Genomic DNA, 62814 nt, shown 5'->3' with positions numbered 1-62814 from the left:
AGCGGCAACTGGTAGATGGCACAGCCATCGCGATTGCGCGAGCCCCTACCAGAAATTCGTTGCGCCGCCCTTGGGGGCAAAAAACGGTGAAAGCTAACGTACGAAATCAGAGGGCAGCACACGATGCAATCGCACGACCCTGCCCGTGAGCAATCTCCCAACTCATCTCTGTCAGAAATTCGTTGCGCCGCCCTTAGGGGCAAAAAATGGTGAAAGCTAACGTACGAATCCAGAGGGCAGCACAGGATGCGATAGCGCGACCCTGCCCGTGAGCAATCTCCCAATTCATCTCTCCTTGGCACCGTCTAACCGGATCCTTCCCGACAATTTTACTTTTCGAATAAAAAGAATCTAGTCCCTTAAACTACACCATCAGGAATGAAACACCACGAGCGTTCTATTACGATCAGTTTTCATTTTTATTATCACTTGATGACTAGATAATAATATAAAGATTCGTAATAACTGATTTCCGCTAAACATACGAGACGCGCGTCTTTCACGCCGTAGAAATCCGCGTGGGCGGAGTTCGCGGGTTTCCGCTTTATTTATTTATTTATTTTTTTTTACAACTTTTAGCAATATGCACCGGACTTATGCGTTTGTTGATTTCCCAGTGCATACAATTGTATGGAGCCACAGGGCTTTGTGTTGCGCTTCGAGAACAACATTCTCGTTCGTGTTTTCGCCGGTCTGGTGAATGATACATTAAAAATTAAACATTCCATCGAAATAGTTACATCCAACGAGTAATGATACTTAACATTGTTTACAGTAAGAGCCTCGACATTCGAAGCATTTGATTTTTCGCGCGTGAAATTCGCGCATACTTCATCCCGAAGACACTAAGTTATTCAAATGGGTAAATGATTTCTCATTACGTATAACGTTTTATAATTGACATTCATTTGTTCAATTCTTACTTTTAAAAAGATACGAAATAACAAATTAGATAAAGCAAGTCTCGTTAATGAAAAGTCTCATTACACGTTGGATATTTCGCAATCCCACTTTGGCTGCGTATTTGTTCCGCCATTACTCGAGTCGTAATCAATTTTGCCATCCTACACGACAAACTTCGAACTTAAAGACATAAACTCCAGAATTGATCACGCAAACGTTCGTCCAAGGGAGAACGACATTAACATTTTACAAACGGCCCTTATCGAAAGCCCTTCGATTAAGAGCGCGTTATGCTACTTCCTCGAAGATCCTGACAAATTGGACTAAAAAATCATTGCAGTCGAGACTGCCCAAATAAATAATACAAAGAAGCTGTGAACACGCGGCCATCTTGACGTTCGACGGTCATTTAACTTTCTGCAGAAAGATGCTTTTCCTGATTCACGAGGGGGCGAAAAAAAAAAATAAAATAAATGGACGAAACTTTCGCAACGAAGATTAATAACGCGAGACGTCAATCATCCGTACGCATTTTGAGGATAAACAATGAATTGCACAGATCTCGCACGGCCCACAGTTTAGAGACCCTGTAGAGGTGCGCGCTTTTGACAAGTTGTGTTTCGACGAGAAGAGTAAAATCTAAGCGAGACTCGACCGAGTCCCTTGATCTGAACTATTTACAGTACACCCTCCGACCCATAACGTTGTACGAGACGTTGTACGAGAGACTTAAGACTAATTTCGCTACCGAGTCGAATTCGGAGATCCTCCGTGTGCCCCTCGAGATTTCTCTCGAGTTGATATTTATAAATTACATACGATTTATAAATTACTTCTTCTTTTTTTTTTTTCATTCCACGTGCAAGTTGTCACAACGCTATGGCGAATTACTCTTATACTCCTCCCACCCCTCGTTCGCGAGGAAACACGACGAAGACTACCCTCTACGAGTGAAACGTTATAATCTATCGTAACGTGAAACAAGGAACTTGTACATAAATATATCTATATTAGCCGTAATATTAATATGCGTATAGTACGTGTGGTGTAAATGTAATGTATCGTAAGTAATAGAGCCGTTCGATGAGGAAGTCCCTGTCCTGGGGGATCGCTCGGGGCGATCCAGGCCCTTTCGAGGCCTCTTCAGGGGGTCAAGGACGAGCAGACCCGAGGACCCACTTCGAGCCATCTTTGCACGGGTCGTCTCGAAAAAGCCCGTTCGCAATTTATTTCCAATCAATCGTCAATAAGTACTTCAAGAATTACCACGCGTTACCCTTACTAGATTTAAGAACCCTCATCGAGTGTCGCCTTATCCTCGAGTATACTCAGTGAATTGAAATTCGCATCTTCAACGATTGAAATAAATGTTAGGAAATAAATTGCATACATAGGTTTCGTTTAATATCTCGTGCAAAGTTAATTCGAATGGCTCCCAGGTCCGGGGACGAGTATCGAATACAGTGTAGAACGATCCTAGGTCCTGACACTGTACAGATTCCGAGGTAGCACGTGGACGTGCCCCCCTCTCCGTCTTTTCGATTTTCGATTTTCGACTTTCGACTTTGCGCGACCCCAGGGTGGGGCCCTTCCCCTCGAAAGGGGAGGCTCACGCTCCGGCTTCGGGGCAGCGAGGGTTCCCTTGGGAGCGGGCGTCCCGACGCCGCCCGGGGGATGCGGAAGAGTCGCGGCGGCCGCTCTTCTTCAGGTACTGGCTAGTCAATTATTCCACACGGTACTCGGAGGGCCTTGACTTTGGAGGGTTATGTGGCGTAGTGCGTGTGGTGGTGAGGGTGCGACGGAGGCTCCCCTAGCCAGGAATCCGGCGACGGAGGGAAATCGGGATATCCACCGCCCCCGCCACCTCCGCCGCCCCCGCCGCCTCCGCCGCTCGACTCGTTGCTCAGGTCCGACGCTGGTCCCGGGACCATCCCTCCTGGTCCCCCTGTGGAACATTTATTTACATCGTTAAATAACGTTAAATATAAATATATATCCCATCGCTTGCACCGATTGAACGAATTTTTCTTTAGTTTTTAAGCCCCGCTATTATGACTACAGAGTTAAGAGGATATGAAAGAGTCAGCCTATATGTATATATATGCAAGGTCAGGCTATATATATATAATATATAATATAGGCAGAATAGATAGGCTAACTGTGAGAAGTCAAATCGTTGGGGAAAGTATTCTCCGAATTGGCCGTACGGATTCGTTTCATATTTTACCACGTGAGTATGGAGGCCCTAAAGTAGGTCCTGAAACTCCTGAAATTTCATTTTTTCATCCAAAATTTATTTACTTATCATGGACTAGAACCAACATGGCATGGTCCGTGTTCGCTTTCGATGTCTTACGCTTCTTGGAGGGTTAGAATCGATAATGAAGAGTTTCAGGACCTAGCTCGAACAATTTAGAATACCGTAGAAATTGGATTATTACAGAGTCAGATGGGAAAATGTGGATAATACTTTCACAATATTAGCCCAGGATATCGATGCGAAAAGGGGGGCGATATCTTGAGAAGTTGGCGCGTTTCGAAGAATTCTATCGGCGGAACACATGGAGACTAGAGACCAGGAGGACGAGCACAATGTTGCAGAGGTTTCCTCAAAATCGGATACAGATCTTTCTTTGTTCGGCGGCGCCACATTCGCTTAGGGACCACTACTTGAATAAAGCGCGGGCATGGATTTAAAGACATACAATTGCAATACGGTTACATTGTCCAAATGAACTAAGGTAAAATATTCAGTGAATATTTTATCTATAAAATACTTTTATGGACATTTATTTGTGACATGTGTAAGTACTGCAAATAAAAAAGAAGCAGTTTTGGCTCGGTAGAACGTGAAGTTTCCCCGAGTTTTCAATTTAACAGGTCTCTTGTGTTGTCCGAGATTCTCGAGATTGGGTACTCTATGTTGGTCCCTTAGCGATAGCGTTGTCACCTATTAAATAACTAAATTAAATTTTAAACAATGTTCCGTATCCTTTTTCGCGGACACGAGTTCCTATAAGGGATCCTATGCAGGTTGTTCTCCTGGTCTCTGATTTCCATGGCGGAACAGGTGGAGACGCTATTTAGAGAGTTCCGCTCACCGAGGGTCGTGTAGACGGATAGCCCAGCATCCGGAGGATAGGGGAATTGCGGTGGCAAGGACGGCGATCTGGACGTAGACAGATAGGGGGGTGTAGCTGCACCCAAGTAACCACGTGGTGGACCACCGCCACCGCCGCTCCCTCCGCCTCCGGGACTCGCGCCCTCGCCGTCCATCCCCATGTTCACCACGGTCCCGTAACTGTCGTTGCTCAAATCTGGAATAAAAATATCAAAAATATTTTAGTCAATTGCACAAAACTAATTGCAAGTCGGTTAACCTCGGAACGTTCATACAATGGGGTAAAGAATGGGCACCGTTCAATGAAAAGAATTCCCGCAAATTCAAAATGGCGATCGACCTTCGCGCAATCTTCACGGTTGTAGAATAACATTGGTCATATCTAGACATACAGGTTTCATAAATGTAGGAAAAAAAAATCGATCGTTACGTGCGTTGAATGTGAATTATCTACACTAAAGAGAAGTATTAATTATTCTGAAATATTCTTTCGTGAAATGCTGTTACGAGTTTGGTACTGGATTGTCTTGGGCATAATTACTCTTACTTTTTACTTTCATTGCGTGATTTACATTCATTATGTGATTTCGAAGTTACATACCGATATTGATTAGATCTTATTTGATTATTTCAGCAAAATCCCTTATCAGTGTATCATTCCTTGGCAATCAAGGAACTTATTTAAAAATTGTGGATTTAAAATCATACATAAAAGCAACACCAATTGTAAATTTACAAAGAAATGGTTAATATTTGCGAATCTCAGGTTGTATCAGTTTCTTATTAGCTTGGAAAAGAAAAAAAAATCGGGTTGCAGGGGGTTAACAAAATTTGGACTATATACACATTTCTTAAGCAATTCGGAGTCAAGGGGAAGTCTATTTAAAAGCAATCACTTATCACGGGTTATTGCGTGCCCGTGACGACGTCGACGTTGGCGTCGAAGTGGATCATCTGCTTCCGATTGTCCGACGAGATATGCCGATGTGTGTCCCCTCGAAACCAACACCGACATCCGAATTTACGTGTGTGCGCGCGTGAGGAAAAAAGATCCGAGGGAAGATAACGCGTGGCATCAAGTAATATCGATAGTTATCGCAAGGGCCGCGTGACTGGTTCAATTGTCGAGTCATGCGATCGCGTTTTGTGAAATTAGGGGATGCCCGGGTGTGCGCATCCTTAAACACCCCTCCGGGGGGCCAAAACGCGTCGTGATTGGCAATTGATAAAAATTGCCAATGAGCGCCGCATTTACTTGGACAATTTGTTCGATGTGGAGTGCGTTAAGCTCCTTGGACAATTTCTTCGATATGGAGTGCGATAAGCTCTTCGGACAAGTATTATCCCTCTCGGTCACATATTTGAGCAGCCCAGGCTCCTCATCAGTGATTTAGGATTATCACAGTCAAATGTTCATACAACTGATTCACACAACTGAATCACACAAATGATTCATTCGTATCTCTGAATATCGCTACTAATATTTTAGACACTTGCAATTCGGTGCACAACAGGGTGTGCGATGAATTAATTTCCTGCATATTAAGCGTAGAATCGAAGCGGAAAGTGTCGAAAAATAATAGAGAGGAGTTTCATGAATTCCTTTTAATTTTTTTTAAGGGGCTATAACCACTGTGAACGTCGAAAAAATTACACATTTTTGAGGCAAAAGTATGAGTTAAAAACAAAATTTAACCGTGATCGAGGTACGGGCGACAGCCATGTGTTTGCTGAATATAGTGCTAAAATTTCAATCCCATCGGTTCACAGCCGTTTTTGAGAAATCATCTGTGCCATTTTTGCAATGGTGCAAACCATTTGTTTCTTTTGACTACTCTACGTTTGTAAAAATAAATAAATAAATATGTATCTTTTACTAAGAAGAAAAATTGTCCTGTATTCTCCTACCTTAGACCTTTCATGTGGAAAGAAAGTCTGTACCATTATATGCAGTACTTTTTGAGACAAAAAATGGTGAAAAATGTGTAATATTTTCGACGTTCACGTAGTCCCTTAAGGACTCGCAGCCCAGCCGGAGAATAAAGATTTTTTTTTTCTTTTTTCCGGGGGAGTTCTTCAAAGTCGAACGGGAATTTTCCAGGGCATCTCCGGGCTCCGCAATCTCCCCGAAATCACGGATGCCCGGGTTGGCAGTTAGCCCAACGATCTCCTGAATATTTGAAGAGATCAACTTCCCCTCGAGCAAGAGAATGCCTTCGCCATTGCGAGTGGCCGGGATCTCCCTGCGGCCTTCCGGCTTCGCGAAAAACCGAGAACGGCTATAAATATGGCGTCGAATTTCAAGGGGGGGAAATTGCCTCCTGCTTCTTATTCCCAATGGATAGGGCCTCACCGTGATGCCCGAAGGAGGAATCCAGGTCGACTTTGAGCTCGTCTTTGTCCAAAAGTTTGTCGTGTCTGGGCGAATGTCCTCCAGCTCCGTTGCCCTTCATGCTTCGGAAATACTGGGACCATCTCGTCCTGCCCGCGTCCTTCTTCAGCCTCTTTTCTTTCGCCCTCCTGTAAATTAAGAAAGGAAATTAATCACCGATTAGTGTGCCGATAACTCTTATAGAGGTATATTTTACTCGAGCACTCTTATAAGCATTTGATAAAACTTCTGACAGGAGTACGGATCGATTATTCTATGAATACTGATATGTCGTCTATCGGACGATTATTGTTGGACGATTATTTGTGTAAGTGCTGATCTTCCCGTGATATGGGGATACTTGATAAGTTATCATAAAGATCTGGGCTCGTTCAATGTCGGGGGAGGTAGAAAATGCCGCTTCTGGATATGTACCCGTACGCTGGCGAAAATCATAAAATACGCGTACTCTGGATTTATGTACCACTTGCGAATGATTACCGTGTAAACAGTCTGAAATTACAGGCTGTGAAAAAGGTTGGCAGTTGGCTCTAGGCGCAGGTGAAAATATTTTTAAAGGTCTACGTCGTGAGTGTTTTATCGCGCACTCGCGAGAGCTCGAAACGAGTCCTAGGGCAATTAGCTGCTTGTATTTCTTCGATTTTTTTGACGTCGGGTTCTTCATTGGTTATTCTAAAATGTTAATGTTACTTGTTCATCGCCTGGATACTGAGTACAAAGCGTGGGCCAAAATTGGAGATAAATAACCTGCATTGGGGTAATTAAATTTGGACGATTTCGATAATACATTGATTTATGGAATATGTAGATTAAAGAAAAAAATGCTTAGCTTTTTTGGTATTTTGTTTGCATCAAGTCAGATGTCTCAGAGATGTACATTAATTTAAGGAAAATATGAGTGAGACAGTGTTTGTCAATTATTTTTTAAACGTTGCCTGTCAATTCTGTAGATGCAATCTATTGTTTAGTATTTTGCGGAACGCTTCTAGTGAGAGAGGGTTTCTATTTGTCTAACAAGAGTTCGCTCCTTAGACAGTAAACGCAGGTCTGTACAATATTGATTCATCCCCTAGTGATAACTCTTGGATACCTCGCCGCCATCTTGCGTGCAGAGAACCCACGCCACCCTTAGCCAGAGGCATTTTCTCAAAATACATTGAAATGTTGAATTAACATTCGATCCTACTCAACGTGTAATTTTTAAAAAGACATTGTCATTCGTTAATTTTCCAAGAAGAACAAAATCTTCGCTAGTTGCTCCAATAAGGAAAGTATTTCCTAAAGCAATTCTAAAAAGGGCCCGAAGCCATTTTCGCGAGAGTAATGAATTTCAAAACAATTGTTTTCTACTTTCGCAGGCGAGCGTTTAATGGCTTCCGAAACCGGCGCTACCGGGAATCCTTACGGGATAAAGGCAATTTCTCGTCCTCGTATCCTAAATCTCTATTGCGATTTCCTCCTGTTCTCGAATATACTTCAAGTTGTTTCCTAAGCCGATTGCCTCGTTTCGTTAACCACTCATCATGTTCGTGTAAGAACTATTAAAGTGCCCAGCCTAACCGAATTGAATCGAATTAAATTAAAATTTGAAGGAACAAGATGTTCACTTTCACTTTCTTGTTATTAATCATTATTACGTTACAACATTACGCGTTTTGCTAACCACCCATCACGTTCGTGTAATAAGTATTAAAGTGCCCAGCCTAACCGAATTAAATCGAAGTAAATGAATAGCTAAAGGAACAAAATGTTCACTTTCAATTTCTTATTATGAATCATGATTTCATATCGGTAGCTCGAGGAATCAGTTTTGAATGAATCCTCACCTATTTTGGAACCACACTTGAACAACGCGCATGTCGAGGCCGGTGTCCTGCGAGAGTTGTTCGCGAACATGCCTCGCTGGTTTTGGACTATTGTTGTATGCCAACTTCAGGGTTTCCAGTTGCTTTGCCGTGATGGTTGTTCGCGGTCTCTTGTTCGGCTGATCGCCGTCTATACTTCCACCGTCCGCTAGTTCTGCAATCACGAAACATTTAATTACACGTAATACTACAAGCTATACAAATTAACCTTCAATATCTTTCATTACAAATCTTGGGCACGTCATTTCCAACAATATTAAAACAATTCGACTCATATTATTGAGACGAAATCTAGAAAAAGTTAACCCTTCTACGTTTTTAAGTGCCATTGCTGAACTCGGCGCATGATTAAATTTCTTTTCAAGGTAATTGAGATATATATCACGGGCAATGTGATAAATCGGGCATTGTTCAGAATACCCGCGCAACGTGATACATTTTTTACACATTACCCGGGCATTTAATAAAACTCCCGATTTATAACGTTGCCCGTAAAGTACATAATAAATTTCTCTCGTATAATTCTTCGAAATACACGAAAGAAAAGATATTTCAATCGCTAGTATAACCGATAGCATTATCGATAAAGTTTTCTTCTTATCGGAGAGACAATTATCCTAACAGCAAAAATGTTTGCAACTGTATCAAACGCAGATGTAACCGTAGAACTTCCTTCTGAATAAATTCTTGCTAAATTAGCAAATAAGCGTGCAGCGACAATAACAAAAAAAAAACATGTCGTTACTCCTTGATCAAATGAGCGATATATAGTTCGTTGACGCTGGTAAAAAATATTGCAACCGTGAATATAATTTGTGTTGCTCCAGTCATTTTTTTTTCTTCTGTTCATGCAGCAAATCAATTTCTGCAATAAGATTTTACTGGCCCACGTTTAAGTGTATACATTTACTGAAGCGGTTCAACATTTTGTACCACGACTGAATTATTTTTCCGTTCGTAGATTAATAGAGGGAAGTCTTACCCTTAGCTTTAGCTTGCTCGTAATCGGGCTTGCAGATGAGCTTCCGGTCCTCCATGAGGTAGAATTCGTCGCCGGTGTCGAGCTGTCGCGAGCAGAGCGCGCAGGAGAAGCAAGTCAGGTGGTAGACCAGCTCCTGGGCTCTTCGAACGACCTGCGAAGGTGCCAGGCCTTGCCCGCATCCCGCACACTTCGTCCCGAAGCGCCTGCCAACACCAACAACAATATTTTGACATTACATTCACACATTTAGATCAAATCGTTGGGCGCTATCGAAACCTCGCGGCGTTCTTCTTGCGAGCCGTTCTCGAGCGATAAAGATAACTCGTTGCAATTTTCCTTTGCCAAATAAAAAAAAAAAAACACGATGTAAATATTTATGCCGTATAGTTCTTTAGTGTAATGTTATAAATGTAAGGACTGTTCAGTGGTACTAATTGCAGGAGCTTTTCGATAATTTACGCGCGTTATCAGCGCCGCTCGATGCGAACTACCAGGTTGCACGCCTCTCCGCCGCCAGGGAGGATGTAGAGGATTCACCCAGAGGGAGGTACCTTGGTCCAGTCAATGCGTTACGTAATTTGATGGTGAATCGTAAAGTCGATCCTTGTTAAACCTAATTACGTAACACCGCTGCCGAGGTGCGGCCTTCCGACGTAAATCGCGACCGAGAACCGCTCTAAATGCGGCCGAAATGTTTCCTTCGGTTTAACGGTTTCAAGTAAAGCAATCATGTTAACAATTATTCGCTACCACCGATGATAAGTTAACCAATATAAGATTATAAAAAAAGATCAATTACGTGGCTTATCAATTTCATCCTGACACGACGTATTTATCCTGCATTTGTGGTGGACTTTAAAACGGACCACGTGGTCGATCTGTCAAACTTTTGCGAGGCGTCAAGTTCTTTTTTTAATCTTTTATTCAAAGCCACTGCCTAAGGTGAATCTCTCCATTCAGGGGAAAACGGCATCGGTCGTCGACGTCGACAATATCATTTGATGCTTACTTGAAGAAGTCGTCCTTGCAAAACACGTGACCGTTCCTTGCGAAGCACGTCTCGGACAATCTCGCCCCGCAGTCGCGGCACGTCAGGCATCTCGCGTGCCAACACCTTTCCAAAACTCTCAGGACGTACCGGTCCAGGATCACCTCCTGGCATCCCGCGCACTTCGGAATCGAGGCTGCAAGAAAAGTACGGAATCGCGTTGAAAAATAAATAATAGTCATTGCGATCAATTAGACCAATCAATTAAACCAATTTTTTTGTTTTCCTTAGCGTACTCTGTATCTTAAAAACCAATTCAACTTTTAGTTTCATATTTTTAATACGGTCCCAACACCCTGTTTCATTATAATATAACCGTTACATCTTCGCAACATGTGTTGTAACATACATGTTACATGTACGAACAATTTATATTACTATTGCCTGCGTATTAATACTGTTATAAAATGCATAATATAGCATACAGCTAACATATCGGTGCCACATTACGTTATACGTTAATAATATATCATTGAAACGTCGACGGATTTGTAACGATGTCACGGAATGATAATAATTCGATATTATGTGATACCAGGGTATTTTTTGAATAACTTTTGTTATATAGTATGTTGTGCAACTGTAACATATTGTGCTCGATGGGGTGATTAGTCTTGATACACTACGTGTTTTTCATAGGTAAATATCGTACATAGACATTATCACGGGTGTTTAGGGTGCAATAACTGCAGACTCGGCTTTCATTCTGGCGTACACTATGTATGGGAATTTAGGAAGATTTTTCAAATAGGTGTGCACAAAGTGTGCGTCGCAAACAGTAGGCAAACGCGTACCTCGTATTATGCCCGCAGGGGCGGTTACTTTTTATTTTTCAAACATCGCGCAATTTTTCGGTTGTTAAAAACGGGTCGATACTTACATAGCAAGACCTCGGGAATATTGGCAGGCAATCCGAGCCGCGCTGCTGCTCGTTCTATAGAGTGCATGCCGAGATGAGCATTATTCAGCCCGTTATTAATGTGAGACTCTGGACTGCTTTGCGGGGGTGTCAGAACCTCCCCTCTGCCGCCATACATCCCCTCCAGCGACAAAACTTCGCAATCCAACATTGTTGCGTATATATGTACATATGGTATAATCTTTAATTATGGTTTTAATTTGTTACTCGCAGTTTAATCCCCTCGGCATCCCTCGGTCAGTAACAGGGGTTGAAAATAAATGATAATTCCTCAATAATTATTTTTTATCAATATGAGGATCACAGTTCAAGTTTGACGTTTGTCCAGTAGCTACTGAGCCAACGATATTAAAGCTTCCTTTCTTCGAGTTTGAGGATGTAGAATTAGAATGGATTCTTCCGATTTTCCGGGGGTACTTAAAATCGATTTGCGTCTCGCTCCACGTGTCTTTCGTTTTGTACATCAAGGAACAGACTTCTTTAAATCAATGTATTTCTCCTAAGTTCAATGCGAGTCTTTCATAGCACCCCGCTCACTCATATCATTCACTATAACGTGACGAAATAAGACTACTGGCCCCGAGATACATAAAAATGAAGATGCCCACATTTGATTTAACGTCCACTTGTAAGTGCCGATCACTATCCGATAACATCGATCACAATCTTACAGCCTCACAAAGGCATACCGAACAGCTGCCATTGACCATAGCGGGTTAATTCGATAATTGGTCAGTCCTTAATTGACCGCGTTCACAGGTTCACTACTATTGTTTTCAGTTCCAACAATATATTTATTATATATGTCGCTTGCATCTTTGTTTGTTAGGCCGATAATATGTTAAATTTTAATAATCGAGCCTCCAGTTTACCGAATTCAATCGGAAGATCGACGGCGATGATCATTAGACATTTACGCCGCGAGAGCACGCGCACGACTGAGCGCCGCCGCTGTGGCGAGGGCGCACGTGACTTCCATGGGAGTGTCATCGAGTGCGCGGGAGTGGGGTGGGGTGAGGACGGGAGGGACGGGCGGCAGGGGTGATCGGGTGTGGCCGCCACCCCCGCAGGGGATTGGCGGAGCCATTGGCTGCCCCCAGTATGGCGCGCGGCGCCTCCACGCTCAAAGGGGCTGATAACGCGGCGGATGGTGGGGGAGGGCATCGGGGGCGGGAGGCCGAGAAGCGGATAATCAAAGGCATCCGAAATACAGGAGGCTCTGCATAAGTTGAATTTGGGTGATGAGGTTAGGAAAGGAGTCGCGAGGGGAAGGTTCCGGGGTGGACGCGCCTTTGAGGAGGACTAAATCGGGAAGGATTTCGACTTCCTTTAATGTAGCGATTTTTGGACGTCGTGCATGTACTGTTTTGTTAAAAATAATCTATTACCTGTTTACTAGCAACCACGTTCTGCTATCAAAAGGTTTCTTCTACGGAGTACTAAATATATATGAAATTCACTTTCTTAATCCGTTCACTTATTAATTCTTCACACGGCTCTCGACCAAGTCTAATGTACCTAGAAACGGTTTTTCGTCGTTTAATCGAAAGGACAGATCACGTGTCCTGGAATATTCACAAGGATTCACGTGTACACTAAATATGATCGTCGTATTTAAAAAAATTCGAGGGTTTCATCTTTTGGACGGAATCGCAATGTTGACGTTGCACGTAGAATTACGCGGTGTGAAAAGTCGCAGGTTGAAACAATCAATTGTCAGTATTTATTTGTGTAGGGTCATCGTTAACATGAGATGAATTATCTTATAAAGCGCTAATTCATTTTGATGTGACGTTCACTTTCGTTGTTTGATAAATGCTTCACTTTTCGCTATTCATTTATGTAGCACTGTTCTTTCCCTTTAAAACAATACATTGTTTAACGTCGTGGCACGTTTGAGCCGTGAACAGTTCGAACGTACGCGGATAATGGATTTTTCGTGACGTTTTCATGTTGAGTCGTTACTCCATGTACAACGAGAACAAATACATAATTCTACGTTAAAATCGCCTTGCCACGCATCTTGTATTTACTATTCATCATTGAGGTAGAGTTTCATTAATCATCCGATAGCCGATGCCGCAAAATAATTTAATCATCCACGATCCTATGCCAATTGTGCATGAAATTAAACACCGCAACACATATCATTGAATTTACAGTATATCTAAATTGTTATAGTTTGTTACAATTAAATAACAGCAGGCTGAATTAATTACCGTACACCGTTTCGATCGAAGGGATTAATTACCGCACTGATTGTTTGTGTTAAATCACGTGGGTGAAGTCTGTAAATGCATTTTAGCACAGGAACTCCATCGCTTCAGTTAATTGAGGATTCTCGAGTCGACGTATCGTCCCTACAATCACGGCGCCGAGCAAATCGTGATCTACGGCGGCACAACGGGGAAGTTTCTTACGGCAGTTAGGAAGGAACCCGACGTCCCTTTTTCCACGACTCGATAAATTTGCGAAAACGTCCGGAGAACGGAGAACTTGCTATCCCCGCTGGGAGAAAAACACGACTTTGTTAAAAGCCGCGTCGAAGAAACGACGACGAACGGAACGGACGGGGAAGTTTGAAAAGCTTTCAGCCGATGAGAATTCTTAAATGACGTTTTCCAGAGATCGCTCGCGGTATTTGCAGATATGTAGTATGACAATTGCGTCGTTTTCACAAAAAGCATGGTTACCATCAGTTGGAGCTAAGTAAATTGATTGATAAATGTGTAGCATGATTAATGACGTTCGGTGTAACGAAAATTAGTCTGTACATTGAATAGAACATTCAGCCTTTCAGATACTTTTACGAAATGAATAAATATTAATATGCATTTAAATGCGTTTATTCTTTAGCCTGAAGCGGCAAATCGATGCCGATTTCGTGAATTCATTCGCCATTCGCTTTGATATTTAATTTTTCATGCCGTTTATGTCAAATTGCTCTTCGAAATCTTGAATGCGTCGTTTCGCCTTGCCTCCGAGGAATAGGGGGAAATGCAAATCCTGGAAAGACATCCGAGAGGAAAGCGTCGCGCAAAAAATGGCTTTTAGAAGCTCGACTTCCCCAAAGCAGGGGATAAGGTTATTCGAAGGGGGACTAAGGGGAAAGGCCGAAAGGAGAGTACAGGGGGCTGGAAAAGAAGCGAGCGAAATTAAGAAGTACCGAAGGGATGGGGTACTCCATTTTATAATCTTACCCCGTGCAGCTCGAATATATAACTATACGTTTCCCTTTCTCTTTTTCTCTTTCTCTCCCTTATCCGGCTGCTTCGGAGATGCAGGCATCTCGTATCTCTCTCCGTCGTGTTCCCTTTTACGCAGCATCCGATCTCGACCTCTCTCTCGTTTTCCCGGAAAATGTTTCTTCTCTGAAATACGGGAAGCATACGGACGCGCAGTATCTTGTAATATATGTCTTGTAGCATATAGTTACATACATGCCGTAAATACATACACGTCTACCCGTATTTATATTCGAAGAAATTTTGTCCCGGAGAAAAGCGTCCCGCGTTTGAATTTTCAACAAAAAGGAAAGAATTGTGCGTCTCCTTTTTCTTCTTCTCTTTTAAGGCGGGAAATGACGATATTACATATTATATATTCCGCAAATATATTTATTCCTACCCCGTAGTTATATTTGAAGAAATCTTATAACACTAAGCATTCCGTTTTTGTATTTCGAATGAAGAGGTCTTCTGTTCATTCTTTTTTTTTTTCCTGAAAGTTAGACAATCTTCAAATTACTTATGGAGTTTCTGGACTGACAGGAAAGAAGTGGCATTGAAGGCGTGAGTAATGACATACTGTATGCAAAGCCCGGAGATCTATTCCAATGGTGCAGCAAAGGGGATGAAACGAGAGGGTGAATGGCGTTCGAATTTGACAAGGGGCTCGAGAGTTTGATGCCTCCGGTGGAGATTAAATCGGAATATCGGCTATTTAGCGAGTCCATTGCAGATATCGTTCAAAGGTACTTAAAGAGATACAACATTTCACTTGCCATGCCATGCTGTAGGCACAGCTTGTTTAGGTCTCTTGTCAACGAATCGACATCACATAAGGAGAACCCACACATTGCCGGTTTTGATGTATAATTTGATTTTATATTGGCATCATAATCTAAAACAGCTCATTTCCATTTTTCAATAAAAAATATACCCTTCCCCGTATATGTACGTAACAAATTTGAAGATGAAACCATTGAACACTTATTTCACAATATTTAATAAATTCATTACTCAATTTTTGATAATATCGTTCGGTCGCCACGTTACCAAAAAATAATCCTAGGTTACAAAAATTAATATAATCTACAAGCAACATTATATCCTCGGATCCAGATTATGCGATGCATTTTTTTTATTGATATATGTTGCTGATATAAGTAGTGTATCAATAAGCAGGTGATTCTTAAAAAAAAGTCGTTTGTTATTTCATATCGGTATTATCTACTAGCAACAGATGAACTCCCTTGGCCGATCCATTACCGATTAGTGATATTCGATTTACCGTGAAATTGGTAGGAATTTTTTACTCGGTCTGATCTTTTCGGCAGAGTCAGTGGATCCTGGATGATCCATCTGCATGATTTCCAGCAATGGGTCAGCAACCGAGGCGTGTCGTCCTCCCTGGCCTTAACGTGCTGTATAGGACGTTAAATTTTCCACCTGAAATCCATGGGGGCCCCATTGGACAGATGGTCGGTCGTTTTGCATATATGCGATTCCCCATAAAAGCTGTCACGCGTCATTGACACTCGACCCGACGAAAATCTAAAAGGCTGTCGAACTATCCGAAAAAAAAGGATGGGTGGTTTTCCTAAAAGTCAACAATTCCTTTTCTACTTCACGTTTTCGGTTTAAAAATAAGACACCTTGTCCACCTAATACCTCATCCATGTCATTATCAGAAATACATTTTATTTTTATACAGCCATGAAATATTTTTTATTCTAATTTTAGGACGAAAGGGCTGAAGAAGGACCTCGTTAATTTTTATTTCACGTCCTTCGTTTTTTCGATAAGTCGTAGGAGAGTCTTCCTTTTTTGGGGGGTTTTCGATTAAGCTCCTGGTTGGTTTATTTCCTAGGAGGTATTGTTTGCCGCGGTCTCATGGAAAAAGCTAAAGAGAAGTGGTTTTTCTCAGAGCGGGTAATTAACCCCGGGTCCCATGGTTACGTCCTATTTCTCCCAGAAAAAAGGACAAGCTGAGGAGAAAATTAGAGAGCCACCCTCGGTTACTTTTCATTTCCGTCACGTTGTTGCAGTCTTCTCTAATTGTTTTCAGCGGTTTTGGGCATCCCCAATTTCCACGTCGTTCCGAGGGGATGAAAATCGTTTACGTATTTCGTGAAAGGAATCGAAGGATATCCATATTTCTCCGGAATTGTTTCCCTCCTACACCCTCCATAAATGAATCCATAAAAAAAATATTTCTACCCTTTGGCCCTGAATTTGATAGAATTCGACATTTTTGGGAAATTTTCTCATCTTGCCAGAGCTCCTATGTCGTCCTCGTTACGTTCACCTTTTTTCTCTTTTTTCGTCTATATCTTCAGTTTAATAAATAAATGTTAAAAATTTCTCCCGACTCCGGTATTTCCCCTCCTTATCAGTCATCTTTCTTGCCCCTGCATTTTCGCTTGGAGACGCTTTTTCATATCTGGAAGCGTCCTTCCTTCGATTTGGAGGGGGTGGACGAGATGCCCCACCCCGCTCGGAGGGTTGCCGGCTGCCAAGGGGATGAAAGGGGATGAGAGGGGACGAGTGGGTGGCTGGAGGGACGAAAGGGGCCAGGAGTTGGACGCTCCTGGCGTTGACACGCCTCCAGGAGTCGTCAAGAGGGTAAAAAGCGTCACCGCAGGGGGTCCGGGCGCAGTGGCGCTCGCCTCGACAAAGAGGGGTAACTCGGGCCTCCATAGGGGTGCCAGAGGAGGGTGGAAGTCTGCGACGCGGAGAAGGAGGTGTCGGAGCACCCTCCGTACCCCAACGCAGCTCTAATCTGACAAATTATGATATTTATTTTTTATTTTCGCCCCCGCCGGCGCAGCAGATCGTAAATATTAAGCCGTGAACCAGACGTCAGTTGACGTCGGGAGGGCAAAGGAATTGCACCTGAAATTGACAACGGGGCGAATGGATGCAGCGATACGAAGAAATATATCATTTTATGTGACTTTAGGAAGGAACAAAAGGAATTCCCTAATTTTACACAAGGAATATATAAAAGGATCCTTTAAAATGAAACCCTACTCAGGAATTCCTGGTACAGCTTGGTAAAATACTATTTGGTGCTTTTGCACTGATAATTATTTTGCATCTAAATTTAGCATACGATAAATAGGGGCAATAATATGAAGGCACCTGTTATTTTGCATCACTTTATGGTAAGAGAAGGGATTTCATTAAATGTGTACGCATGTTTTATAGAACTACCCTTAGAAATGAAAAACACTTTCTTCGAATTCCTGGCACGTCTTGACCGAAAACCATTTGGACTCTTTGCACTGGTAATTATATTCAGGTATTTGCTCGATAAGGCAAGATACCTTCTAAGGGTTTACGGTCTGCAAGAATAATGAAAGGGGTCGGTCAGAAGTGCGCTTCGCCACGAGAGCCTCGTTTATTATTGTTTCATGTCGCCGCGGTCCCAAAGGGGTTGGATTTGCCAAGGGGTTCGTTTCCAAAGTTTCCGGGGAAACTTGACAAAAGCCTTTTAGCCCGGGTATCCACGTAGCAAAAATCGAGGTCGCAGATCGGGCTTATGGCCGCCCATAAATTATCACACCCCGTGATAAATACATTTAAATGTCAGGCACCAGGCCCATTTATGCATATGGTTTTCGGGGGAACCGCTGCGCACCGGGTCCGTTAACCCCCTCGGGCAATTCCACGAGTTCCAGTGCGGGATGAATTAATATATATTTGCCGATTTCCCTGGCATTTGGTTCTTTGTCGCGAGAGGAATCGAGCCTGCCGAGAGAAGGGTACGGCCCTGCAGTATCGACGCCATTTTAGCAGGATTTATTCCATTTTTCCGACCCCTCCTGAAAGGGGTGCGTGCTTCTCTACACGTGATTATGGTCCATATTGATGGATTTAGCATGTACCTTCTACTTTATCATGCATTTCCAACTAGCGCGCGTGTTTCTCTACTAACGTGCGTTCCAAAATGATGGATTTCATGTATATATTAAATTACTAATTTCCAAAGTAACCTTATACGCCTCCGTGAAGTTACTAAAATTTAAACAGCATATCCAGTATTCCAGGTCTAATGTAAATCTAACGATCGCATTTACATTCGTTTTAACATTACGAGCGGGATATAAAATGCGTAGAATATAATAAGAGGAAAAATGCTTAAAATTCCATTTAATGGTCTTCAAGAGTGGGCCAAAATGCACCACGTCGCGAAGATTTCTTCCACGTGCGCGTTCCTCTGTTCCACATGCAAAATAAACGGCGAACGGTGCAGAAGAAGGAAGCAAGGTGGCCGGGCAAAGAAAGACGTCCACCATAGAGGATGGTGCACCAAAGACTCCGCTGAACGGTAATGAATGGCAGAAAGGACTTGACGGCACCAGATGGGCCATTGTCCTAGGTAAATTCTACGGTGGTGGTGAGATTTCACTGGTCGGAGGGAATGAAAGGGGCGCCTGCGTGGGTGTGCCGTCATGCTAGCACAGTGCCATAAACCACCGGCTCTTCCCCCATGTCCGCACCCCCTGCCAGTAGGTTTGCATCCCTGCCCCGGCGTGCCCCGTCAACCCCCGGTCCCCTGCAACCCCATAAAGCCCGATGACAGGTCCCACTCATTGTCGACCCTGCACGTATATGCGCCGTATATACTATGCCTAACGAATGGCCGAGTCTCTAAAAGGACTTAAACGATGGTGATATTATCGCTCCGGGAAGGTCTGCTTTTTGACTAACGAGGGCTTGCCAAGGATTTTTTCAAGAATTTTTTCGGAATTCTTTTCAAGAATTTTTTATCCATTTGTCGAAAGGAACAATGGAGTCCTACTATTGATAAGGTTGGGCTATGTTTGATGTTGTCTCGTTTGGATTTCAGCTAGATGGAAGGAAGGAAAGAAAGCGAAGGAAGAAAAAAAGCCATTAGACATGGGCTATCAAGGGGATAAAAAGTGTGATTTAAAGAAATAAAAGAACTGTATATGAGTTATTAGCGGATTTCAGTAGAAGTTTATGCTACTTTTTTAACGGAAGCTGCAGGAAAAGGAGCAATTATATTTAAAAGCTCACAGGATCTTAAAACAAGAGGATTTAAAAAAAAATGGTTGAAGGTTTCGTATTTTTTGTTTTTCATCATTTTGCATCTGGCATAAATTCCGTGGTTAGAATTGACGGAATTGTGTTAGTTACTCTGCTGTAAATTTGGGTGGGTTTTGTAATGATTTATGAGCAAGGTGCATCATGGAGGACACTATGAATGGTGACCATAAAATAAATCCAAAGTGCATATCCAATGATATCAATGGGATTAATATTTTCCGTGCAATAAAACGACAACGAATCCGATCGAACCCCTTACGTGGAGCCATGATGCCCGAAACATTTGGTCGAGGTTACGAAAAATGAGCGAGAATTGTGCAAATAAGTATGAAATGTACACAATGCGTTCGCGGAGCTGAGTAATATGCGAATAGGGTGTCCTAAGAGGGAGAGAGAGGGAAAGAAGGGTGCCAGTAAAAATGTGGGCTCTCTTTTCACTCGACTGTAAGGGGTGCTTTTCTGACACCATACTCCTCATTGGTGTTACAATGACTTTTATCGAAATCCTTCCTACAATATATGTCAACAATACAAAGGAAACGTTTTTACTTTCCATAAAAAGTCCTACTCTATTTTATATTTCTCGTCCTGCCGTTTCTTCTTCGAGAAAATCCGCTTCATTTCCCCCATCTTGAATTTTCTTTCCTTTCCTCGGTTTCCAGCTGTTTTATAAATGTAAGACCTTTGCGAAGCCTAAATTACGTTTACGATGTAGCATCGGTATTGTATATCGTACAGTTAATTACCACCACCGTTGAATTAATTTCCCTACAGCAATAACCATCATTTTGTTCATATAAACCCCTGAGCGATATCATTTCTTGTCAGCGGCACAGGAACGTCAGCTTGAAAAAAGACACTTCATTAATTTCGAAATAATGTCTGACAAAAAAATTATAATTTACTTTTCATTTCTTATATCCTTCACCACACAACTACAAACTTCCGCTTTACGTTCCCCCGCAGAAAACTGGTCCGAAGTCCGCCATCTTGGAGCGGTCGTTCTCCGTCCACTTTGTAAACTTTCTTGTAACGGTCTTGCGCGTACAAAGTAGCAAATTGGCCGGCGAGCGCGATTAACGATTCGACGGTCTGGAGGCATTTAGTCGCGCTCCTCGGCGAGACAACGTACGACGTGTCACCCGGCAATTAGCCTATTTTTGCTTAAACTCAAACACGGGGGTACCTAGTCATCAAGTCGTTACGCGGCGGGCATACGGCGTCGGGTCCGGTAAACGCAGTCAATGATGGTTTTGGGAGCCGATGCGAGCTGAATTATACATGCGTCCCGCCCAGCGCGTGTCGCGCGTGAAAGATGCGTCCACGTAAGGGTGCGTCGGGGTGCGTCGGGGTCCGCGAGGGTGTGTAAACGCGCGCCGCCATTAGGCGGCCCATTAGCCGTTTTATCCACACACGCGGCCGTCGCTATACGTCACTCGAGTGCCCTGCACTTCGAGGACGAACGGCTCGGTGCGCTATTTCCAAGATTGTTCTTCCGAGAAGGTTCCGTGAAAACGCTCGCACCCCTTCCGGACGAGCGATCCCGAGAAACTGGAAAATGGCCAGAGGAAAACTGCTCCGCGCTTGTCGGTTCTAAGAATGCTTCTTGAACTAGGTGTGGGAGGGCCGCCATTTTGGATTCGTATACCTTACGGTGTATGGTTTGCTACTTTACGGTTTTGTTAGGGGACCGAAGGACTCTTCTGCGTAACAAAATTAAGATTTATCCAATTTTTCGATTAGAGAGTTTCCACCCGACGAATTTCGTTGTTTGGATTTTTTTTATTCAATTGCAAATATTTTCCAGGGGAGAAATGAATCATCGTAATACTTCATACATACTTCCACGGGAGAGATGAAAGAGAAGTGGGGTACATATTAAACGGTGTCGTAGAATTTCTCTAAGATTATTTTGCATTAAAGTCGCTTCTGCATTTGTAACTCCACCTAGAACCACGTCCTTATCGCGAAGTATAAATACGAAATATACGTACGAAGTATCAATTCGCGAAGCGATCCTATAATAAGAAACCACTTGGCGAACCGGCAGGGTAATAGATTAAACCGATCATTCCCAAACGCAGGGTGCGCAGTGTCCCCTCGGAACCCTCCTTTTTGTCCACCATAGTTTGGTATAGTTCGCTTTAGTTCACTTGACCCTACTTGTCTCATCGAGGTCCGGAATGGCGTTTCGCGTCCCACCCTTCGCCCCTGTCCTCACCGAGAATACAGTCCCCCATATAGTCACTTTAGTGTTTCTCTGTGTCCTCCATCTTTGCAGTGTCCTCCTTCTCCTCAAACTACCCTCGACCTTCCAAAACCGCCCCGGACATCCCCAAATCCCCCTAAATCCCCCAAAGCTTCCCGAACCACCCTGTGTGTGCCTCGCGAGCGTGAACTCATGAACACGCACTCGTATGTGGCAAAGGTACCACGCGCCACACAAGTGCGTTTCGGGGTGCGGTGTAAGAGTCCATGCAATTTCCTTAATGTACTCGCTAAATGTTGCGGCCCGATATACGCGAACATGGGGGTGCGTACAGGCGTGTAGGTCACACACGGCCGTGAACACGGGGTGGGTGCGTATCATGGGTGGTAAGATTAAAGGAATGGAGAACGTTGCACTTTTCGCCGTCGAATATTCACCCCCGGGGTGAACAATGCCCACGTATGGGGTAAATTATTGATTTTTCATGTATCGGGTCAAGTTCTTTCTTCGATAATTTTTCTTCGGGACATTTAGGGCTACAGCTGAATTTTTGTAATTTATGTTTGAGTAGCGGGCATATGCAGTGGTATGTGGCTGATCTCCCTGCGAAAGTGGTGGTTATGTGATGCAATGGAAAATTTATACTGGTTATAAGTACTTATGTTCAAGTAGCTTGTAGATAGGCAACGGGTAATTGCGTCCGCGGCATAATGTCGTCCAAGTTCTTTGTAGGGGATTTTTTATGAATATTAATTTTACGTTATATGGATGCACGAGGTGGGGTGAGAATGTGGCTTAGACGATGTTTCGAAATTTTATCGCGAATGACGAGTATTGAATGTAAGAGTAGATCGGGTTTGTTTAGAAACTATTACAAACGTTGGTGAAATTTAAATATCACAATTCATGTGCAATACTAATTGACTTGTAAATATTAGTGTGCGCTGCAGTAGCGCGCAATTTAAGTATTAAGGTTTCGTCTTTTTTTTTTTTTTAATAATCATTGATTCCCCTAAGTAAATTATCGCCCGTGTCCAATGCAGCTGGAAAAGGTCGAGAAACCGGAAACGTGAGGTCGCAAGGTGGACAACTCAGAAAATAAAAATCAGTTTCGACATACGTCGCTGATCAGTTCTTCCTGCACAGCTGTACAGTCCTTCTTCGATTGTCCTAAAGGGTGTGAAGTGTTTGGAACGGAAACATTTTTTTTTTAGAATCATTCTACACTTTCGTAACACATTCATGCAGATATTAAGTTATCACAGGTCTCTTAGTTAATACAACAAAGACAATTTATATTTGTTCACTATAAAGCGCAAATAATATCTAAATTGGATGAATGTCAAGTCTTCTAGGGAAGGATAAGTATTGTAGCAACCGAGGGGCTATTCGCTTGTAAATCAGTGAAAACGATTTGCGTCATGAGAACCGATTGCCTTTGATTTCATATGATAAACAACAATGCGATTCGGTAACGAGTGACGTTCGGCCTTAAATTGTTGACAGCATTTCGATAATTTCCTCTTGGGGTTTCCAGGTGATTTTTACATGATTTCTAGTATTAAAATTCACGATTTCTTGAGTAAATGCCCCTCGGGAGCAACTAAATAAAATTAATAAAGAATTAATGGAGTCCAGCCGGGTCTAGCTGGATCTATGAGACCACGTGTCTGAACTTAAAAGTTAAATATTAATTCTGTGGCAGTTCAACTTTCAGTTGGCACGTTAAGGAAATGGATTTCATTGGTAGTACTTCATCGGAACTAACGATCACTGATTACAGCTAAAAGTGTCCCTCGCAAGTCATCGAGCCTTGGAGGTTCCTCGGAGGTTTCCGCCAGCTGGTGGTCGGAAACCTCGATGAGGTCGGGAAGACCCGGATCGTTCGTTCCGGACGCGGCACGTGCCCCCCGGCAGATGGAGAAGCCAAGTCCTCTCTCTTCCACCCTGGTGAGCACAACTACCCCTTGGGTACGCCTTTTTCTTTCCTCCGTCGACCCCCGACGGTTCACCCTTTCGGCAGCTCGGGATCGTTTACTGTTGTTACAGGTGTCTGGCAACCTTTGAGGATTCCCGGTAGACCTGAGTCTATGGGGTACCGGTCCGGTGTCTATTTACCCGTGGTGTCGAGCTACTTAAACTTGCCCCTAGGTCGCTTAAGAGCCCCGCTAAAGTGACGCTTAAACGGTACCTTTCGTCCCCATCAGGTAACCCAAAGGTAAGAACAAGCTTCTTTTTTACTCTGAAACTTATTTTCAAGATTTCAGAACTCCGCACAAAATTATCATGAAATTAGCTGTATTATTCTCGAGGAGGAATATATTCATATTCGATCAATGAAGTCTGGACTTTCAAACGAAAAATGCAGATACTTTTATGGGAATTTCCTTGCAGCTTTATTTAAATTACTGCGAGTTTCACGTCATTTTCCATACGGTTCGGTTACGGTTCTACTCCTGTTTTTGGCTATTAAAAATTAAAAAAAAAAAAGGAAGTCATTTAAGGGTTTGAAAGGATCGTCTTTAAGAATTTTCGTATAGAGCAGGGCTTAATCGGGTACGTTGAACTGCTTTTAATCATCTCTTATTGCCTGAAGCACTTATCCCAATAATCCGGGTAAATTTTGGGAAAGGGTTATCGGGAGCACGAGATGTCGCGTGTAATCGGGCCGGAATTGAATTCTCACATTATATCACCGTGAACTCCCGAGGGAGAGCGGAAACCCTAGAGAAGGTGCCTAGGGAATTCTGGGAACGCGGGAGGCCAGGAGTATCCGATTGTAGGCACAGCGGTAGCATATTGCAAGGAGTGGCCCATGGGGTTTTTCACGGCAAAAGTCGCGGGTCCGTGCCCCATGGAACTTCCATGGGAGAGGCCGGGGCGAAGTGTTACGGGCCATTGTGTCCCTGGTGGCCGAAGTCTATGGCTCTGCCCGAGCACTTGGCGCCACGATGGGGCCCTAGGGCCATGGGGTGACACGACCGGGCTCGTCTTCTCACGGGGAAAACACCGACGAGTAAATATGTATCATCGTCCAGGGACGAAACAATTCGTTTGCGAGAACGTCCTACGAGAAATTCGCACCCCCACGGAAAAATACACAAACACCGTTAATTTTCTATAATTTCTGTTCATCTTAAAAATTATTGACTACCAATTTTCACCCTCGCTATAACATCCCTTTGAATACGTGGAACGCGAATCGGCACTTGTGAATACATAGAGTGAAACTCGCCATGGTACAAAATTAATTGGGATGAGAAAATCCCCTCTCAACTAAGTATACCAGCAATGGTATATGGTCAATTTTCCATAACTTCTATTTATCTTCGAATCGATCGGTTGTCATAATTTTGTATACGATGGAATAATCTCGTGAAGTCTTGGAATGTGAATTCGCACCTGTGAATATGTAAAGTGAAAATTACTATGGAATGAAATTCATTCCAAAGAGTTCTTGTCACTTTTGGGGATGAGAAATTTTCATCCCCCCCCGATAAGTATCCCAGCAACGGTATGTCGTATATTTTTCATAACTTTTATCTACCTCCAAAATAACGGACCATCAATTTTTACCAATTAATGTTCTCATGAATTCGCGGAACGTGGATGCGCACCTGTGAACAGGTATTATGTAAATCGCCATGAAATAGAATCCTTCCCAGGCGTTCATGCCACTCTAGAGATGAAATCCGTACTAAGTCACGTTCATCGATTTTCAAGGATTAATTATACCGTAATATACCGCAAACTCGGCGACAACGGGTTACTCGGATAAGGGTGCGTAGGCGTCCAGTTCCGGCGATGTACACGCATTCGCCACGCATCGTCGGAGTAAATCCACGTAACGGGGACCTGCCGTACCGAGCGGTGCGGATAAAATCAGGGACTAATCGACGGAATGGCTTTACGAGGAACCAGCGAGTCCTGCAGGACGTTTCCAGGGGCCGGGAGGGATGCTGGGAACGTCCCGCTCTCTTCCTCCCGGAGAGCGAGGGGGAGAGAGAAGACCGGGGCGACGCAGCACCGGGTCCCTGGGGAAATCAGGGAGACACGGCCCTCTCCCGTGGTGTTGGTACACCTGGTGATGTGTTCGTGCATAGACGCATGCGCATCCTCGCCCGTGCGTGCGTTATTCGCGGATCTACAGAGGTGGGTGGTGGGTGGTGGGAGACGGGTGGTGGGGCGAGACACCAAGGGAGTGGCTCCGGGTGAAAACGTTCGATTTTCCGATCGTTGACTACTTTGACTCCTTTTCTCGTTGGACCTCTTCGAATTCTACGGAACATACGAAATGGAGATGGAAAATTTGTTGGGATGTTTGCTTCGGGAAAATGGTGGCAAGGATTGTGCAAGAGGCTGAGAGGATTCGGTCACATTGTAGCTTTGTGCTATGATAATGAACTTTGTATCATTACGGCGATAGAATAAATGAGGCATGGAAAACCTGGCAGAATGATCTATTAAATACATTTTTGAAAATTTTGAAAGTTCATTTTCGTGTTTATGATTTTTGGTCTTCGATTAAACTCCAATATCCTTTCGATTATGTAAAATGGATCCGTGAGCTTATCGTTGTTCTGTCAAAATAGTTTCTTTCATCGTCTTTGTTTCTCAAATTGCAGAGATTTCAATGCCTGGGCAAGAAATCACTTCGGGGGTCGCATGGATGGTAAGTTGGATGTTTAGTGCAAATGCTTTCAAACATTGTCTATATACAAAAGTCGTGAGGTTAGGCGACAGATTGCCGGGCTCGTGAAGGCTATATTCGATTATCGATACAATGTTTACACGTGTTCGGACAAAATTTTGGCTCTTATCCAATAATCCGTCCTTCGTGTACAGCGACACGTACCGCACGTTTCACGTAACGACGCTCATTCTCCCGCATCTTACCAAATACAACAATCTCCCTTAAGTATTGGAAGGACGGTTTCGATATCACCCTTCGATCTCGTACGTGTTTCGGAAAGTGTTGGGAAACATACGAACCATTTGTTCCCAAAATCGAGGGCCCATATGAACGAAACAATCGAAGACCGTGGCACTCAAGTCGGCTGCCATTTTGAATTCGACCAACCTCCAGCATAATTCCTGATTATCATAAATATTTCAATATATTTCGAAACTGGTTTGATAACACGTCACGAGCCTTTACTTACTTCCATCTAGAAAGAGACGTTTAAATTAAAGCGCAACTCAACGGATTGAAATTTACATGTGGAGGAAATTAAGCAAATTTAAAGTACGACGTAGAAGAATTAAAAGTTATGGCTAAAAAAGTTCCTCCGCAGAAAATCATCATAAAGACTCGACGTGCTTGTTAACCGAAAAAAATTGGTCGTTCGCGATAAACGAGGGAGACCGTTCTAGGTGGCATTTTGAAAATGCCGCAGGAACACGGGGGCGCCTTGTTGGTTATTTTTTCGAAAGGGAAACATGCCGGGACGGCGAGGCCTAATGCTCGCCATCCCTCGCGTGGCTGATCTTATTTAAAAGGCTGAATTATGAAGTGGCCGGCCATGTAGATCGCGATCTTACCGGCCCGATACCGTCTATACGAGAGCGCCAGGGCGCGATTATCATAATGAGCAGTAATTCATGATTTATTGTATATTCTATGGACGTCCATGACACGGCTGTGGCGATTTAAACGCTTTCCTCGAACTGCACGAAACCGGACGAGGAAGGATCGATTTTTCTCTTCATCGCGATTCGCCATCGAATTAAGTCTGTCGATTTTCAGCACATTTACTTATTTACGTCCATAAAAATGGAAAAATTGATTTCTCCTCATAAGTAACGCATTTACGAAAATTATGGAAGTTTAAAAGGATTTCTTTGCAGCAAGTGGTACACGGAAGTTGGAAAAAAAGTGGATACTTGGATTTTATATCTTGGAGCCAGGAATAAAGATTGCCACTAGGGGATATCTCTAGTGAATTTTTAATGGCATTGCGAGTTACAGGTGCACGAGAAAGTACCCCAAACCCTCGGGATTATTAAGGAGTCGTTAAACGGACGTTAGGCGACTAATGTATTAATAGCTTGTGGTTAAATAATAAAGTTTAATGTTATACCCTGGTGATAGTCTTAGGGTGCTCTGTCGATTATAGCAGACTTCACGACTTTGTTAATTAATTGAGCCGTTTAGTTTCACCTGTTTAGAGCCGAGATTTTAATTCGATATTTTAACAAATCTAAAAGCATTCATAAAATGTATTAATTTATAAAAAGCCCCAAAATAACGTTACAAAGTGGGTCAATATTATTATCTACTTTTAAAGCTGTTTCCCTCGTTTCGCGTTTACGTCCTGTCTTGAAATATTCTTTGAGGATGTACATCGCCATACCGCATTCTCGATGGAATTGCAAAATGGTGGCAGCGTCTTTCGCCGGTGGTCAATGATTTTCAACAAAGTTCCCTGTCGCAGAGAAGAGATGGGGATGGGACACGCGTGTTCTGGATTATGCTCCGACATTAAGTTCCCTTGGGACATCATTAGCGTATCTATCATGCGTGACGCAAATAGAGCATGCCTGACACACGAAAGCATTACAGTTGATTACTCAACGCGACGCAGGACGGTCCTACCTTTTACTTATACTATATGCATACATGAACAAATGATAGCACGCTCAGTCAACGTCAAATAGTGCACGTACAACGAGGTAAAACAGTTCAGTACTTCTATGGGATAAAGGATTAAAGAATGTAAAAATGTAGATAAGAATATTTTTACTTTCAGACCACAACAATGTTAAAAATATGATTAAATTCTTTTAGACCTTTAAAAAGTTTCTTTTATCTATCATATCAAAGAGCAAGTACGTTTCTTGGTATTCTCCATTTTTTAATCTTATTGAATTATAGTAGTTTCATGGATACCCACGGATTGTTAACACTCTAAGGTGATTAACGTTATCTACGGTGGTAAGAGAAGGGAAGAGCAATGATTACAGTTCTGTGTAGCATTACGATATTCTTAGGTTATGGTCTTATTTTCGGGATTAATTTTTGTTTTGCGGAAATGTTTACCCCAGATTTGGAGGGAGACTAAATAAGTACATAGGAGAACTAGTTTCGCCCTCGTTTGTTAGCTATCGGTCAATAGCGAGAAGTGATCCGATTGTTTGGAAATGGTCGAAATTTCAATTTCCACGGGTATCGCCGATAACCATCTACCCCCCATTGACAAATTCCAGTATCTAAGGATCTTTGCTTTCCCGTGAGAGGAGGCGGGCACGTGGTTTCTGCACGCGGGATTCCCTTGACTCCCGAGGGATAGAGGGGGATCGAGAAAATTCATCCAAACGCAGATTCCCGGGGGATTAAACCGAGCTTCGCCTCTCATTACTGCAGAATTGTTCCGGCACTAATTATTCTTTCCTAATCGCGTGGCACGCCGTACCAATTATTCTTCTTTTCTTTAATCGCCTGGGAAAGCAGGGGAATATATTAATTCGTGAATTTGACTTTTAGCGTACGCCACGTTATACTCTACCACGGTACTTCGCTGTACAATGCACTAATTAATTAATTTAGTCTCCGCATGTTGCGTATTTAATTGACAGGTTTACTAATCGCACTTAATCTGACTTCGTCGCAGACAGGTTGCTCCAAGGGAAAATTGCGCGGAGAATATAATGAGCAAGATGGACCGTCTAAATTAAAGAAAAAATGGCGAAACAATGATCTATCCCTAGGGCCAGCAGAAATGAATCTCACGAGCTGCCGTAAAGCGATTCTCGATGGATCCTGAAAGGTTCAAACGGCTCGAACGAGCCGAACAAATTGTGCCGAGGGCCGGTCTCGTGTTGGGCATTCATCAATGTCCGGCAGTTTCGAACTTGTCCGAAAGACCAAAAGGACTTGTACAGACGGGAGGATTCCCCTCTCGTCGGGCACGTGACCCGAAAATTATTTCCCATTGAATATCTCGAGTTCGCCATCGATAACTCGTGAAATCCTTTTGAGCAGGTTGCAGTCACGCTCGCTTCTCCCGTGGGAACAGGTGGACCCGCCATTATGAACAAGGACTCAAAGTAACTGGATTGAGAGATAAAAGGATCTCGTACTCCATCAAAAGCAGCACTTTGTCGGAATATATCGTGAAGTCTTAGTTCGGTGAAAAAGGTCTGGTAATGGTGTGTCGATATTTTGACAAATTACACCATCGATGAACAGCCATCTAACTAGTTTAATAAGTTATGTATGATGTAGCGGTTTGCGTCCAGGCAACGAAGTTCATAATTCCGTAATACGCGAGATATGAAATTAAGAGGACTTCTACCTATTAACAGCCTAAAAAATATCCACGTTTGAAATAGGTACAGCAAAAAGTGAAACATCTAAATATAGTTTAAGCGTGTTATTAATCATACTTGCAGGTGTTTATTATCATTTTAAATAAAGAACTGCTTTGGCACTTTAAAGACATTTTCCAGAAAATACGATTTTTCATGCTTTCTTTTAAGACATCTTAAGAAGTTTTGCTTTCACATACTTCATGTCGATAGGATATAGGCTGTCGAAAAGATCAGCGACAACTGCGTAAAAGAAAAATTACTCCAAATTTTATCTCTCTTTCAATATTTGTTTGGCCAGTATTTATCTCGATAAAATGACTTTATAATATTATTAAATGTTATCAGAAATTAATGAAATTGGTCAATGTCTATCCAAAAGAATGGTTCATAATGCGCTTAAACCGCATTTAAGTGTTGTGTTGCATTTTCTTCCTGGGTCTGAAAAATGGTTATCATTAATATCTACTTTTTCAGGAATTCAACTTAAGCAACTGAACAAGGGCGATTCCGTTCTTTCCCAGAGAGAATTCAGATTAATAAAGGGTATCATTTAAATGAAACAGATCCTTTGGATTCCGTAAATCCGAAAATTCTGGACCGGAGCAGAGGTGGCCGCATCTGCTACTTCCGCAGTGCATTCTGCCGTACGAGCTAGAAAAGTAAGGACGGTATCGGCTGGTGCTCCCGACTCGGTGGGTTCTAATCAAGGGATGCGTGTACCTATTAGGGGTGGTTATTGTGCGTGGGTGCACCCCGGGCCCGGGAGGGCTAAGTTTCCCCGTGTCCTCGTCGCACAATGCGCCATGGGGGAGCAGGCTTGACTTCACGAACGAGCCAACGAGCTTGTCACTCGTCACGTCCGGTTGCGCCGGTTGTTTCGGTTGTGCCAGAATAGAAGCCGGAATCTATCCCGTCTTTTCGCTCGCCGTCATTTTGCCCAATGCGAACAAGAGCTACCACTTCGGGCGCGTCGCAAAACCTTGTCGTTCATTCCTCGTCGCTTTGGCACCCCGAAAATATCAGTTCTCGCCTTACGAGTGGCTTAGAACACTCGGTGGGAATCGTTTGGACGGGTTTTCCGCGAGATTTTCTCATTCTGAGATTCTGAATCAAATGGGTGAAGTGACTCCTTGTAGCAAAATAGCTTCCCCTCCTCCGCTGACTTCCCCTCCACGGCGGGTCGCTTCATCTCACTCTTGCACTAGCTTGGAAGTGAGTGTGAGGGAGAACGCGCGGAAAGGCTAAAAGGGGAATTGCGGCAAAGTGGGGGAAGCTAGTCATTCCTGCGGAGTCACTTCGTTGATTATCAATTTTTGTAATGTAAATTTATATAACGGATGAATGGCATACCAGCAAGAGATGTACCCTCTGCGATAAAATCAGACATTTTTCCCTCGTTACTAGGAATATAGTTAATTTTAATTGATTATATTTACATGTCAACGGCTTTTAGCCGCGGATAATATCCTGAGATCGATACAGGTCTCTCTCTGGATTTCGTTAAAAAAGAACCGGTGAAAATTGCCGCGGTATCGCATCAAGGCTGGTCGATCAGTTTCGAAGCTTTAATCCGTCCAATCTGACGTCATAAAAGTGATATCGACAGGTGTAATTTTCTGCCGTCCACTCCGCGTGATGTTTAATTTCCAGGACCCGGTATTAGTTCATTAGACCCGCCTTTTCGGTAAAATTTTTATACCCTGACATCGCTAAAATCCAAAATTCAGTTCGGTGATCTAAATCCAGACGAGTCTAATATGCCAAGCCAACATCATTAACACCCATTAGAATGTATATAGACCCATGTTGAAATTGTAGTAACTCCTAAATAAAAAAATGTACCAGAAAATGTTAATTTACAGTTCGCAGTTTTTGCAATTAATGACTCTTCGCGTGATCCTTTTTCCAGTCATGATCTTGACGTTTTGCACACGTGGCGCGAGTAACCCTCTTTAAAGTCAAAGTCAGCCGGGCAAACAGCTGATAAGATCCAGCTACTGACTTCAGGATGTTAAATGTTAATCGGCTATCTTCTAGATCGCGCATCTGCCGGGCATTTTGGTGAATCACTCCGAACCTCCTATGGCCGTCCCATACAGGTTAGGTCTGCTCCACATTATGGCTTCCATGGTCCGTGGGTGTTCCGGGATATTGCGTTCCAGTTATAGGACTAGTGCAAGTCGGCTCTACGGTCAGCTGGAGGAGTTCGTGCCTTGGCTACCAACGAAACCATAAGGCTGGCAATTATGGGGTTGGGAGACCCGATAATGATGATTTGTTCCCCGATAGATAATTCCTCTCTGGATGCCTCGAAAGTTTGTTTAAGCTCTACCCGTGATTTTCTTATCAACCCAACATTTATCCAGTTATCAAATTTTTGTACAATCAAAAGTATTCACAAATGAAGTACCACTGCAAATTTGCAAATCCATAGTGGCTTGTGGATTTTGTAGAAAATCTTTCTGTCACGGGAGAAAACATCGGCATAAGTAGTTAGGCTTTAGTATATTGTTTAAATGTATTTTTTATATATATATATTTTTCTATTTTAGGCGGAGGGAAAAGGTGTTTATCTCGATTACGTGACTCATCCTGTAGGGTTCGAAAGACTCAGACGGAGCCTAAAACCGCTCGTCGAATCCTTTAATATAGTCGAAGGTCCCTTTTATGGTTTGTTCAGAATCAATATAGCTGTCGGTCCATTTCTGTCTCCCGAGATTCGCGATATGTATTTTTGCCTTAGCGATCGCATTTGCTCGCTGCCGAAGTTTTGTTTGCACCCGCAGCTGTTCCCGTCGGTACGTTTGATCTCGTTATATCACTCGTCCGAGTTTAAACACTCGAGCGACCCTTCTGTTTATCGTTTCTTTCGTTTTGCAGTATATTTGAAGAATCCGTCAAGTGTTAGGCGAGAATCGGCGGCGTCCCCTAATTTCATTTTTCCATAAAGACCATCCGAATCGGCGGACTCCGAAGGCAACTTTATCGAGTTAATTTTAAAGAGATAAATCGTTGATACAATTGTTGGTAAAATTTGAATGCCTTCAAAATTTGTTCAATTCAAAGATTGGTCGCATATTACCAGTCTTCCAGGTTCGGATAAATCAGAGTAACTTCTTAATGAAATTTCGCGAAGAGAAATGACCGCATTAGAAAACTGAAAATTATTACAAAATGAAGTCTAAGGGGAAGAATCAGTCAAAGTATGTAATAGAACTGTAATATTATATAATGCATAATTCGTGCGATGAGTTGCGATGAAATTGTTTCAGTGAATTTTTAGGAGAAAAGTACAATTCGTGCGTTAGTGAAAAGGAAATACCTATCGGACATTTTTTCATGTTCAACTTCGAGGTGAAATTTGCGGAGGAGGAACCGATTGGTCATTTTGATTTTTCGTCTACCTTCGGGCATTTTCAAATTTGCCTGGAAGGCTGTTGGTCGATTAATATTTGCTCAGCGGGATCGACGGAATGGCGAAGTATAGGAACCTCTCTGTTGTAATAAATGCTTACGAGGGGAAAGAGCATCGGTGAATATTAGAAGGAAATTCAGCTTTCATAAAGCGAGTCAGGAGAAGGTTCGGAAGTAAAGGAAACGAAAACAAATCCCCGTCAGTTTTCGCCCGAATTTTCCAATTTTTAGATAACAAATAAAGCATGAAGAGCATCCTCCATTCTATTTTATAACGTATAACATAACCGAATAAAAGCTAACTTTCTTTGTCCTTCCATAAATAACGAATCCTTCCAGAAAATTTTCAAACTCACCAAAATACCTGTCACGTTTATCGTTTCCCTTTAAAAAATATGTTTTCCCATCTCGATATTTCGAGAAGTACAACATTTTCTGACACATTGGCTGGTCAAAAATCCCAACACCTGAAAATAAAATTCGTGCAAACCGGAGACTAATTATTTAGGATAATGTGAAGAGATGATTTAATTGTAGTTTAAAAAGATGCGATTATCAATGCACGGCCAAAATCTCCGTTCATTATGCTGAACAATGTATTTGATAATCAGATATGCATAACTTTGATTTTTAGGTGCTACAGTTTTTTGGCGAGCGGTACATGTTTTGTGTACACAAATTACAATGTGTTGGCGATGGGCAGGACCCTTGATCCAAATCGGCCTAATCAGTGACACGAGATAATCCGAGAGCATCCTGCTAGTCCGATAATGGAAGAAAGAGAGGAGGTGTCTTTACCTGATGCTATCCAGCCCAGCAATCCTCGGCGCGTCCCGAAGTAGCGAAGCCGCAAAACAAACTGATTCGTTAACCACATTACACACATACGAGTATGAGCCTAACCAAACATTGACATGTCCAATCATTCCGATCCCTGCGCCACCAATGATCAGGCACGGAGCCAAAGCGTTCGCCATCTGGTCCCGGTTGGGGTACCCAAGGGGTAGAAATTGAAATGAAAACAGGGGTGTACCCTGCAAGAAGGGCGGAAGGGGTGCCAATGAGGGTTATTAGGGGGCGATATGTTTTTCCTTTCTACGGATTTCCAGGGGGCGTCGGTGACTTTAACCAGTCTCCTCCTAAGGGCATAAATCAGGGTCCTTTGATAAGAAAAATAAAATAAAAATTAAGAAAACCTTGTAGTTATCTCTCTAACATCGCATATGCTCTAATTACAACTTTTGGCCATACAATTTAACCCGCGATTTCGAGTACCTACTGTTTACGAATGGAAATTGTTTTTAATTTTTCATTAAATTATCTTAAGAATTTCTATAAAAGTATGTATTCCATTGGTCTCAGTTTTAGGGATCAATATATTTTGCGGTTGTAATTAAATTTATTTATGAATATACAGCTGGAGTAGTATTACTCACTTTATGGGGTTGCTTGCAGTTTGGATTAACGGGTACTGTTCTTAATCTTCGAACTTCTTAATTGAAAAGGAAAGTACGGTATAGAGAGAGGGGAATGCATGAAAGGGCACGACGAGAAGCAATTGATAATCCTCTTCCGATTATTCTGATTACAATAACCGAAAGCCAGAGAGATTCCCTGCGGAGTATGAAACATCGTTCGGCTTCGGATTCGGTCGTATCAATGGAAAACCATGGTCGGTTGCCTAATTCCTTGTTATTAAAGCAGAGCCCGATTAAATGCGCGGATCCCTCTCCGATATTTCGGACGGCAGAAAAAGCAACCCCTTGCTGGTCTCTTTCACCCCCGACGGGCGTTTTGTGTAAACATTTCGTTAGTTTGGCTTCGCGGACACAATTCGCCCTTTATTTTTCATTTTTTGCGATGAAACTTACAATGCGTTCCGGAATGACATTTTCCTGCCCCTCGATATTAAATTTCAAAATCCAGATATAATATCCCGCCAGCCTCAAAGTAACCAAAAAAATCGCAAAAAAACGAATTTTCGTGGAAATTTTTCCCCGCAAAAAAATCCATGCGATATAATTTTAATTACAGGCATTTTGTGTACTTCACTTCATGCCATCCATCGATTTAGTGAAATGAAATTATTATAATTACTATTTAGACAGATGTCTTTATAACCAGAAGAAATAAAAAAAATTCAGAAGATATTTAATTTTTAATTATTTCTGTTTCCGAAGTGCCTTAAAGATGTGTCACATTTCAATGTTAAAGCCTTTATTACCGACAGCCATGAAGAGGAAGCGATTAAGGTACACGTTTGGCGACTTTTTGCCGAGTGTCCGTCCACGCCACCGATGAAAAGCCTCTATGGTGGTTGGTTTGCACCCCTGTAATAATATCTTTAACAGGGGTAGTCTCGACTCGTTCTTGGTTCAGAGTGGAACCATGAAGGGGTCACGTGGCGACCCGTGTCCGCCGGATGTCACGGTTTTGTCGCGCTTAGCACCTTTTCTATGGTCCATTCCCGTCATGGTAAAAGCATGGGCGTTTCCTTTTCCGCCCGGGCGGCCAAAGTGCCATGAGAAACAAATTCGCTTTCTCCAAAGAAGAGGACAAAAAGTTTAATACACTGCAAAATCGGGAGCGGGTAATCAGGGAATGAAGATCACGGATGAAGCCATTGCAGAGAATGGGAAGATCTTTTAATAATCCACCCGTGATGAATAGATTTATATCGAGGAATTGGAGTGGAAGGTTTATTAGCGAAGCTGCACAACGTTTCATCTTGGCTGGATTAAAAGAATCCCATGAAACTTTATTGAAGGTGGTATAGTAGAGAGAATGATTGCAGAAAATAAGTGCCGAAGGGCGGATTGACTCGCCGTGGTATAAAACAGTGGTTCTTAAAACTGGCTACCGGCCTTAACGATAAATCTGCGCAAATCAATGTACAGATTTAACTGACGCGTGGACGCTGCAAAATAACTCGATTTAACTGTATATATTAACAATCACTATGATTTGTCGTTACCTTTGTAGTCACCTTAACCATTTTGAAAGCACGAAACACTTGAAATTATGGTAGGACAATTTTCGGGATATCAAAATCATTAACATTGACATAAAACTGACAACAGAAGAATGCAAAAATATATCCATGTATATATGTATAATATACAAATATATCCAAAGAATGTGCGTAACACTCGAAACTAGTTTTTACAGACTGGGAAGCACTGGAACAAAGCAAAAGAGGTTATTTACTTTGAAATCAGTGAAAACGGTTTTCTTTTTTGAGAACCGATTGCTTTTGATTTCATATGATAAACAAGAATGTGATTCGGTAACAAGTGACGTTAGGTCTTGAAATTGTGACAGTGTTTCGATGACTTCTATCGATTGCCAGCGACTTTATAGCTGATTTCACCATTATTTCGAGCGTTAAAATCCATAATTTCCTGAGTAAGTGCTAATGAAAGTAAAGTATAACTAAATACAGGCTGAAATGTGTACAAATATAAGAGTAGCCGCAGAATATGGTCAACGGAGGTGCATCAGAGGAGGAGCAAATGGGCTCTCATGGACGATTAGGTGAGCTCGTTCATGGGAACTGGGATACGAGACTCGACAATACAGCGACACCATAAATTCAGTATCCGCATGGCCGCCATGAACTCCGTGGGGTCGCATTGAAAACGCTCATTTCGCTCGGCGCTCGTTACAGGAGTGGCGTCGCGTCCGCCATTGTTGGCCTCGGTTGTTTTGCCTACAATGGAGAGGTCGGCACCAACAAAGCTGCCCGTGATCGTCTCGATCGGGAAAATCGGCCGGGCATTTTCTGCCGGTTTTCTCCGCTCTACTGGGCGTCGTAATATGCGCGCAACTTTCGAGTTGTGTCCATACAGGTCGATTGAAAATTCCCCCCTTCAGCAGGTCAATCCCAGGAAGACCTGAATTCCCAACTGGTCCAAAAATGTAGCCAGCATGTGAAGAATGATTTATTTTTTGCTTTCCAAAAGGAGTATCTACAATTCCTGGCGCAGGAGGTTTTTCACTTTCAAAGGCTGTGCCATTATTGGCGGCCGTTTATCACTATGAAGTATTACACGGTATTTGATATTTTACGTTCCTCGGTTTCTACGATTACTCGACAAATGTTTCGTGTAGGTTAATCCGATTTATTCCCGTTTCCAATTTCACCAAATTGATTTTTCAGGTTGCACATTTTGCTTGGAAGTGTGGGAAAATATCGAGAATGCATGCGACAGTCACCCCCTGATGACAGTTTGAGGAAATATATGGGGTTGCCGATACTCCCAGTGTTTGGTATACATGTAGATGTTTAAAAAAGACCTGGATACATCACAAGACAGATTTTTAAAGTGACACTTGTTTCTCAAGAGTGTTATAAAGTCATTTACGAGCATCTTTTAAATCTTCAACCTTCCAATAAACATTAACCCTTTGTACTCAAGAGGCGACACAGTTGCCATTTGGTTTCATGTATAATGCAAAAAGCAGCACATATTCATGGTTTAAACCGGAGACGTAAGATATATGGACCCCAACCCAACCATTCTCTTGATACGTTTTGCAAGTCAGCGAAAAGAAAAGAGCAGACGGAGGGGCTATCTTTTCTCTCCCTCGTTTTCTTCCCGTTAGATAGGCTGTTATATTTCCCTTCGCATCTGTTTCACGTAGAAAAAGAGAAAAAGAGCTCGCTCCTCCGTTTTCCTCTCTCTCATTTCCTTAGTCTTCGTAGTTGGATCGGTGAGCGGGGTCTATACATCTTGCGTCCAAGGATAAGCCACGCGACCGGCAGTTTCGGGAGCCCGAGAGAGAGGGCGCTATCGCGGAGTCCGCGGGCGCGAGAGAGACGTCGCCATTAACCGCGCCGGCCGATCGAGAAGCGAAACGAAAAGACACGGGTATAGCGCGAGAAGGAGAGACAGAGATACCCGAGGGAAGCGGCAATTATCTTAATGGAGTTGCGGACACCGGTAGACGCTATCGATTCGCGTCCGGCATAAACCTGGCCCGGTGTGGCCATGTACTTCCTATGTGCTCCGAGGACAGTCGGGCACATAGGAAGCCCCGCGGTAAACGCCGCTTATTGCATAAATCCTTCGGTGTCGAAAATAATAAAGCCCGCGTTAACGTTTCACTCCGACTGGGTAGGTGTGCGTCGCCGTCGATAAAACTTCCCCATCTAGCGCCGCCCTTCGCGACTGACGTGCAGTTGTGGCGAAAAGTTACTAGGGGGCCCACGTGGGCGGCCGAACCTGCGAAATGTCACCAGAGGACGTATCCGGAATATTGAACGCTTTATCGGGCCTCCGGAGAGGTTTATTGCCTTCGGCAGACGCCGATACGCCCAATTCTCGCGTGATGCATTGTCACGCGGTAAAAGAGCAACTGGACTTATACGAAAGACAGAGAATGACGGAACCGGGAATTTTGCCCGATTGGACATTATACTTCGAATTATTGCCCCGAGCGACGCATCCGGACTGCTCCGCTAATCGCGTAAATGTGTCGTTCGTTCCATGCACCGAGTATTGCCCAGGAACATTTTTCAGGGGACACGTTTTTAACCATTACGTAACTTCAATTTACCAAAACCGCGTACATACGATGGACCCTTTATAAAACATCTAAATTGAGGGGCGAACAAATTATTATGAACCGAATGGAAAGATGTATATTAATAATCTTCCTTTAATATATAAAATCCAAACCGATTGACTCGCTGAGAGATAATCAACGCCCAGTCTAAACCAGATAAAAAGTCGACATTTTCGGAGAGCCTTCGTGTCTTAATGAACACCCACAAATTAGGGATTTTTCGAAATTTGGCTTTTACAGAGCCGAAAGGATGGATTGGAATTTTAGGCTTTTTCGAAAAGCGGTTTGATCTAGAAGTATGAGACTTGGAAGAAATACTCATTATTGGAATTAATTGCATCCATGTAAGACGAAATTTCGATGTTCACTTTTTAATTGGGTGAAAACGAAGATGGTATATTAGAGCGAAGCACGGATATTCAGCTAGTGCTTTGGAGGGCTGTTATTATTTCGTCGGAAATAAACAATAAATTGTGGAAAGGTTGTTTTTGGAAACATTCGAGTATCGATGACCGTGGGCGCCATTCATTTATTTTCCAGTTAATCCGATTAATTTTAGTTGATTACTTCCCCCCTTTTGGGGTATCAGAGGTCGGGCTGAAACCACTCGGCGGTCAGTGCGAGTGCATCCCGATTAATTCCAATTACCACGAAGAGGCGCGAAAGCTCAGGTTTTCACGCATCCCGCCGTGAAACACGGAATAAAACGTGGAATGAACAATCCCACTCATCAGAGTCCACGTGTCGCGCACGTGGCAAAGCGTGCCGCGACAACTGGTGCCCGAAGTCTCTTGGCACCATGTGTCAGGACGAGGACTCGCCTCTTTTTCTCTTTTTCTTTTTCAAGGACTGCGCGTGCAGTCTAGGTACACTACATTACATTGCCTCCAATCTTAAGTGCACTCTCGTTACGAAAGAATTCAACATTCCCTCTCTTTTGGCGACAGCGAATCTTCATTTTGGTACGTACTCGAGGGAGTATTCACTCAGGAAATCGTGAATTTTAACCCTTGAAACGATATGGTTAATCAATTGGAAATCGCAAATAGAAATCCCCGTAAATCGTTGGAAATCACCGAACCCCACTTGTTACCGAATCGCATTGTTGTTTATCATATGAAATGAAAGGCAATCGTCTCTCAAAGAAGGAAATTGTATTCGCTGATTTCTAAGTGAATCCTCGAACGTATTCCCTTGGCGAGCCTTTGGAATGAAAATACTTTTGTTCATAATTGGAGGAAAGATAAAAAAGGAAGAAACTCAAGGCAAGAGGACTCTCACGAGTATGTGTCGTTGGAATCGAAAATGGTAAAGGCATAAATTGCCCGCATCACTCGAAAATCGAGCTCAAAACGATCGAACTTAAGTTCGAGGGCCGTTTCGAGCACCTCTCGAGAGGCTATCTATACGAAAGGCCGAAGATCGATAATAAACAACTTGAAATGTAACGTGTAATCGCTCGTAACGGAGCCATTGTCGGGTTGGAGCGTGCGTGACCAACTGGCGTGCGTGCGTGAAGAGGACACTCTTGACTGCCGGCAGGTCTGAAATGCGTACGTATGCCGACATATGGGGATATGAGTGATATCAATCAGTGATAGGGACTCATCGGGCAAAGCTGCAGTTCATACGATTTAAGCTAATGAAGGAAAATCGAATGACTTAAAGATAACATTTTTTAGAGTATCCATTTTTAATAGAGCGTGAACGAGTGAGCGAGAATATATATTTTTATATAATTTCGCGTATATATATTCTTTATAAATCATCGTGACCAACTGTCGTGTGTGCGTAAAGAGGATACTCTTGACTGCCGACAGGTCTGAAATGCATACTTACGACGGCATATAGGGATTTGAGTGATATCATTCAGTGATACGGATTCATCGCGCGAAGCTGCATTTCATACGATTTAAGGTAACCAGGAAAGAACGAATGATTTAAAGATAAAGAGAATCCTAATGTTTCCTAGAATTTATATTTTCACAAGAGTGCGACCGAATGTGGGCGAATTAATATTTCTGCAAGAGTTTTCGTATGTATGTTTTTATTCTCACCTATCTCCCGTTTTTCTGCACATTTTCAACCGCAAAGTCAAGTTTTTATTTGTCCCGCGACCGAATTTTACGGCTTCAAAACGAGTACTCAGATTTTCTGGTTACTATCGGAGTAACATTCGCGGTATCGAGGTTATGTCCGCCCGGAAAACCGGGAAATGGAATACGATGCCCTGGGGAATATACCGGGCGAGGTCTTCGACGGGAGTCGATATTTTTTCGATTTTTCAAACTAGGTCAACGCGGTGAAAAAGGCGGAAATAAAGATAAAAATGAACACTCACATTCCTCCCTAATCGGAGAACCGCCTGGCGTTTCCTGGATCCGTTCTAAAACAAAAGAGAAAATAATGGAGAAATAAATAAACCAAACAAGGCCAACTGAAGATGTCGAAAATAGCCGGAAAATGAAAGCGTGGGTTTATCGTAACAGGTGCCTAATGAAAAATCAATTGAAACGAAGCGATTTACAAAATTCACGGGGAAATATTTTAGACCAATGAAATGTCGCAATCCGTTGCAAATCAAATGACTTAAAAATGATTCTAAATCATTATTTATGTTTCTGCCAATCAAGTCGTAATGGACTTGTCGGATTTAATTGAACCTAAAAAATATATACGTTTTCTGGAATGAACGTTTCCTCGACACAGGATGAATAATTCTAAAAAAAGATACATTTCGCAATTGGCTGTTTATTTACCGGTGGACACAGACATGCATCGTTAAAGCACTCATTCTTTATTTAGCGACGTCTAACCAAGTGTTGAAACTAATTGCAGAACGAAGTAGTCCGCCGCGATTTATGCGAGTTTGTTTTTACAATAGTCCTGTCCAGAAAGTTCATTATTGACTGGGCTGGCAGTAATTGCCGCTCGTTACGTCTGTAATTTAACACCAACAATTAACGACAGTTCGACACTAGTCGACAAGCCTGTGCTAAAAATTGCACGAACCTGAAATAATTATAAACAACTTAGTTACTTTTGTTCGATAGTCTTTTCTTCCCTCCATTTTTTAACCTCTTTTACGCTACATATTCAAGATGGATCGTAAAATGGATTTTTCATAATTTTTTATTCATAAGGAACGTTTAGGAAGGTATTGTTAATTTGTACACATAGATAAACAAATATACTCAGTGCACGTGAAATTGTCGTACTGTTTTTCGCGCCTACCTCCCGTGACTTGAGGGTGCTTTGCTAATTTTCTTTCTTTTTTAAATAAATCTTCATCGTGGTTATGAGGGAGGCCTTTATTGGCGACGCGTCACTCGATGAGACGGCCTTGCTTCGTCGTGAATATTTATCACATTGCAACCCCAGACTCACCTTTGAACTACAATTATCTCGCAACTTGTCCCAGAGGAGAGGATTGAGTGATAGTATTCTCCTAATACTAAATGATTTATCAGGACACCCTTATCTCGGCGAATCTCAAACTTGAACACCGCTCTTCAATTGCCAAAGAAATATGACCCGTGTTTTGAACTCGCCGCGATTCAAACGATAGCGAAGACATTCAAAACAGCCATTTACCTCGGATAATGTAATTGCATGTTTGTTATACACTGCTATTAACCTTCAGCACATTTTTAAAGCATAACAGTACCGAACATATATTTTAAAAGCGACATAAAACTGGGCCTAATAGATACTTAATAATATGCGTATGCACATGCATTGCAAATCATATAATGCGTAATTTAATATATAAAAACATTTAAATGGCAAATTCGGCACTCATAAACAATATTACGAATCCATGCCCAATCTGATAATATTTCTAAGACAAAGAGCCGTTCGTGGGGTAATTAATGTTTTAATTCTATGCGTAAGTTCTACTAATTCGTGTTTATTCGGTTGATATTAACGCGAAGGCAGCGAAGAGGAAAAGAGTAACCAGAGGGGCTATCCTTTCTTTCTTTCTTTCTTTCTCTTGCTGTTAGGCTGTCACCACATTGCGCTGCACCCCTGTTTCAAGTAAGAAAAGAAAGGAAAAGCAAGAAAACAGCCCCTTTGTCTTCTCTCTTTCAGTTTTGCTCTCTTCATAGTCAGGTCAGAGTTCGGGATTCGTTCATGAAGACTCCCCGCTTCAACCGAGCAAAAAAAATCTTTGCACGAAGTGGACCATCGTGATAGTCTAAACGCAGTTTAGTTTCCATCAAGAGGTACTTAATCCCTGATCTGGTAAACGCCATCGACAATGGGGCTCCGCCGCTCATTCGATGCGCCATGAAGTGCATAACGCGCGTGCGGTGCGTCCACGATTACGTTGCGCGTGCAACAACGCCCGTCACGTGCCGCCAAAGTGAACGTCGGTGAACATTGGCGAACACCGGCTAACATCGGCCCGATGTCCGACCAGGAGCACGCCCTTGCTCTCGGGACAACCCTCGGGACTCGAAACAACCCCAGACTCGGTTCCCACGTGGCTGACTATACCCCGGACAAACTTACTCCTGCGTCTCGGATTACGCGTGTGCGTGCATACCCTGGTAGCACAGAATAATTTTTAAATATTTCTATGTAATCTTTGCCAAATATTTCAAGCAACAGATTTTTTAAGATGTAGATTTCATTCAAAAATGTCTAAAAAATTTGTTGAAAATCTCAATGACATATTTAGCTTTAATAATTTATGAACCTAGGTCAAAATTATATTTTTTTAATTTATGAACATAATGAAAATACGTTTTTTACTTTACCATTATTATCGGACCCTTCATTAGGTATCAAAAAACACGACAAATTTTTGCAACATTTTCGTTCCGCTATTTCATTATGGGAGCAAAACGTGTGATTTTGATTTTAAATNTGTGATTTTGATTTTATATATTTTTAAAACGTTTAAAGTGTATTCAGCAGATAAAATTGAAAAAATACATATATTAAAATGAAACAAAACGTTTTGTATGTTTCTAAGAAGAATATTACGAAAACACGTGGAACTGATATTATACAAATATTATGATAATAATGTTCTAAAGTAAATGTCTTGCAAATATTTCAAATATCTGCTAAATATTTACAAAATGTACTGTATTCGTTAAATGTATAGATAATATAAGACAAATATTTTGTGCTACTAGGGTACATTTTTGTCGAGCTCGTCGGAGCAGATCCTTCAGGCAATCGCGAAAAGCGTTGCACGCATTTTGGACAATTTTGCCAAATTTACTTCGTTATGACTCTTCGAAGCACACCCGTCCCTCAATTTACGCGGAGTATCCGTTCCCCGTGGATTCGTTTTACGCAAATAAAAATCGCGCCAATAAAGTCTGCCAGTACAATAGAAAAATATACTGGAAGTAAAAGCTAGTACATATAACTTTCAGAAATACGTATTTATTAGAAGTAGCTCAAAAGAAAATAATAATGACGTTTCAAAACCGCGTAAATTGTGTTACAATTGCGTAAATAGTGTGCCAAACGGCGTGGGCGATTAAACTTTGACAATTTGATAGGTTTTGCATGAGAAAAGCATCTGTGATTTATTTTCATCAGCGGGTAGTAAATGCTGAGCAAAACTTGTAATGTATATCTAAAGTATTAATATTAGAAATGATTTCACTTGTTTCTAGATGATTTATCTGTATTTGCGTGGCCAACGGTTTCATTGTTTATTTCTTATGAGGTCATGGCAACAATTACATAATATTGTTTCTCAATCTCAACATGTAAGTGTTACAATGAACAATTACCGGAGGCCTTGGGAGTATTAACTAAATACCGAGATTTTGAAATTATCCGAGAGAGAATTCGAAACGGTTCGGCAATTTTTTACGCGATTCTCGGCTGCGGTGCGTTCGTTCAGCTGGATTAACAATTAGACCGCAGCTTCGCAAATGTCCCTGGAAGTCGAGAGGCGTTTAATCATCGCCGGAGGGGAGTGCAACTTGTCTTTATCACTGTCAACCGACATTACCTTGAACCTTCGGAGTCACTGGCTCGGGAATAGCAGCGATTCGAGACGGCGTGCACTTGCATTTTCGACATCGCGTTAGAAATAGTCCACGATTGCGTAATACCAATCTACGAACGGATCTGTAAATAAAAGGTCGTCGGCATTTTACGACGACTTATAACGCTCCAACTTTGCCTATGCATTTATTCCATTAATTATGGAGAGAAAATTAATTTTTTCTAGTTACCAAGATGTTCGAAAAGAACCACGTTTAATAATTCCGCCGCAGACAGACATTGCGGTGACATTTTCACTCGATGCTTGATAAAGCCCGAGTGCCAATCCAAATTTTAATCTTATCGAGAGATGGCTACTTTGGGTAGCCATTAAAAATCTGAAGAAAAATCGCTGCCAATCGCTATCGAGTCTAGACTGGCCGGAGCGATAGCTTGAACCTCGGTCGTCTGTTCTGGTCGAAGTTCATATGATTTTGCGATTGTGACGTGACGTCGTTGTCAAAAATCTGAAGATTTCCGTCGGTTTTCCAGTTATACCCATGTTGTAAAGACGTGACAAAATTGAATATTTTAATAACTTCCCCTTTCAATTAAAATATTAAATAATTCACCTCAATATCTTGCAGGTTATCTCAATATCATCATATCGTAACATCGATCGCGGCTGTATATGATTTTGAAATTATGATATTACAAAGTATGCATTTTCTGCGTATGTTTGTTTCTTGTAAAGATTCTCAAACAGTCGTTACAACAATTGCGAATACATTTATGATTTAAATATAATATAGGGCCACTGTTCAATTGACAAGGTCTTCCCTTGTTACAGGTTTCATATAAGTATACTTGATTGTAAAAGGAGGAAACAACCCCATAGAAGTCCACGTGTAACATAACCATAGCACCCAACTGACTCTTTCAATCCCGCCGCTGAACAATAGTATTGTGACTTACCATTCATACACTATTATTTCTCTCTATTGTCATATAGCACGATTCCAAGACAACTTTCAAATTAATTCTTTCGAAAACCGTTTCTTTACCCATAACTTTCCCCGCAGTACGTTTCAACAATCCTTCTATCTCATCATTGCCACCTATAAAAATGGTTGCTGTTTCATATGGACTTATTATATAATTCTTTAATAATTAAATTAATACCGTACCCATAATTGTCAATTATCTCGTAGAATAAGCGTTTCTCACGAGTATACCCGCGGATTAGCGTAATATGGATTCGTCGAAAAGTTAAAAAAAGCCGATCATCCATCAAGTCCTCGACCTCGGAAAGATTGTCCAGGAAATGGAGCAAACTTTAACGGCCGACCTTCGCGTGTTAAAAAACCTCCCTAATTCGATAATGCCTAAGGGCGGGTTCTTGTTTCGTAATTCGATCCCATTGGCTGCCGCGTGCCAGCGCTTCCCAGCATTTCCCATACTCTCGTTTGTATTTCGTTCATGCGCATATGAACTCGATTATGCTCGTAAGGGTACGTGTGGCGGGGCCGCCACCTTGTCGCATGGTTCCCCGTGGCGGTTTTCGGGGGTGTTTCGTTACTGTTTTCAAAACACACAGTCCGGGGGTTGCTTTTCTCATGGGGTTGCGAAGAGCGGCTGCAGACCTCCATGAAGGGTCGATTTGCGGATCGGATGCCTCTCGGTTACGATAATGAACAGCCCTTACCAAGCTTTCGCCGTACCGATTATTAGTTTTGAATTCACTTTGAAAGAAATCTCGTTACAACAAGAAATTGAGTTGTGCGTTAAACCGAACCATATATTACATTGAACAGTTTAAAAAATATCCTGAAAATTTTTGCTTTTCTACATTTTTTTCACCCTTGTCGGTGATAAACTATAATTAGAAGTGGGGTATTAAAGTGTTCAGAATTTAATGCACAATTTATTGGCGCAACCGTGGCAAGGCGTTTAAGGGGTTATATGCAGTTGTGATAAGCGAAATTCAAGAATTTCTTTTTCATAACTTAAATTGCATTTTTTAATCTAAAACACAGCGTGATTTCACAGTACAATTATTGGACTGGATATATCATTTTTTTTTGGGCGAGATACATATAAAATTTTGGGAGGTTCAGCAATTCTCTGAAAGACATTTTTTTTATTGCGTTGACCACGATATCCCAAAAAGTATTTCACCGATAATAAAGATTCTTGAATTTTGCCTACGACAACTGCATATAACCCATTAACGTCCACGGGGAATCGAAATTCCGCACAGCTTTGGCCACTAATTTTCTGATTTATCGAGTTTCGCGGAAGCGTATGGGGCGCAATTATTTCATGGATACGTCGAACCTCCCTCCGAAGTCCACTGAACGACCCTTAACGACGTTACTCGTCCGATTTATCAAAACGGACGGTCACTCCGTGACGGGAGCCGGAGGGGGTGAGAAAACGAGAAAAGCGAAAAAGACTGGGAACGAGGAAAGAGGATCCCTCCGGTGTTTTCGCCCAGGGATGGGCGCCGAAGAAGAAACCGATGATAATGGCGGCGGATGGCGAACCGCGGAAAGGGCGGCGCCCACCGTGGTTAAATGCTTTTACTTCTGCGAAAGTTACCACGATACTTGTCGGAAGTTTTACGAGGTAAAAGTCTCGTCTTCCCTCGGGAATGCCAGTCTTGTATTTTAGTACGCGATGGCAATATTCGGCGAGAAAAATGGACGGTTGAACGTAGGACATAGTGGCGCCATAACACGGGACGACATTGGAAATAACATTAAATAGGGGGGAGATATGAAAGTGAGTGAGATCGAAAGTGTGAATTTTCGTTATCTTCGATGTATCTGCGCAATACGATTTAGTTTAAGCACCACTTTACCTCAAAAACACGGTTTTGTACTCGCGGGATAACGTCGGTGTCGCCTAGAGATATCGAAGCGGGTAATAGTACACTGTTAAAAAACATATTATAATTTTATAACATATTTTCAAAGAAAATGTATAACATATATTATAAACTTAGAACGTACATGTAATAAATTTATAATACATGTTATAAATTTGTGTTGATCAGTACTTGATATTGAACATTTTTTTCTGCAAACAAAGAAATTTGACATATGTTCCGGGCACGTTCGAGGAGAATTTTAGAGATAGCCCTACCTTAAACCCCGAATGAAATCTTTTTGCAATTATCATGGTATCGAATCCAGAACTCACAGAAAAGTAGTAGTTACGTCGCCCATGATGCTACCGTAGTTTTCTATTGATCGTAAGAATTTTGAAAAATATTATATAAATATTTCTCGGGCTCAAGAAAAGAAATTCATTAAAACATAGAAATATTTCTATGAATGGTACCAAGGAAATATACTTTTTGATCCAAAGAATAATCATTTGGCTTAAATAAATTGCCACAATTCCGAGGAAACGTCGAGTCCAATTAATACGATTTTATTTGGGTGAAATAATTAACCGTGGTGAAGGGATCATCAACAGAGGTAAAGGGGATTAAATCTCTCGAAGTTTGGTCCAGATCGGTTGTCGACGTCTCAGCTTCGAGTAATAAATACACGTTGTCGCTGTGAATTTAACCTCGAGCTCTTTCCTCGGTTAAGCCCATTTGCCGGCTCGCGACAAAGGCACCAATCTTCATCTTCGTCTTCGGCCTCGTCTTCATTTTCCCAGAGGCTTCCCCCGGCGAAGGCGCGCTCTGTAACCGAGCGCCATTTTCTTTTCATCCCCTTTCTTGCAGCACTCTAGATCCCCTTCTATGCGACCAGCCTTTTCTATGGTTACCACTTAGGGCGGGGTGGGCAACAGCACACGGAGGGGTTGACGTCCTTCTTACGGAAGCTTCGCCGTCGAAGCTTTTCGTATCGAGAAAGCTTTCGGTATTTATCGACCGATGGGAGTGCCGACTTCTGTCTGTCCTGTCTATATTCCTTATCCCTGCACCTCTGCGATCTCCGATTTCGTTAAAACACGGCGAAATCCGCGAAAATGAAGAAATTCCCCAAAGGAACCTCGACCGAAGACATTTTAATCTACCAAACCCGTAATAATATTTCTTTGCACGTTTCATCTTTTTCAAGGATGATTAAAAGATTTAATTTCATCCCGTGTTTTTAAACAAGATCCGCATTTTTAAGTTCGACATCTCGAAACTACGTGGAATCGTGGAAGATAATCTTCCACCGCGTTTTAATAAAATTAAGCCTCGTTTCTTATATTAAATATAGTTTTCTATTCGTTGACTTTGGTGGTATTTTAACATGAATGCCCCTGGTATAAAGTACACTTTTCTACAGCGTTTCGTTTAAAACATTGCATATCTATATTTCGAACCATTTCCTTTCCATTCTCACATCGCAGGTCGATGTTACAGCGCATGCGCTTTCGAGGAACACGTGGAACAATGGCGCGTCAACGTGGGAAAAGGAAGACATCTTTCTTTTTTTTTTTATTCTAATAACCTTGCGGGGAAGGAAAATGAACAAGAATCTGTCTTGATATTTCCCGACATGTTCGATTTTAAGCTGAAAATCAAATCAACCCATCCCATCTCTGAAACGAAAGCTACAGTTAAATAATAAACAACGAAAAAAACGCCATATCAGCAATTTCGAAAGACCCAATTACTTTCGATAATTTTTAACGGCAATGTTTTACCAGAAAGTTCAAACGCAACTATTGATGCGAGAAATTTCTTACTTCATACATTTATATTAGAAAGAAAAATAGCGCGCATTGCTTACTTTTTCTGGGATAAAATAATTGAATAACAGATAAAGTTATCTGCGGTACAGGTCGATATTGCCGGCCCGATGTCTAAGTACGCGAGGAACAATGGAGTTTCAACGCGTGATTTAAGTTGACATACGCACTTTTGCGAATCGCCGCAGCTTATTGGCGCTTTATCGGTACGACAATGAAACGCGGCGCTAAAGTGCACTCGATGTGCCCGTACTTGTGCCGAAGTGCAACGAGGACATGTAAAGGTCTTGGGGCCCTCGTAAAACGCTATCAACGCCTATAACTTATGCTCCGTAAATTCGTCCGGGTTTACCGCTTTGCCGTCGATACGTCAGAGCCTCGATATCGATACGTCAATGAGAATCGATCCGAACACCGATTGCAAACCGAGAAATCCGGTAAAGCTTTCGTAAATCTAGTTTCGTTAAGAATATTACCCTTTCTCAACCCGTTCGAAAATCTGACGTTGAATTTCGTTTAAGATTTCATCAAAAAGTAGAGTGGATTTTAAATCTGTAACGCACAAAAAAAAAGAAAGATAGAAAAATATGGATTGATTATACATGGCTAATTATTTGATACATTTAAGGCAAGTAACATTTTTTATAGGAAGTACTTTTTCGTAATATTCAGATTCTGCATTTAAATCGACTTAATTGAAATAAGAATGATTTTGATCGTTGCAAGGGAACCCGTATTTTTACCAGTTAAGTGACACGTTGGTTTTTCTATTGAATCAAGTACAGCCGTCCGATTTTCAAATTGTAATTAATGGAAAAATTGTAATATTGCAGATAAACATTCTCAGGAGTAGAGTAAGTATTTCTGTTGGACTTTCATTCATCCCGGCGAAATTAAGAACTCTTATGTTCGCCTTTGTGAAACATTTTCTTAAATTCTTCCTAACTTCAATCAACATTTTGATACTTGATCTCGGCCAAATAATTTATGAAATATCGTTTCTCCAACCTTGATTGGGAAAATTCAGACATCGATCGCCAATATACCTATCGAAGTTCCGATGGATCCAGAGGTTTCAAGTCGTTAGAACCCCGATAGGAGCTTTGGGTTTTAGGTTAAGGCTTAAGCACGTCTGCTATCGTTCCTAAAGCAATATCGTATCGATTTAAGGGTGGCCAGGCCTTCGAGCACATTACATGATTAAACCGCCCCAACGGCGCAACTACCAGTCGGCCTTGCAGCACTTACCTTATTAAAATATCCACCAACCCTGAACCACCCATCGCGGCGTCTAACAAAACCTTTCTGTCAGTAAAGAGGTCCCCTGCGTATCACCACCGATAACCTTCGAGACCTAAACCGCTTCCGTCCGGTTAAATTCGTTCCGTAAACCCTTAACGCCCGATTTATTAAACGCCCACGTACCTATTTTACTAGAATAAACAAAACGATCTAATTTTAACCTCATTTTTAATTGCCTTTAACGTAACATCATTATTTAAATTAAACGTCGTGTATTTCGAGGGATTAAAAACATCGCTTTTATTTCAGTTCTTTTAGAAGTGCGGAATTTCAAGTCTCAGTACCGGTGCTGAAAAGTTCCATACAGTAAATATGTACTTTGATTACGAGGTCGGAACACTTTAGTAATTTATTTAAAAATACTACGATAAAATTTAAAATCCCGAACGCCTTAGTAGTAACTATTTAATTTATAACGCGCTTATATGCACCGATTTTATATTGTCTCCCTCTAATTGTTCTACAATTTTGATAATAGCCACAACTTATGGGTTAGGACGATATGTATACATCTGTTATAGAATATGCATTCATAAGGTTGGGTGAACACGTTTTCTCGAGTATACTTCTTCTTTAATCAGTATCAGTCTAATTTCATAATCACCAATAAGGCTCACTCATTTTTCATAGGCGCTGTCTTTCGGCAATGGCGTAATGGGTGATGATCGGTCGAATTCCAGGGAAGATGCCTCCCGCGGTTCGCTGAATATTTATTCGCCGATTCCGCAGTCGGTTATTAATTTAATTAGCGAGGCTCTTGTCTCCGCGGAATGGTGGTGCATAATTGAGGACTCCTACGACCTTGCTCCACTCACCGAGATTGAGGGGATGAATAACTCAGAGGACAAGTGCGATGTGTATGTGCGAGGCTACATTACGCCATAAACGTGAGATTTTACGGAATGGCGTTCCTTTACCCCAGATCTGGCTTCGTCCCGATATTATTCCTGTCCTTCCGATCTGGGGAATTGTGCTTATCCGATCCCTCGACCATCTTTCCGGCCTCGGAATCAAACGATGCTACGCAATATTCAATGGAATTTTTCGTGACATCCACTGAGATATTTGCAATTTCTATTGTTTACTAATACGCCTACACGTTAACTCTTTTTTTAAAGTTGATTATCTAACTCGTTACAGTGGATTATAATGGTCTGTCACGGATTCTTATCAACGGCGTCCAAGGGTGTCATTTTCTTCTTTAGACCAACGTCATAATTATTATTTCGTGGTGGACACAATTTTAATTTTTGAAATTAATTGACACGTATTTTCTTCGCGTTACTAATGTTTTGTTAGAAAAATGTATATACCGATTAACTACTTCTTAGTTATTTTCGAGAGTGAAGAGAAGTGAGTATAGTATATTTTTCTGAAATTGGAGTTTTTGTCGTAGGTTCAGGTTTTTCGGGGGTACGCAATAAGTCGCCAATTTTCGTCATGCAGTCGGTGATCTTGATGGTAATTCAATCTTTTTAAGACTGTAGAGTCAGATTACGACGAGATAGAAGGTGCACTCGTACGTGCAGGAAACTCTCGCACATGATAGGTGCATACGCGACTCGCGGATTGCCCGCACCGTGGATTATGCACAGGGTGCAATCTGTTGCACACGAGTCCCTTGGAATTCTTAGCGAGTTCCATACGTGGAAAGTTTCGCCATTTCTGCGCCTTACGGAAAGGTGCCTCACCAGCTGGCGAATGAAACGTTTCGGAAAATCTTTCCCCGATTTCAATGCACCTTCTCCTATCTACAGACCATATTCGCGACTTTATCCCTCGAATAAAGTCCCAAAAAATTCTGAATTAAAAGGAAACATTTCCCACCAATATTATTATACATTTATGTCTGCATTCATATTACCTTTATAATTGTGCCTTCTATGAATAATATAAAGAAATGTCTACATTGCCTATTTCCAATATAACCTCCACACACATTTATTTCTTGTGCAAGGGGCCGTCAAAATTCTTTCATTCTTCCCTCGCAGTCGAAATAATTAATCGGAATATAATGGCGAGAAAATTTTATTCTCTCCTTGGTTTTAATTCAAGATCTGGGAAGGGCTTACCATCGTTTTAGTTTCCATTACAGATGCAAATTGTTTCCTTTCAAACGGGGCTGATATGCAAACGCGCGAAGCCATCCCAAGGTACTCACATTTATATTCAAAATAACCGCGACTTTGCGACGGAAAAGTTTTATTCGCCTGCTAGTGCTTTGTGCTTTTAAGCTTGCTTTAAACGCTTTTATACTCGTGTTGCACGGAAGACCGTGAAAGCTGGGATCAGTCGTCGGCGTTGCGAAATGTATTTGCATGGACACTTAGCGACAAAACATTCACGCGAATTAATCCTCAAAACGCGTTTCCATGCGACACTGAAAGTAAAGTTACCGTAAGACCCACCATTTTTCATGAACAGTGTTTTAACCTGTCCAAAATCGTTGACAAATGGTGTCATGAACGGTCCGTGACGATTTCGACGGCACGAGAACCGAATTGGCTCGATCGTGGTTCGTCGATCGGTGAATTATCTAGTCACATTCGATAACCTCACCCGCTACGAGACAGTAGATGTCTTGTAATAACTCCAGATTTGAAAGCTCTTTTTGCGAGATAACATTTGCGTTTACCCGTTCACATATCAACGAGTTCATTTGGACCTTTTTTGGATAAACCCGTAATCTCTTTGGAAAAGTGATTCACCCATATAATTTGAGAACAAACTGAATTGTCATACTTTCCACAGGGAAAGAAGGTTTCGTTGCTAGCGGGTAAAATTATATCCATTCTTCTATATAATTGTTTATAACTGAATGATTTTGCTTTAATCAAAATCTGTCAGCGATCAACACTTTTACAGTTTACTCAAACCGGTGACGATGTTAGAATCCTTTCGAGTAACCTTATCGAGATAGGATACAACCTCGATACTTTGTCTTGGAATCGATTGCAAAGATGGCGTCTGGGATGCGATAATTCGTTTCACGTGTAGGCTCTAATCTAATCGATAACCTCGATCGAGAAACATCGTCTGAATTCACTGTTGTCAATTGGCCTGGTAGAACAAACGTTACTCTATCAGACTCTATCGGAGTTGGTTTAACAGAGTCAGAGACGTTTGCAAAACGCAGCTTTTAAACGCACTTCATACATACCCACACATACACGGAAATAATAGGACATTTCGGCCTGTGACTAACCAAAAGCTAAATCAGGTGCGATTCACTTTCCTTAAATTAATAGACGGCAACATTTCTACTTAGGTGAAAAAAGTGATAACTAACCCTTTGAAGTTCTGCATCGAAGCTGACTCGGTATTTACGATGTTATTTCAGAAACTAAGACTGCAAAGGGTTATTAAATTTCAATTGATCCTAAAATCAAATAAATTTCTGTTTCACAAATCGTTGACACTCCCCCCCCCCCCCTTAATACAAGGAAGTAGTATATCATAATACGTATATAATACGTTATCTCCACCAGAATCTCTGTCGGAGGTATTATCTAAACCAATAAAAAGCGAACTGACAAATCTAAAATCTAATTCAATGTAGATTACAGAAAAATCATTAATTCAGTCCATTTGTTTCAAAGTTTAGATTTCAAAATTGATTTAACCCTTTAGCTACGAAACACCACTAAGGTGGCTTCTGTCTGAATGGTGTTTTTTGTCAAAATGGTATTATAGTGGCCCTCTTGCTTATCACACGTTCAAAGCATATTTTTAAATAAAACTTCTCATTGCACGACAGTGTGTGTAAATTTGTGTGTCACGAAAGTGGCCCCATTTGGAGTGTGAAACGCTTTTCTTTTCCTCGCAGTTAATTACTGCTTACATTTATCCTTGTATATCAGTACTGAGACAATCTACGTAAACGTTTTCGTTAGGGTTTATGCGTTACTCTGACTGTTAATCATTCGCAATTAGAGTGAAATAAAAATAATACAAAGAAAAGCCACAAATAATTACGCCCGAGACAGTCAGTATCGATTGCATGAGAGCAATTCATGAAAGAATAATTAATATCTAATAATTCTCTTTAACACCGGAACCCCCGGCGCGGTCGATAGCCGGCCATTATCTTTCAGTAGTCTCACTTTCTTCTCTTTTACTGAAAAGTTTCCCAATTTGAATAAAAATATTCATAACATAATAAAAAGAAACGAGTCCGAAATAAGTGAATGTCATAAAATTGAAGAGCATTCCAGCAAACGAAGTAAACTACTGAAAAGCAAAAGCAGTCAATTAACCCTTTAATTACGAAACGTCCCTATACTGGTCTTCGTCTGACCGATGATTTCTTACGAAGCGCCCCTCAAGCGATATTCGCCTGACCGATGTTTTTTTACGAAGCGTCACTATAGTCATTTCATTCCCATGTATTCAAAGCGACAAATAAATCTCGTATTCATATAAAATATTAGCACTCCGCGGCTGAGAAATCCGTACAGGTGGTACATCTCAACGTCCGACTCCGCCGTAGTTAAAGGGTTAACCACCACCGAGCGTTCTAACTTATAGATTCCATTCATCGGCCAGAACAGCCGCAGCTAAAGGGTTAATCTCCTCGAAGAAGAAATTAGAATTCGCTATGGACTGACCTTCGAGGTTCTTGTTCCTGGTGAGAAGGGCGCGCACGACGTCGGGGATGGGCGAAGCGTCGGAGAGGTCGGCGGCGTCGTGGTGGGCGGACGGCAGCGCGGGCCCCAGGGGCGGAATGGGGCCCGGGGGTGGCCGAGGCATCATGACGGAGCTCGATCCCAGGGGTGGAATGGGCAGGCCCACGGGGGGGTGCAGCGGGGCGTGGGCTGGGGTCGCGTTCGGGGGTGGCTGGACAGCAGCGGACATGGACAGGTCCACGCCGCCCAGCAGGACCGGACGACAGCTCACCCCACCCACGCCACCCACGCTGCTCACCGCCGGGAGGATTCCCCCACCCCCCGGCAGTGGTGCGTACGGCAAGTACAGCTCCAGTCTAAGGGCGAAGTGACGAGGCTACGATCGATCTGGACACCCAGATCGATCTATCGCGCCTGCTAGGATTCGGCCACTGGTGGGTCGGGCGGGTCCGATCTTTCGTATCCTCGCCAAGATCGGAGCGGTTCGATGCAGATTGATTCGGTTAATATCCGCAATGTGGCGGGTAGGTTATTCTACTTTGTGGTCGAAATATCGAGCTGGGATCGATGACCCGGAGATGTCGTTACTTCGGTTGCGGTTGGTCCTTGACCCAGGTCCTGGTGGTCTGCTCGAGTTTGTCTCGGTTGGCGTCCGTTTCGAGTATTCCTTCCGGTAGCTCCGAAGTAGTCGGGTCTAAGGTTGATCCGGGGTGGATCGATCGGACTCCGAGTCCGGTCAATCGTTATCTGGTCAGTGGGCGGTCTTGGGAGACCGTTGGTTCATTGGGGGAACTCGGGCAGATTAGAGTCTTGGATTGGTCGCCGGTGAGAGATGATCATTTTACGAGATCTAGCGATCTAGCGGCGATTGCGATCGGTAGAATCTAGGTGCCGGAAATGTCTAGGTACCCGTGCTGGTTGGCGATCTTCTTGAGGGATTTGTTTGTAGGCTCAATTTAGGATCTAACTGATCTACGTCCACGCATTTGGTAAATTAGTCCTGCCGTTTGTTGCTTGAAGTAGTTGTTGGCACGAGGTGATCGGACGATCGTGATGCACGATCAAGATGGATGGCAGTCCTGATAATGGATGGATAGTACCGGCTAGAGTTCTTCTCGCAGACCCTGGAGGAAATTACTCAAGTTCTCGGGCATTTAACTTGTGACTTCCAAATTCGAAAACGCGTCCACTAGTGAGTTCAAAGTTTGATCTTAGGGAGGCGGGGATGGATCTTTCCGATAGTCTCTCGACAGAGACGTATTCCTCTTAAGGATCAATGTCTCCTTCTTCTAAACGCTTAATCCAACTTGCAGATCTATTGAATTTAAAAAATCTTTTGTACAGACTTTTGATTTTGTTACCGAGTCACAGGATCATCCCCACACGAGGAACTGCACTCCTGGATTCCTTCTCCTTCCTTCTGCGTCGAATGTCGGCTTCTTACTCATTCACTTAAACATTCTTCTTCGTTCAACACTTGCAATTGTTAATTAACTAATCGTCCAATCTTCTTGCACGTACAAGTCCAGCTTCGGCAGTCTTTCCCACTCACTGCTGCGTTTCACTCACCACGAACTTCGATGTCCGTTTATCTTTTGACGCTCTTTGTCCAGTCACTACCAGTTTCACTTGACAATCATTTTGGGGTACATAAACAGAACGAGCCCAGTATGTAAACACTCTTGAAGACCCCGTCGACGATCTTCGAGACTCTAACTCCCGAGAAATTTCTTTCTAGGTTCCTGAAACCTGGTTGGCAAGGTCATTAATGGCCTATTATCAGCTTTTGCTTCGACGATCGGTTCAACGTATATAAATAAACTCAGGAGAGGATTAAAATTGCTTTCAAATGGCAGCCGACGGTATGTGGAACCTCAATCAGGAAGGATTAATTTTCCAAATTTTCTTAAAAATTTTTTACTGGAAATCAAACCTATGACCATCAATGTTCTATTCCAGTAGCTCGTTTGGCGAACGATAGAGCATTTAGGCTATTTACGAAATCAGCTGTCGATCTTTACTTGGGCACAGATCAATTATCCACCTTCATTCGCAGTCCGTTGTTCAAATTCATCGAGCTTCTCAGAGGCTCTCTCTTCGGATTAAAAGCAAATTCTTGTCGAACTTTCCTATCAATAGGAAGAAGCTCCTAGGATTCTGTACCCCTTTTGTACGCAAGCCCGGAGGCTTGCAAGCCACCTGATATCTCAAAAAATCCGGTGCGTAAATGCACCGGACACATCACTCAGCTTTTCTTCCACCTTGAAATCGACATCTTTATCCTTTAAAAGGATATTCCGCCCTCTAGCAGGAGCATATCAGGACGATATTAGCCGGGCCTTTTCCGCGTTTCCTCTACAGAATGGCACCACGAAAGAATCTTCAATGGCGACTTTTCCTATTTACTCTCAACCGTGTAAAAGAAGGAAAATATTAAAGGATGCCCAAAGAATATCCCGAAGGTAACCGAATATCCATAAAATGATCGTCGATCCGAGGCACCCGACTTCTGGTAGTGTCACACTTTTTCAAGAAAAATTCAGACAACTCGTACACTCTCTTCCAAGTCCTCCCGCCTGCTCCTGTATATAAGGATGTTATCACTTCCCTCCTTTTACCTCATGATAAAAATGAGCTCATGCCGTTTTATGTAACTACTATTCCTTGGTGTGATGGTTCCACTCTAGGAAAAGACCGCAATTGGTTTCCTCCACTTGTGATAATGCTTTTTAAAACGCAATGGAAGTCCACGAGATGTCCTTCCGAGTGTCACCGTTCTAAAGCACCTCGACCTTCGGCAGGACTCCTCTGCACGGGTTTTAAACCACCACGATATTGCGGAATAATTTCCTCCAGGGGATTTAACACTCAAGTTCCAAGTTAATTCTTTTTATCCGATCGTCCGTTTATCAATTGGATGATAAGATCGAAAGGCAGGACCACCATCCGAGGCACCTCCACCTCCGGCAGGATCGCGCCTCGTCCGAGCGGGCCTGAAGCCAGCCGCGCACTAGTTCCTCGTTCCTAGCTCGAAGACCACTTCGTTCCCTTATCAGAGCACTGCCAGCTCCCGGTTTATCTCGACCATAACCTTGGTTATGCCGCGATCGAGACGATCTCCTCGTGGAACGCCGTCGGAACACTCGGCCGCGCTCCTGGTGCTTCCTTCGGCGTATCTCCTCTTCGCTCCAAGTCCTTTCCGAGACTACGTCCTTCGGAATTCCAGGAGTCGACGAAAAAATCACCTTCCTTGATGGCAGCTGCACGCTGGACCTCGCTGGGACCTAAACCGTCAATAAACATTAGCCTAAACATATGAAATATTCTTTTAAGTACGTAAATTTTGTCTGTGATCGTTTCATCTGCGGATGGAAAGAGCGATTCGTAAAAAGCTGGTGAATGCTCTTTGCAGTTATCATATCATAATCTTTTACGAGACTCCAGAATGTATTTTGACCGTGAATAAATTCTTCCAAGGTATATGGATTTCTTTTTTTCAAATTAAGTCGCGAATAACTTGGGGTTGATTATTGTATCCCCTGAATTTATTCGATTACCCTTTCCATTAAGTAATTTTGGCTTAGTAACGCAAAGTGTTTTTGCTCTTAAATCATTTATTCGAACACCTATATTTAATTAACGTCACGAATTGTTACATACAAACTCAGAATTTTCATGGAATATCGGGTGTATTCCTCCAAGATTGCAAACCACTTACATTTAGTTTCCCTTTCAGCCGTGTTTCCGAAATTTTTTAAAGTTTAGACATATTAGACATTCTCCCATAGTAAAATTATTAAAGACTGCTAACGTCCTTTCAACTTTTTCCCATTGTCCGTCGCTTGTTTATACGTTTACGGATCCCACAATTATACCACGGCGAAGGGCAATGATGTAATACAATTTCACCGTGGATTTGCAAGGTAAATTCCGTGAATTCCTTTCGGCAAGGAAAAAGGGTACTTTCGCATGTAAACATCCTTAAGCGATCCTTCGGTCCTTTCCTGAGTCCTGGAGATATCGAGTCCTCGATCGTCGCTCCTCTTTCTCGGCGGATCGGTAGCGATCCCGCGGCCCTTTTTACACGCGTGTCGATGTAAATCGAGAACTGGGCCCCGATGTAAATCGTAGGACGCGGAGAGCTCGATCGGTCAGGAAAAAGTCGAGGATCGGAGGACGATAGCTCTCCCCGGGGCTCCCCCGTCGCCATTCCTTTTGCGGAGGTCCTTGTGTCGCCAAAGCCGGACGCCGATGAAGAAACGCCGAATTCCGCAGCCCTAGGCTGTCTTTCGTTACTTTTCGGTGCCCGGCGATCGGCGGGACCCCCTCGGGGGGGGGGGGGGGGGGGGGGCTTTGAACCCCGGCGAAAAATTCGCGGACTAGGGCCCCATCTCGGGCCCCGTTTTTCGCCCGCTCCAGACGACGCGGACACCGGTATTCCCCGCCGCGGGAAAGAAGCGCAGGAACGAGAATGAATCGATAAATCGCGGCTCGCAGCCCCTCTTTTGACTAGAATTTTAATTTCTAATAGTTTCACGACGTGGCAGAAATTTCGGCATTCCTCTCGTAAATTAATAGGTTCCCTCCAGAGGATCTATCGTAAGCAAGGGTTTAAATAATTTTTTATGTATCTCGCTGTGTTCCATTTTAATATTAAGATTTTGTAGATTAGTAAAACTTGGGATTCGATAACGCTCTTTGTGTGGAAGAAACAAGAGTGGAGGTGCCGGTTATCAGAGGTAGATTTCGCGTGGGTGGAACAGCCAAACTGCATATCGCCAAAGAAGTAATTCCCGTATGATTGTTTCAACTTCACCGATTAACAAGTTGTTTCGAGTAGGAGGACGATTATCCAAGATCCACCATGGAAATTGCCTTTCGGTATCTATCGCTACTCTATGGCTTAACGGTGCGCTCCGCTTCTTAACCTCAAACCTCCAGGATGTTTATTTTCTGTTGGATGCAAATACCGCCACAATCGACTTCCATGTCGACAAAATTGCAGAATCATTTTGAAGGCAAACTGGGCCCTAACCTTCGGGACGTTTCGAATGTCCGCGATAGTCAAAGTTCGGAGTCAACCGGCGGACTGTCGGGACGCACCAGCAAACCTTCCCTCAGCAGATGAAAGCCACCTTCGGGCATCAAAATCCATCCAACCCACCGTGATAAAAAGCGTCCGGAGAGGCGTCGTCTCCTGGAATCGCGCGACCCGCCCCGACCTTGCCTCGAGGACGCGTAATCCGAATTCGACACCAGTGACGTCACCGCGAGGTTCCCGGAGGACGTGGAGGCCGCGAGGAGTCCCGAGGACCGCGGGGATCCGGGACAACCTGCTGGGGCAGGCTAGGTGCCTCAGGTGCGAACCCTGCGCCGTGGCCTGACCCGATCCCAGGTGCGATTTGATTAGCGGATCCCGAGATACTATGGGCCCGGCGGCCGCGGGTTTCGCGGTTTAGCTCTCCCGTCGATGCGGGAGGCGAGAGACCGACAGACAGTGTGGAGAGAGCGGAAGGGAGAAGAGGCGGAGAGGCGTGGGTGGGTGGCCAGAGGGAGAGAGAGCAGTCGCCGCCACCCGAGTGGGAGGAAGCTTGGTGGGTGGGAGTAGGCGGCGGTACGCCTGCGCCACCCCTCCGGGGGCGCAGCCGACGCCGACGCCGACGCCGACAAGGGATGACCCCAACCCGGGCTGCCAATGGAAATCTCTCCTTACGATGACACCGACGCCGGGCGCGGGGCGGCCTCTGGAACACTGGGTTATTCGACGAATTTCCTATTTTCCTCTCCTGCTTTCTCCGCGTATCTTTTTCGGAAACGAAGTTCACCCTGCGTAGGGCTGGCGAGAGGATTGTTTCCCGTGTTTTCTTGAGGGAGGCTCGGGGGATGGATTTTGGCGAACATGATCTAGAGACATTGTTGATGGCTTTGGATCAAGGAGAGTAGGGACCCGAGCTCCTATTCTCGAGTTCATGCGGATTTCTTTCCCGTTCGAATGAATGCGCGTAAAGAAATTTGCATTGTACCGAGGTCGCGCCATTGGTAAACATTTAAAAGTCGTACACGAGACTCAGATTCGCATGCGAAAGTTGATCGTATGAACTCGAGAATCGGGGGTCTGGCAGGGTTGTCGAATGCCTAAGTTAGATTGCAGACAGGTTCGCTTCCATTTTTGTGTCTATTTGTAAGCATCGGATACCCAGATTCTTGTACATAATTAGTATACATTTTTAAACATTACGTGTAGATGGTAGGATCGGTAGAATAACGTACTTAAGGGTATCTGAAAGTGGCAGCTGAGGAGTCAATCGTCCATGAATCTTCCCTCCGAACTGGGTGTACCGAATCGTTCTAAACTTTACAACGTGAATATGGAGACTATAAGGGAGGTCCTGACCTTCGTAGAATTCAATTCACTCAATTAATTACAATATATAAATAATATAATGAACTATATTTTGTAGAACAATTACGCATGCGATGCGACGACCAGCACTCGATGACCATATCTCTAAAAAGTGTGCAACATGGCGGCCTGGTGGCACGTTTCGGACACGTTTCATTCTGGAAAATAATTTCCAAGGGATGGCTGCATCCACGGGGTGCAACCGATGCCGATGGGGACCGCTTTGCCAGAAAACGGGACATATTTTTATTATTGCTAGGTGAATCACTGCGCGCCGTATTCCATCCCTTTCTTCCCCGCGTCCCGCTCGTCCACCTGCACGGAATCGCGTGCACACCCGCGGGTGCATCCATATATCCTGCAGCATTACATATGTACCAGTACATATGTACGGTCTCGGATCACCCGTTGCATGCACTCAACGAAATTAAACCCTACGGTTGTCGGTCTCGGCGATCGTACAGTCCGTCCCGATGTCGAGGCCACGTCCCGGGGTGTCCCGAATTGTCCCGTACGGTTTATTATGCCCAAAAATGGGCGCTTTCTTCCCGGGAATAAGAATCTCCTCCCGACAGGCCCCTTTCGCGAGTTCCCCGAGCTTTGCGAAGCTGACTTCAAAGGCAGCCATTTAATGTGGTACCTATAACGCTTCATTCTTTCGGTCAACCAAAATGCCGGTAATTTATAATATCATCAAAAGCTCGGTCTTCAGTGTCCATCGTATATACTCACCCTGAGAAAAGACTTTCATTAGATCAAAGAAATATTTCATTGAATAATATCGAAGAAATATTTTC

At 42.8% G+C, this 62814-nt stretch overlaps 1 protein-coding gene across 1 annotated transcript; it reads right to left on the bottom strand.

Annotated features, from left to right (window-relative positions):
* Positions 1 to 2609: 2609 nt before the first annotated feature.
* LOC105703118 (LIM/homeobox protein Lhx3) lies at positions 2610 to 56149 on the bottom strand. The gene is made up of 8 exons (XM_012431238.1): positions 55597 to 56149; positions 41370 to 41414; positions 10273 to 10447; positions 9264 to 9466; positions 8243 to 8435; positions 6378 to 6544; positions 4005 to 4220; positions 2610 to 2848 (listed from the first exon to the last, which is right to left on the bottom strand). Exons 1-8 carry the CDS (start codon positions 55841 to 55843, stop codon positions 2667 to 2669), a joined length of 1428 nt encoding a protein of 475 aa, XP_012286661.1. The 5' UTR covers positions 55844 to 56149; the 3' UTR covers positions 2610 to 2666.
* Between the last annotated feature and the right edge of the window lie 6665 nt (positions 56150 to 62814).

This window comes from Orussus abietinus, unplaced genomic scaffold, assembly GCF_000612105.2.
Source record: "Orussus abietinus isolate OABI.00-Male unplaced genomic scaffold, Oabi_2.0 scaffold373, whole genome shotgun sequence".
NCBI lineage: Eukaryota > Metazoa > Arthropoda > Insecta > Hymenoptera > Orussidae > Orussus > Orussus abietinus.
Note: the sequence above shows the minus strand (reverse complement) of the source record. Positions and strands in the feature narration are given on the sequence as shown.

Coding starts and splice junctions, on each gene's coding strand:
- LOC105703118 (XM_012431238.1), bottom strand. CDS start 55,843: ATGTCCGCTGCTGTCCAGCCACCCCCGAACGCGACCCCAGCCCACGCC. Junction 10,448..41,369: donor TTCTCCGATTAGGGAGGAAT/GTGAGTGTTCAT, acceptor CTTTTCTTGCAG/CCTCGATTCCGAAGTGCGCG. Junction 8,436..9,263: donor CGAGCAAGCTAAAGCTAAGG/GTAAGACTTCCC, acceptor TCGTGATTGCAG/AACTAGCGGACGGTGGAAGT.